Source organism: Urtica dioica, chromosome 5 (genome assembly GCF_054948205.1).
Source record: "Urtica dioica subsp. dioica isolate 48M chromosome 5, U.dioica_male_clone48M_v1_H2, whole genome shotgun sequence".
Lineage (NCBI taxonomy): Eukaryota > Viridiplantae > Streptophyta > Magnoliopsida > Rosales > Urticaceae > Urtica > Urtica dioica.
The window spans coordinates 31426662-31498750 of NC_142760.1; the positions used below are offsets into that span (position 1 = coordinate 31426662).

Sequence of the window (72089 nt, forward strand, 5' to 3'; positions counted from 1 at the left end):
TGAGAATAAGAGTTATCACCCTATACACGAGAGGAAAAATTCTCATTTTTTCATGTTTTATCAACCATTGACATCAATCAGATATAATTTCCGATTCTTCAAAATCAAGAAGTTGCCTCACATGATCGAAGTGCTGAAACTGGATCCTTAATTGTATGATCTCATATTCTTCAAAGTCTTGTGGGTAAAAAATGTTGGTGATTAATGCACCTTAAATAACCAATTAAATGCGGAAAAGAATAATTACGCTAACAAGAGCTAATTATTAATATGGTTATTAAAAAAGATCTAGATTACTTAATTAATTAATCATAAGAAACTTCATCAAGCAACCATATCAGATAAAAGACGAGTTTAAGAAAACTTACAGTTTTTGACTCATGAACCGAAAGCTTTCACAATCCGTCTTCGTTTTGAACGTACAAGCTTTCACACGATCAGATCTTGAACTCCTCATTCAAGTACTTGAGGAAGATAAGACAAAAGAGTGAGTTTCGTTATATCTCACTAGATCTGCAAACAGGGTGTTTCCGATCTTTCTCTCTTATTTCTAAGAATGGAATTGAAGCAATTCCGAGGGGAAGGAGTAGGAGAATTAGGTCAGCCATTGGATCTCAACAAGAGAATCCTATTTTTTTCTCTCATCCGTCATATCAGTATATAGGATTTTATTTTATACAACGATATAAAATATTTTGCTGTTGAGAAAATCTAGGAAAATATATTCCCCTAGATTTTCTCCGAAATATCCTCATAACACTAGTACAATTAATAGCATCACGTGCGACAAAAGTCGCACCTGAAAGCATCAGTGTCGCACCTGAAAGTATCATCAGGTGCGACTTTAGATGCGACAAAGTCGCATCTGAAAGTGCGCACCTGATGATTTTAGGTGCGACTTGTCGCACCTGAAAGTCATCACTATCAGGTGCGACATTTTAGGTGCGACTAGTCGCACCAAACGTCGCACCTAAATATCCTCCAAAATAAGTTATTAAAGCGGGAGTTATAGTATCAGATGCGACTAGTCGCATCTGATACCTTCGCGGGAAAAGTATCAGATGCGACTAGTCGCATCTGATAGTAATTCCCCGCGAAATATTTGGCGGGTTACAGTACAATCAGATGCGACTAGTCGCATCTGATACGTTTCCCGCGAAGGTATCAGATGCGACTAGTCGCATCTGATTGTCTGTAGTTATTTTTTTAAAAATGCTGATTCTAAATAGAATCAGCCTATTAAATATATAAAAATTATAATTTAAAAATTAATTAAATAATTTTTTTGTTAAATTAAATAAATAATTTGAATAATATTAATTAGAATAATTATATAAATAATTTAATAGAAATTCTAATATTAAATTCATAAAATTTGATAATTTACGTTCAATAAATTAAAAAAATTACAATTTATTCTTTTTGTTTCCCTTTTTCATTCGAAGTCTGCCAATTCTGGAATGCACGGCCTCCTCTTCCGCCAGATCTTTCTCGTGCGCCTTGGCGGCCTGATGCGCTGCCGCTCGAACGATGTCGCTGAATTCTACCGAATCTGGCGTCTGATCAGCATTTGGCATTGAAGCGGATGGCGGCGTTTGAACATTCGGCATTGAAGCGGATGCCGGCGTCTGAACATTCGGCATTGAAGCTGATGGCGGCGTCGTCCCAGGGTGCATCATCGCGGGGGATGTCTGCATGGGAGACGGATGCTGCTGTGTGTAGGCAAAGAACTGTCGCTGAAACGCCTCCATCTGAGCTTGTTGTGCGGCCAACGCTGCTTGTAGCTCGCTAATCACTGGATCTGGAACGCGCGTCGATGAAGAACCTGAGGACGAGCTGTCATCCTGAGCCTGAGCCAAGCGATACGAGGATCTCGGGATCAAGGGACCTATCCCGACATACCAATCTCGATGTTGCCCGAGAACAGTATCCATCGCGTACTGCTCCGCCTGGTCTATGTCAAACGTTTGGCCTGACTCCGCTGCTTGTCGCTGCATATCCTCGACTTGAGTCATAATTCGCGCCTTCAAACATATGTTAAAAAAATTATTAAGATTATCGAAACTTGATTATTAAGTAATTAACACAAGTAACTTATAAATGCTTGTTGCGCCCAAGCTGTCGTCCAATTGCCTTGATCATCTTGATGTTTTTTCTCCCACGTGTTTAACGCCGAGGCCAAAGTCCCATCTTCCCTACTCTGCAGTTCTTATGAAAATATGAGTAATGTATTTATTGCAAAAAAAATATTACAAAATTAGAATAAACTTACGTTCAAATGTCGATGAGCCAAAAAAGAAATCGACCCTTGTGTGGACTTCGTTTTCTTGTTCTTTGAATTGTCTCTGTTGCGAGTAGACTTTTTCTGCACATATTAAATTGCGTTATAATTCGATTTCATAGAAGATAACATAATTTTATGAATTATACATTACCTTCCAATCGTCAGTTGCGAACTCCTCTATCACCTTCTCCCAATCGTCTTTTTGATATCCTTTTGGGATTTCTTTCTTGGCGACATTCATTTGCCCACAACATTTTCCTAAGAAAGTCTCTGATAATCTAGACTTTTGGTTGCGCCTCATACGCTTTGCATCGCGAATGATAGTCTGGTCAATCTGATGACGATAGCAATCCGCCGGAAGCAGCTCCTCGGTCTTATCATCCGTGTACACGAAAGTGTACTCGGAATGAAGTGCGCTCAGAATATTGCCCAACATCTGGTGCGTCACTTTGTTCCAATCACGAAGTGTGACCGGGATATGGACTTTCACCAAAGCGTCGACGCGGTTGTTGAATACTCCTACCTTTTTTTATTGTTTTTCTTACGTCCTGGTAGAAAGTTTGGTTGATTGGGTCATACCTAACAACTTTCGCACCGGGTACCCCAAGCGCTGCTTTTGCCGAAGTAGACCCGGTTGTTGGTCCCCTTGTTTTCTTAGGACCTTGGGAACCCGGTGTCTCTAGCGGAGACTCATCTCCACCTGCTCCTGAACGGTGTAGCGGAGACTCATCTCCACCTGCTCCACCTGCATCTGACATCCTGTAAGATGTGAACAATATTAGTAAATAAATATTAGTTTTCTGTTTAAAAAAAACGTGGACGGCACCACAGATTTTATTATTAACAAACCTCACATATGGCGGAGGAAAACCGTGGTTACATTATATAGTAAATAAACATACAAAAAAGATATTAATCATTCATCATCATCTATGCCTATAATGTTAATATCATCTTCTATATCGAGGCTCTGCAGCAAAGCCTGGGTATCTCTCGTCCAGGTTTTTCCACGTCATACCATCCGCAGGATGTCGTAGAACACCAACTTCCCAGACGCGATCTCTTTCGTGCCACTGCATCAAAAGCGACGTGTGTCGAGACGCGTACAACTGCTTCAATCGATCTTTCAGGGGAAAATAACGCAAAATCTTTTGCGGTATCATTTTCCCAGTTGGCTTCCATCTGCTCTCGTTGCATACTGGGCACACGTCGACTTCCGCGAGATCTTTTCGAAATAGGACACAATCGTTAATACACGCATCGATCATCTCGTATCCCATGCCAAAACGCTTCAGCTTCGCCTTTGCCTCGTAATGCTTCTCCGGAATTCGATTACCAGCTGGATGAGACTTCTTCAAGAGCTGCAAGAGTTCTGTAAAAGACTTGTTCGTCCAATGGTTCGTGACTTTGAGGTGCATCAACGAAACCAAGAACGACAAAGAAGAAAACTCTTTGCATCCAGGGTACAATTCTGCTTCCAACTCGGCGAAGAGGTCTTCCACTTGCTCCTCTGCACGCACCTCGCTCTTCGTCGGCTCCGTAGCATCGTCGAAATCCTCGTGATCCCTGATATCCTCCACAGCACCGTGCAATCCTCCTATTCCTCTCTGATCTGTTCCTCCGATGGAATCTTCTTCATGAGGAAGGACGACACGCTCGAGCTCGCCGTGATGATACCATTTTGTGTAGCCTGGGGTAAACCCCTTGTTCAGCAAATGATTCCTAACAACCCCGATGTCGTGCCATCTCACGTTGTTGCAAGGTTTGCAAGGACACCGATATTTGCCAATTTCGTTAGGGAATCTTCTTGCAGCGCGAATAAACTCGTTAACACCGGTTTTGTACTGCAATGTCACCCGATTATTCTCCGTAATCCAATCTCTACTTGGATTGGACATTTCGCTGAATGAGAGCGAGAAATGAAAGTTTGGAAGAGTTATTGATAAAGGACGACGGAGAACACAATGAAAGAGAGATTATGAATTCTATGTTATTTTGAGCTCGGATTGAATAAGTTGGGAGTTTTTAAACTACTTAATTCGAAACTCTACCGAAATTTCGGCAGAGTTTCCCCTATTATACTGACAAACCAAAAACCTGCAAAATTATTTAAAAAGATACACAAACCATCCAGAACTATCCTATAAATTAGCTCAGCCCTAAACCGAACCTCCGTGGTTCGATCACAACATTTATAAATGAAAAATCGAAATAAACAAAATATCACAAACTAGCAAAACATGTCACAAACTATTTTTCTTATTTAAACTTACAATTTCATTTCATGTTAAATAAACTAAAACTAATCACAAATTCATTAACTTAATTTTAACCTAAACTTCATTTTATATTAAACATGTCACAAAACATCAAAACATGTCACAAAACATTGTAATTAATTACAATTTCTTTACAATTACAATTAACATACTAATCAAAATTAAATTAAAGAACCTAAACATATTACTAACTATGTAATTAAAATTTACAATGATTAACTACAATTATATTAACTAACATTTACATTTACATACTAACACTTAACATTCTAAATAATTACTTACTAACATATCTATTTAATTAACTAACATTTACATACTAATTTCTTATTTAAACTTACAATTTCATTTCATGTTAAATAAACTAAAACTAATCACAAATTCATTAACTTAATTTTAACCTAAACTTCATTTTATATTAAACATGTCACAAAACATCAAAACATGTCACAAAACACTGTAATTAATTACAATTTCTCTACAATTACAATTAACATACTAATCAAAATTAAATTAAAGAACCTAAACATATTACTAACTATGTAATTAAAATTTACAATGATTAACTACAATTATATTAACTAACATTTACATTTACATACTAACACTTAACATTCTAAATAATTACTTACTAACATATCTATTTAATTAACTAACATTTACATACTAATTAACTAACTAACTAACATTTTATATCAACTAACCTAATTAACTAAACTAACTAAACTAACAACACAAACAATTTTTTTTTTAAAAAAAGGCTAGACTTACTTGGATAGCTCGGGACAACAGGGGACGGCTCGGTGAAACGGCGGAGGAGGGATCGAGGCAGCGACGGTTCGGTGCAGCGGGGAGAGAGACTCGTCGAGGACAAGGACTCGTCGAAACAGCAGGGACGCGTGAGGCAGCTCGGGACATCAGCTTGACGAGGCTGAGCACGGGACAACGCATCAGTTCAGTCAAAGGGAAAATAAGAGAGAGAGAGAGAGAGAGAGAGAGAGAGAGAGAAAGAGAGAGAGAGAGAGAGAGAGAGAGAGAGAGAGAGAGAGAGAGAGGCAGTGAGAGATAGCTTACCGGGATTGCAGTGACACCGAGGCTGAGCACGCGTCGAGGCAGCGGGGCTATCGGGGCAGAGACGCCGAGGCTGTCGAGGTCGGAGAGAGTGAGCCGGAGAGTGAGAGGTGAGGCAGAGAGAGAGCCGGGGAGTGAGAGGTCGGAGAGAGTGAGACTGAGGCAGAGAGAGAGCCGGAGAGAGTGAGGCAGAGAGAGAGCCGGAGAGAGAGAGTGAGGCAGAGAGAGAGCCGGAGAGTGAGAGGTCGGAGAGAGTGAGCTCGTGGCTGCGGGCGGCGAGTCTGGTGTGGAGAGTCAGAGTGTGGCGTTCGAGACTTGTCCGGCCACCTTTTCACGAAGCGTGGCAGGTGGCGCGCGCGGCTTGGTGGAGGAGCTGCTGGCCGAGCGCAAGCAAGAAGGAGAATAGACGTGGTGGCAGCGCGCGCGGCTTGGCGGAGGAGCTGTTGGCCGCCGATCGAAGCTCGGCTTGACGGAGGAGCTGCTGCCGGCGGAGCGTGGCTGGTGTCGCAGATGAGGCAGAGAGAGAGAGACGCGGCGGAGGTGGTGGAAAGGGCGGAGCGCGGCGGAGGTCAGAGAGAGAGAGAGGGTTTTTTTTTTAAGTGCAGGGCGTTTTTTTTTTTAACAGAGAAGGGTTTGAGCGGCTGGAGAAGAAAGGATCGCGACCTGGGTTTTTAAACAAAACCCTAATAATCAGGTGTGACAGAATTGCACCTGATGAGTTATCAAGTGCGACTAGTCGCACCTGATTATAATAATAAAAAAAAAATTCATTCGCCACGTCAGATTAATGAAATAAAAGAGGGGGAGATGAGGCCCGCTCAAAAATTTAAAACTATCTGATGCGACATAGTCGCACCTGAAAGTTTCAACATATTTTCAGGTGCGACTAGTCGCATCGGATTGTTAAAATCAAAAGACAATTTGAGCGAATTTTTTTGGCTTCTGATTGACTATCAGATGCGACTAGTCGCACCTGAAAGTTATTTAGATGCGACTAGTCGCATCTGATAGTCTTGCGCATCAGAAAATCAATTTTGTAGTAGTGTAATATTTAGCCTAAATATTAGGAGAGAATATACGAAAATATATCTCCTATTTATTCTCCTATACTTTAGGAACAGAAAAAAAGAAAAAATACTGCTTACCACACCAGTGCAAAAAAGTCCAACACCGTAGGGGGTAGGCGATTTAAGCTCATTAAACACTTATTTACTTGACCAACAATAAATAATAAGTTTATTTACGTGATCTAGCAATAGATAAACAGCTTTACTATAAATATTTATTTAATTCCCAAAATACCCTTTTTGGAATTAACGCTGTCAATCACTATTACAGCAAGTGAGATTATAATAAAAATACATACTATTATATTAAGATTCTTATCCGCCTTTATCGAAGCCGAATCGGGGACGATGAACCTAGTAGTAGAAGCTTTTCAATCTCGATAAAAGACAAAATATTCCTTTTTCTTTTCTAATCGAATTGTCTAGTCCCTTTCAATACTCCACCGTGTAATCCAGGACTGAACCCAACTTTGATACTAGAATTATATTTACTCATCGTAACGAGTGTCCACTGATTTAGTCAGTACGTGATCATGACCCTCCAGGTTCTACCCGTATCGAGATAGGTCAATTTGTTACGTTATACCTTTTCTCGTTACATATAAGCCCTAAGCATCGTTGCTTCTCCAGCAAAAGATTCAACCGAATGTAAGCCAACTTTGGAAGTGTGCACAATCAATCGGTTCTGGAATCAACCCTTAGGTGAGAAAACATTAACCTTCTTTCTGGAAGGCTGTATTCAGTATTTGTAAAGCACTTTCTTCTACAATCATGTCCCGAGTTCCCAAAAGATCCATTTATTCAACCTTCATTGGTCTTTAACGTGATGAATCAAAGAACCCGGTAATACGACCTAGAAGCCCATGATCACTTCAGGATTAAGATCAAGCGTCACTATGACCATAATTTGTGACCCTAGCTAGTGTGTCGTAACGGTCCTTAAACGACACATCGACATGCAAGGTCTGTACGTGTCTACTACTACAAATACAGTTTTTCGGTGCGGATGACTTTTGGGTGCGACTTTTCGCACCCAAAAGTCGCACCAAAAATGACTTTCGGGTGCGAAAAATCGCATCCAAAAGACATTGAAGCAATTAAAAAATTTTGCTGATTTTTTTAAATTTGGGTGCGAAAAGTCGCACCCAAAAGTTCGTTAATACCTTTGGGTACGACAAAGTCACACCTAAAAATCAATGTTAACTTTTCGATGCGACTTTGTCGCACCCAAAAGTCCAAATGTTTTAAGCGGTCTTTTTCGCCTCTTTTGTATAAATTTTGACCGGTCAAAAATTGGGTGCGACAAAGTCGCACACAAAAGGTCCATTGGGTGCGACTTTGTCACACCCAAAACGTCTATTGGGTGCGACAAAGTTGCACCCAAATTCTAGGTCTGGTTATAAAAAAAATTTCAGTTTGAGCTTCTCTCTCTCTCTCACTCTTACTCTCGATTTCTCTGGTCCTCTTCGCCACCTGAGCTCGCCTGTCGTTCCGCCCCGGTCCGACAGCCTCTCCGGCCGGTAAGTCTTCTCTCATTCTCTCTTATTATCTCTCTCTCACATTCTCTCTCTCCAACTCACTATATATATACATCTCCTCTGCTCCGGTCCTCACTGTTGTTGAGCTCACCGGTCGGAGCTTCAAAGCCGATCAGCTGGTCACCTGAGCTCCGCCCGGTCTGAGCTTCACATTGCCAGTCCACGGATGAGGTAACTTTCTCACCTCATAAAAAAAGCACACTTAAACAAAATTACACCAAACATGCATAAGAGAAACGCAAAAGAGAAGAGAAAGGAAAGAAAAATCGCGAGGCGATTCGAGTGAGAGAGTGAGAGAGAGAGAGAGAGAGAGAGATAGAGCGAGAGTCGGACTGAGAATCCTAATCAAGAAAGAGAGATGGAGAGAGACTTATCCAAGGTAAGTAATCAAATTAGGGGTCGGCCTTTAAATCGATTCCCAATTGGGGTTTTCTTTATGTCTCGAAATCTAAATTAGGGTTTCAACAATGTTAACACGGTGACGAAGAAGAAGAAGAGTTCACCTCAATTTCGAATGTGTTTCGCCGGATTTCACATCAAGGGAAGTCAAATTTGGGTACTGTTTTTATGTATGTATTTTGATCTTTGTTGAATATGCGATTTAGAGTATTGTCACTTCTTTGTTGAATTTGTGAATTTGGGTATTGGTTAGAGAAAGAGTCACTTGGAATTTGAATCTGTGATTTGTTTGTTGAATATATAATTTTGGGTATTGTCACTTGGAATTGAATCTGTGAATATGGGTTTTGGTTAGAGAATTAAATATGGGTGTGTGGTATGTGTATGTATATTGAGTGAGTATGTGTGTGTGTGTGTGTGTGTATTCATTTCGGCACGAATTCTTGAAGCTTTAAGACTCCGGACAGCTACAGAGCCAGGGCCTAATTGTTGCGATTTAACAGATGAAAGAAAACTAAAAGTTTGTCACCGCATTGATTGTTAATTTAATGATGTTATATACATGTTCATACTTTTGTAAACCATGTTTTAGATTTAAGTTCATAACTTTGAGAATGTCTCGGAGTTATACTATAATTAAAGTTCATTTCTATACAAAAGTGTTTTTTGAGCTCTATGTTTTCAAGTTTTTTTAAATTAACATAACCTGTGTATGGAAAAGTGATTATCTCATTTTATTGATTGCCTTTATGCCTTAAGTTATAAGAGCTTTATTTATACGTTATATCTTCAATAGTATTTTTCAGTTTATATTAAAGCATTAGTACGTGATCTGACTAGAGTGTGGTGTTAACAGGAGACCAAATTAGAGTAAATGAGAGACGTCCGTCCATTTTTCGTTGCATTCAGTCAATACAAATTCGGAGGGCCAGCAGGCGTGTGCTCGCCGCCTCTTCCAAATTGCCTTCACCTTCGTCCTATCTCTTCGCTAGTTTGACCTTCGGCCTTGCGGACCGCTCCGAGGAAATGTTCAAGGTCTCACTTTTTTTTAACGTAGCTGTCTTTATGTTTTTTTTTTCTCTGTTGTTGATTTCTGGGTGCTGGAAATCCAAGTTTAGAGCTGTTGAGCTTCAAAAATATTGGTAGAACTTAATTAGGGAAGTAGAGAACTGACTTGAGTTTGGCATTGGATACAAATTTCTTTGTTTATTTAGATTCTTATTATTCACTTGTAATTATAATTGCATAAATGGATTTTCAGTTACGAACAACGAATTTTTATCAATGTTGACCATGATAGCAACTTTTTTTTATTATCATTTTTTTTTTCTATGTGGGAATTGACATCGTTCAACAAATTGGATGATAGAATTTTGTTTTCTGGTTATCATTGAAATAGGAATAGGTGTAAGCATTTTTAATTGAATTATATGCTAGGTTGTGTGTTAAGCATAGTTGAATTATGGTGTCAATGGTAGGTATTTACTCTTCCATCAAAATCACAATGCCATGGAAGGAGTGACGATTCTCCTTCGAGCTGATCAATGAAGAATGCATTTTTCTCGATGTAATTAATGTAGATGTAATTAATGTCTAAATGAGTAAAACCGATTAAAACACGATTAAATTAACCATTTAACACGATTAATCAATGGTTTAATTTAAATGGATATGGTTTTATAAAAAAAGAAATGGTCGGATTTTGATCTAAGTTTCAAACATGATTAATAAATGGTCGGATTTGGTTCTATCGCATATTTTCAAAAACACGATAAACTCGACACGATTACGACACGAACACGAATTTGCCATCTTTACCCAAATATGGTGGGTAGTGTATTTTGGGTGCGAAAAGTCGCACCCAAAAGCCTACCCGCCATATTTTGGTGCGACTTTGTCGCACCGAAAAGTCGAGAGGAATAACTTTTGGGTGCGAAAAGTCGCACCCAAAACCCTACCCGCCAAATTTGGGTGCGACGTTTTTTCACCCAAAGGTAAATGAAAATGACTTTTGGGTGCGACAAGTCACACCCAAAAGCTTACCCGTCAAATTTGGGTGCGAATATGGGGGAGAAAAGTCGCACCCGAAAGTTATGACTTTTGGGTGCGACTTTTCGCACCTAAGACCTTTAGGTGCGGAAAAGTCGCACCTAAAGGCGTTTTAAGGTGCTAAAAAAGTCTTTTGGGTGCGAAAAAATTTGTACCCAAAAGTCTTTTTTGTACTAGTGGTCATACACTTACCACAAGTGTAGAATGCTCCCACTTAGTGATCAATCTTCACTTGTGTTCCGCATATATGACTTTAGATAAGGCTTTCTAGGCACATATCACTCATCGACCAAGTTTTAGTTCACCGCCCAATCTCGGATGCCCAGCATGCGATTCAGTTTGATACGGAGACTATGAATGATAGTTGTTATTGATTCTGAATGTTATCAGACCTCAACCCACTAATCATATGATGCTAATAAAGTAACTTCTTATCTTATTTAGTAATCATCATCTTCTAGTGGGCAATATTCCTAACAACAAAAACTTTACCAACTGCCAGATGTGGTCAATTCTGAATGATACCCTCACCTCTCTTAGATCTAAAGCTGAACTAAGAATGAGAAATTCCAAATTTGTTATTATTGAATTTGTCATTCAATTCTTGCAACTGAGAGTCAATAACATCATTGAAGATATTAACTTTGTAGTGATGCTCAACTGTCATGTCATCTTGTTGATTGCGAGCTCTTTCTAGTCTTGCAACATAAGAGACATCAAATTTTTTTTAAAAGGTATGTTGACCGATTTGCAAAAACATTTGACACTACTAGTCAATTCATCCCATCCGTCACCCCTCAATTACTGCATGGGAGACTTAGTAGATGAAGTCAAATGTAACACATTAAGAATATCTTGCAATTGAAGTTGCAAAGCTTGACAAAGTGCATTAAAAATCTCGACAAAGTGTATTAAAAATCTCCAAAATACTTCTCATAAGATGCATTATGAAAACAAACTCAAAAGAAGACAGCATCTCATAAGCAGCATCAGCATCACCTCATTGAGAAGTTGTGGTTTCATCCTCAATAATGTCCAAAAAAAACCTCGCACGTAGAGATGTACTTCTTCATCAAGCACGAAATAGATTTCAAGTGAGAAATCCATTGGATATCACCTTCTCTCTGTAAGGAACCAATTTGGTTACGCCCTTTTTCCAATTCCAAGCTCACCATTTTGAAGTAATTGAGAAATATTTAGCGATGTACATCTTCATCAAGCAAGAAATCGATTTCAAGTGAGAACTCCATCGGGTATCACCTTCTCTCTGTAAGGAACCAATTCGGTTACGCCCTTTTTCCAATTCCAAGCTCACCATTTTGAAGTAAATGAGCAATATTTGCAGTAGACGGAGCTTTTAACTGGTCATTGCACTTACATGATGCACCAACAATATTGACAATGGATTTCAACTTGATAAAAAAATATTGATGGACGGGAATAGCTTCTTTAGATGAAGCAACTAATGTTAATCGCAAAAAATGAGCAAAACAATTAACATAATAAACATAAGGGCATTCACTTGAAATTACCACTTGCAAGTCATTTCATTTCCCATGCATGTAAGTTGCACCATCGTAACCTTGCCCTCGGATAGATTGAACATCAAGATTATTAGTGAGAAGGATAGAAAAATAACCTTTTCAATGTCGACGCAGTGGTATTTTCGACATGAATAAGCCCAACAGAATGCTCTTGAACGCAACCATTCTTGTCAACAAATCTAAAAATAACTGACATTTGCTATTTTTTTAGATTCATCTTGCACTTCATCAACCATCATGCAATACTTTGAATCGCCAATTTCTCCCCGGGTGTAGTTTCTCATTTTATTTGCCAACACATATAAGACCTGCTTTTGCATTGTTAGTGATGTATATGAAGCATTTCGATGAGCTTTATCTAAAACTTCTGATATTTTATCATTATAGGAAGCTACTAAACTCAGCGGTTCTAAAACGTGTCCACGATTCTTTGATATTTTGGCCTCATCATGATATCTGAAAGAACATCCTTGAAAAGCAAGCCACCTAATAGCCTCAATAAAAGTTTTCACACGAAGTCTATTTTCTGCAATTTTTTGGGACGTGAAATTTTCATACCTTCTTACAATGTTTGATGGTTGATTCATGAGATCCATATATGTTTTCTCTGCATTTTTGTGTACATAATTTGAATATTTCCCGATATGCACCAACATTGCATCTCTCATCTTTTTTCATGTTGTAGATCCTTGTGCGGTGAATGCATCTAACCCAGGAGGCCCATCTTTCTTATAGAATAATAAACACGCTAAGCAAAAGACTGCATCTGCAGTAGGAGAATATTCTAACCATGACGGAAAAAGCTTAAACCAAGATGATTGAAAAATACGAGAATGTTTTTTCGTAGATTTTGGATAATTAAGAAGTATAAGTTGATACGGACCAGCTTTTAATAAAAGCTCTTCAAACTTCATCGCGCCTCTCTATGGGATATTCCCAAATATGTGATCATATTCTCGAATCAAGCTTTAGCAAGTTGATGTCGAATCCTTCTTTTGATTTTTATTCTTGATGACTTTCGAAGACGATCATTAGAATTTAACTCATCAATCGGATTTGATAGCTCACTAGAGGTTTCAACTTCAACATTCTTTCTTTTAAAGTATGGGTCGATTGCAGAAAACTTCATCTGTGAAAGATCTTAATTTTGTTAGATTTTATTATTATTATATAACGATTTTCTATTTTATTTATAACAATATTAAAGTGACCCATTGAATAACCTAATTGAAAATATTATGACCATGTTGTTAATGGACGTAATCCATGAGAATCTTATTGTAATAATAATAATAATAATAATAATAATAATAATAATAATAAAACAAATTGTAAATCGTAGCAAGATACTATAATTACAAGAAGTTAAATAGCTTAAAAAATGTATATGTTAATGAGAAAGCTTACTATCAATAATTTTCGCAAGTATCTTCAATCTTCTCCCAAGTATTTATTTTCTTCAAACACTACACATACCTCTTAATCGATCTCCCCTAGGCTGCAGAAATGCATGTCCCCTTGCAGGTGGAAGATTTATCATCTTTCAGCTTAATGTCCCTATACTAAATCATGTAATCTTGGTCAATAGTATCACTTGCGCTTGCACTGCTATAATATATCATGTAATCATGAGGTGGAAAATTTATCATCTTTCAGCTTAATGTCCCTATACTAAATCATGTAATCTTGGTCAATAGTATCACTTGCGCTTGCACTGCTATAATATATCATGTAATCAGGTGGAAGATTTATCATCTTTCAGCTTAATGTCCCTATACTAAATCATGTAATCTTGGTCAATAATGCCACTTGCGCTTGCACTGCTATAATATATCATGTAATCTTGGCCAATAGTGCCACTTCTAAAAAAAGAGTGATTCCAAAAAAATAAAATATTAGTAACATAAAAAGTGAAATAACAAAATAATATAAATTTATAAATTGACTTACACATGTGCATGTTTTGTCTTCTCATAATATTTTTTCCAATTATTTTGCTTACAATGTGTCAGAACTAGAAGTAATCTTTCAAACATTTTAAAAATGTGTTTATGTCTATTGTGTTATGAATTAGACTTAGTAGGGTATTTATAGAATTTTTTAAGTCCATGGGTTGAAGAGAAAAAGCAATGATTTTGATTGATAGGGAATTGAACTAAAATGTACCAAACTATCATTACTTAGAAACTAGTTTTTTTTTTTCTTTTGTGAATTGTGTTGCATTATTTTATTTGTGCATAGGGAGTTTAAATAAATTGTTACCATTTTTTCTTTCAGAGGCGTGCAAAATATTGTACCGTGATAATCATTCATCAAGTAGATAAATAGACACATCCCACTGCACTGATCGGGAGGGAGCGTTCGTAGTGAAGTTTTTGGGTATCAAACGGACCTCCCCAGAAGGTAATTTTAATGTGGCCAATTTCCCCTCTTTTGCAATCAGTTTCGCTACAGCACCTGCTGCTCAAGCTAATTGTCCAGCCTTTCCAAGTGTGATTTCTATGTTATGTATGGCCGTGCCTAAGGGCATAGGTAGGGTAGTTCCCATTTGTATAGGAACTTCTGTACCAGAAACAATGGTATCTCCAATTAGAGCCCCTCTGGGATGTAAAATATATCTTTTCTCACCACCCCCATAGTGTATGAGACAGATGTATGCATTTCGATTAGGGTCGTATTCTATAGTTACAATTTTACCATATATGTCTTTTTCATTCCGTCGAAAATCGATTTTATGGTATAGACGCTTATGACGTCCCCCTCTATGCCCTGCGGTAATGATTCATCTGGCATTACGACCTTTAGCACAACGATGCTGTCCATAGATCAAATTATTTCGTGGATTGGATTTCATTTGATTTAAGTTCCTTTCATTCTAAAAGGTGGAATATAATAACCCGGTTGAAGCGTAATCATCATACGCCTGTAAGGCTCAAGGGGGCTAATATTGAACACATATATAAGGTTAGTTTTGTAACATTTGTTATTGGCTTGTTTTATCAGACAACGGTTCTTTGCCAAGATGTATCTCAACGTGGTTCACATCTTGTTGATACATCTTGGCCGTTTTGATAAGAATATTGGATATTTTGTTGGCACTATATTTTAGGAAGTTTTCAAGTTTGCTGAATTTCTTTTATGCCCAAAAATCTGCAACAAATATTTTCTATACATGTTTATTTGGGAAACACTTATTCCATATTCATCTTTGCCTAAGATAAAGTCTGCCTTTAGTGGTTCTTCTTGCGCATTATTATTTATTACGGGTTCTAGAGCGTGTACGTTTTGTAGTATTCGTGTATCTCTATTTTGTTGGTTCCAATTATTCGTGAGTGATAGAGATTGCGTCTTTTGGGTGAGTATTTGAGCGAAAGTGATGGGATCTAAGATTCAGTGGGAATATGAGTAAAAATTGATAAGTTTGCAAAAGAGAAACGGGGTTGAGAGAGAAATGAAAAAAAGAGGCTGAATACTTTAGGTTTACATTGTGAAGTGCTTTTGAATAATACATCAAATAGGACTATAAATAGGCAAGATAATAAAAAGTTAAAGACTAAACTACCCTTACAATATAATAATAATAATAATATATTAATATCCCCCATCAAATTCACGATGCCACAACGGTAAACATCGAGAGTTTGCCAGACAAAAAGAAAAACAAACCGAAGCGCGAATATAGTGAGTGAGTCTTTGTGATATCTCTAAATGAGAGCTCAAAAGAATTTGAAATCTCCAAACAACCAATACGTATCTCCAAACAACCAATGCGAATCTCCAAACAACCAACGTGAAATCTCCAAAATCAATGCGAAATCTCCAAACAACTAATGTGAATCTCCAAAAGCAATGCAAAATCTGCAAACAACCAATGTGAATCTCCAAAACCTACCAAATAACCAATGTGAGATCCCCAAATAACTAATGCGAATTTTCAAAACCAACCAAATAGCTAATGCGAGATCCACAAACAACCGATGTGAATCCAAAAGCAACCAAACAATTAATTTAATACCCTAACAACCAAATGCTATTCTCCAAATAATCAAAGTGAATCATCCAATTAATAACTTAAACAACCAATGTGAGTTTCTCAAACAATTAACGAAATAAAACACTTAAACAACCAATGTGAAGTATCCAATTGACTCATGCAAAATCCCCAAATAAATACCTAAAACAACCCACTGCAAAATACCCAATACAAAAATAACAAATATCCATTACCATCAACCTAAACACCACTGCAAAATGACTTAATACCCATATAGCAAAATTTAAAAATACCAAATAACCATATAGCCCTAAATTGTAAAGCCAAATTGACAGTTCCATCGTTAACCCGACGGATAAACTTATAAGAATCAAAAGTCGAATCCCACCAACCATTGAAAATGTACCACTGATTGTCACGAATATTTTCTCAAAATATGGTGACGATCAAATGGTTGGTGAAAGCGCAATCACATTTTCGACTAGACTGGTTGGAGCTGTTGGAAAAACAAATTTGCAGTTCACCTCTTCACTCGACAGACCAACTTCAACAACACATAACACCATTTCCACCATTTAGAATGAACGACCATATGTCATGAACATTATGTTAAAATTACATGACCATCCAATGGTGAACGAAAGCAGAATTGAAATTTCAGTCTTTGATACCATGATAAGTTTGCAAAAAAGAAATGGGTTAAGAGAGAAACGGAAAAAAGAGGCTGAATATTACTTTAGGTTTACATAAGCATAATACATCAAAGAGGAATATAAATAGGCAAGATAATAAAAAGCTAAAGGCTAAACTACCCTTGCAATATAATAACAATAATAATAATAATAATAATAATAATAATAATAATAATAATAATAATAATAATAATAATAATAATAATAATAATAATAATAATAATAATAATAATAATATATTAATAGAAATCTCAGGTAATTATAGAAAAATTACTCGTAACAGGTGATCATTAAGATAAGACCGGTATGCACATAACTATTTGATTTACTTTCCGATGGGAAATAACCCTCTCGTATTGTATGATCTTTCATATATTGCATGCAAACATCTTGTCACACACTGTGCATCATCATTGTGCGTGACATCTTGTCTATGTGTAATCAAAATGTCAATTGGTATCAAAGCGAGCACCTAGATATTTTGGAGGGGTTTTCTTGTGCGTCTAATCTATTTCTGTTTTAAAATATAAAATCTCATAGAATTTGGATTTATTAGTCATCCATCGGTGCTTGATGGGACAAACTACGCCTATTTGAAGGCACATCGAATGATCGCCTTTCTTAAGTCTATTAACAACAAGACTTGAAAAACTGTTATAAATGGCTGGACTCCTCCCATTGTCAAAGCAACTTATGGATTGAAATATAAGAAACCTGGAAAGGATTAGAATGATGCAGAAGATGAAGCTGCTCTTGGAAACTATCATCGTCTTAATTCCATTTACAATGATATTTTTAAAAATGTATTCATGCTCATCTACTCTTGCATCAACACTAAAGAAGCTTTGGAAATTCTCAAAGTGGCCCAGGAGGGAACATCCAAAGTTTGCATGTCTAACATGATTGATGAAGTGTATGCCTTCACAATATTGCCAATGATCTTGTTTTAGTGCAAAAAACGACAAGGCAAACAATAATTCAATGGTCCGAGCCCACAATTAAAACATTTAAACTCAAAGACATGTCCGTGCCAAGACCTTCTCGGCACCAAATACTCGCCCGGCATGAAGAAATTAAGCACTCGGCCAACCAAAAGTGATAACCACTCGGCCATCATGAGAAAGTGATTATTCACTCGGCCGCCAAAGAAAGTGAACAACCACTTGGCTGCCAAAGAAAGTGACCAACCACTCGTCCGCCAAATAAAGTGATCAACCACTCGACCGCCAAAGAAAGTGACCAACCACTCGGCCGCCAAAGGTTGTGACCAACCACTCGGCCGGGGGAGAGAAATGGACATCTCAACCTCTCATCCAAACAAGACCACCCTTCCACTCGGCCATCTATCACTCATCCGTCACTACCAAACTCATCAACTACTATAAGTATCATATCTACTCACAACACAAGGTAAGTCCTCTCAACTTGTCAAAACTCTACGGAATTGAGACCACGACTCTTTCTCTATCTAAAAAATATAGAGACGAGCACTATCGTTCACTAAGAATGCAACACAAACACGACAAATATTGAGCGTCGGAGCGCGCATTAGGGAAAACCCCTCCGCGTCCCTCTAGGTCACGTTTCTTGTCTTTTCAGGCGAAGTACATGAGAAACACGAAGAACCCGAAGATCGTAAGGAGCCCAAAGAACACGATGAACTGGAAGGACTCGATGAATACGAAAAAAAGTGAAGAACCCAACGATCGCGAAGAACTCCAAGAACACGACGAACCCGAAGAACTCGATGAACGCGACGAACGCGAAGAACACGAAGGCCAGCTATTGATGAAGTCCAACCTACCTACGTGCGGTCATAGGGTCCGAACTTAGATCGAACCACGGACGGTTTTAAGTGTCAACCAAAAAACGCGGTTAACAAGTCTTTTGTTGGGAGAGAAAATGTAGGATGAAAAGCTTATGATGAAGATTCTGAGATCTTTGCCGAAAATATTTGATACGAAGGTGACTGCTATCAAGGAGCTCAAGATATCCCAAGATGATGCTTGATGAACTAATCGACTCTTTATTAACAATTGAAATGTCCATTGATGTCAAGCTTTATAAAAAAGAGCAAAAGGGTTACTTTCAATACTAGCGTATTGAAGTTAGGGAGAATAGCTAACTAATATTGACGATGATAATTTTTGTAAGTCTATTGCTCTCTTTGGCAAGAAGGTCCTGGGATCTAAGAATAATGTCTCTTCAAAGACAATCAACAACAAATACCAATCTGTAATAATGTCTCTGATAAAAATATAAAAAAAAAAATTAATTAAATTTTTCTTCTAGTCCTTATGTAAATGCCATTTTCTATACACGAAAAAAAGTTATTAAAACTAGAATTAATGACATTTTTAGTCCCTGAACTGTGTCGTGTGTAACAAGTTGGTCCTTCGGCGAAAAAAAACTGCAGGATCGATACCTGATGAATGTGAGAAAATCACGTTTGATCCTTCTGTCTAATTAATCGTCTATTTAGACGGAAATTTGCTGACGTGGCTTGATCGATTAGGATAGCTAAGTAATTTCATATTTCAACCGATTAAATGTAACCAACAATGCCGTCCTTTCATTTTCTACCTACTTTGACCAAGTCTTTTTCTTCTACATTTGAAAACACACACCATACTTCTTCTCATTCGCTGGTTTTTCTGAACCAAGGGGCAAAATCGGCAGCTCAAGGCCGATCTCACCCAGTTCTTCTTCCTCGCCCAGCCGCTTCGTGGCCGTGCGTTGGAGTTCGGCGCTCGGGTCCCGCATCCTCGCGCTCGGGGACCCACGACGAAGGACGGCACTCCTTGAGCCCGGTGGTCTCTTCTCCTGACGACGCACAACGGCCCAGCCCGACGTCGTCCACTTCTCCACCGCGCGCTGGAGACGACCCTTAGCGTCCAGATCCGGACCGCGCACGTCACAATCTCCGCACCTTCGAGCTCGAAGGTCGCGCTTGGCCACTCTTCCCCATCTTCCTCGACCCAGGAGCGGCACGGCCAGATCTCGTGCGTCGAGCGCTCGTTGCTTTTGGGCTCGGGGGTCGCGCTCGGTCGGGATCCCTCATCGCCGGGCTTTTAGGTTCTGAGGGCGATATCGGGGAGCTGGAGAGAGGCGACGGCGATGGAGGAGGAGAACAGAGCGGCGGCGGAGACCAGAGTCCAGCCGCTGAGCCTGAGATTCGACGAGAAGATGGGCGTGGAATCGAAGCTGAACGGATTCAGCGGATTCAGAGGAGTTCTGTACGCCATGAGGAACGTGAGCTCTCTGCTGATCATGATCCTCCTCCACGGCGTGGTGTGCTCGTGGTGGCCAGAGGCGGCGGGGATCCGATCGCCGTCGACGATGACGGACGGGAGGTCGGGGTTAATGGCGGCGACGGCGAGGCTTCAGCAGAGAGTGGCGGCGGAGGAGGCGTCGGAGGAGGGAGGACGGGGATGGTGATGTACGAGTTCCGGTGAGCGAAGGCGGCGATGGAGGAGTTGGAGAGGGTTTGCTCCGCGGCGGCGGAGGAAGATGAGGTTAGGGTTGCGGCGGAGAGTGTTAGGGTTTGGTTCGTCGAGCTCAGGTCCGGCGCGGAGAGAATCGTTGGGCAGCTCGATGACTTGTTCGATGAGATTGTCGAGGGAAGGAAAGGCTCTTGGATTTTTGCAGCCATAGATAGGGAAAGAGCCATTGAAGGAGACACACAGGTTCAGAGAATGATCATCATAGAAACAGAGAGATTCAGAAAAGAAAACAGAGATTGTTTGTCTAGTAGAACGTGATTAATTATTATTAATTTGTAATAGCGACAGACTTTCCATATAGGGGCGAAACAATTAAAACAGGGGAAAAACCGTAACTATCCTAATCGATCAAGCCATGTCAGCAAATTTCCGTCTAAATAGACGATTAATTAGACAGAAGGATCAAACGTGATTTTCTCACATTCATCAGGTATCGATCCTGCAGTTTTTTTTCGCCGAAGGACCAACTTGTTACACACGACATAGTTCAGGGACTAAAAATGTCATTAATTCTTAAAATTACTAGTTTCTTCAAACAAACTAGAAAATAAATTAAATGAGATAAATATATCTAAATAAATAAAAATTTATTTTTATTTATTATTTTTTAGTGTGATGTACTGTACCTTATATTTTTTTTGCTAAGTATATACATTTATATATATACATTTTTTTTGCTAACTTTTGTAAATTTTAAATAAATAGTTATTATGGTGATATTGTATTGTTTGAATGTTTTTAGCATTCTATTTATGCCGTTGGAGACTAATGATTTATTTACTATTATGAACAACTATTAATGTCTTTTTGGATTTGTCAATAAAATCTTGTAATTATTACTTAATTTACCAAAGGTTAGTTATATCGAAAAATTTGAGTTTTCATAGTGTATTATATATCTATTGAACCCTTACAATAATTGTTAAAATTATACATACCTGGAGAAGGAGGTTGGGTATCAAAGGTGGGCACGATCTTGGTGTCGTGAAAAAAAGGTACGATATCATGATGAACAATAATGTGGAGTCATTGAATGCAATCAACGTTAAGCCTAGAGAGTTTCTTATTTCAAAGTTGTTCGACTGATTGCAGGAAAGAAGTCTAGGATGGTATCACGAATGTAGAGAGGTGGTAGCAAAAACAACAACGTTACTGACTAAAGTGGCCCAGAAGAAACTTGAGACTAACTCTGCTGCAGCTTGTGGAATGTCGGTATGTTGATCTTTTTTTCGTACTGTGTTCTAATTGTAGCCATATAAGTTATCTACAATTTGTAGTGATTGTAGACATTGACGTCCACAATTGGTAGTGATTGTAGACATTGATATCTACAATTGTGGTGATTGTAGACATTAAAGTCTATAGCTGTAGACATTGAAGTCTACATTTACATGTATTTGTAGACATCTACATCTACAGTTTTAGTCATATGTCTACACTTACATAACTTAATCTTATTATTATTCTTCTGTTGTAGGTGAGGCCATCATCATACCTTGAGTTTGAGGCAGGTAACAGAGAGGGGAAAACGTGGGCTGTGTAGTTACACGAAAAAACATGCTCGTGCTGAGAATTTCAACTTGATAGTTTCATATGTGCTCATGGTATTGCTGCGTGTGGACATCGTAATCTTTCGCTTGAATGCTATATTTCGCCTTACTATAGTACAAAGTACTAGAGGGCAAGTTATGCAGGTTTCCACCATCCCCATGGTAATATTCAGACGTGGATTATTTCCCCCGAGGTCGCAAATTTCGTAATTCAGCCTCCGACACACAGAGCACGTGCCGTCGGTAGACCGAGGAAGAGACAGATACCTTCTCAAAGAGAAGAGCCTATTCGTAGGAAGTGTTCGCGATGTGGAGAAGTTGGTCACAACCGGACTACATGCAGCAGTCTAGTTCCTTTGTCCGAAAGGAATTGATAAATTATTTGGTTTGGAACTTGGAGTGTATTTAATCTTTTTTTGGAGCTAGGAGTGTAATTTCTCTGTTTGGAGCTTGAATGACTAATTATATGTGAGAATTTATTACATTATGTCTTTTTTACGTCTTGAATGCAGTACATGAACTCTACAATTTATAGTGATTGTAGAAATTGACGTCTACAATTGGTAGTGATTGTAGACATTGATGTCTACAATTGTGGTGATTGTACACATAAAATGTCTACAATCAGTTCAAATTGTAGACATGGATGTACACAATTGTAGACATAGCCATAACAAAATATAAGATAGTTTTAGGCATTCAAACTCCAAATTGTGATACAAAACCATACCAAAATATATAGTAGTTTTAGGCATTCAAGCTCCAAATTGTCATACAAAACCATACAAAAATATAAAACATAGTTTTAGAAGTAACTTCATAGTTTAAGATTTGAGTTCATATAAATATAAATATCCTAACCCAAAATTGTCGGAAACTCATCATCATATTCGGAGTCGGTCGCAAGTTTCACCGCCCCATGATGGTATAAATCGATCGTGAGCTTAAGCCTAAACATGCTGATGAGGGATGCATCTAAAGCAGACATGTGTATGCCGTGGTTTAAGTACTCAACTGCTTTGGTCACGAACATGCCATAATCCCCTCTGCAAATATATATGTTAGTATAGTGTAAAAAAAATACGCAAGAATTCTAGCGGAAGGCATTACCCATTCTCTTATTGTGTCATTTCATCATGGTCCTCAACAATGAACGCCGCCGAGCTTGTGTCTTCGATGCCCAATCCGTCGAAAGCATTAATCGAACACAGAACAATTGGGATGATTTCAGCGAGTCTGAGCACGTGTGTCTTGATGGATTTGTGGCTCATTTTGCTCTTGGATATGTAGTCGTAGACCGTTAGCTTTCGTGACTTAAGATGAACTACCACAAGGACCTAATGGGACAACTTCTTGATACAACAAGGCACGTAGATATTGTGAGATTAATAAGCTCAACTTGGTGAGCAAGTCTTTACAAACTTGGGGAGCAAGCAAACTTGATGAGCAAGTAAACTTGATGAGCAAGGATACTTGATGAGCAAGGATTTTAATGTAGTATTTCATTTCCTATAAATAGCCATAGTTGTATGCATTTTATTTTAACTCAAAACTTGTATTTGACATATTATCTTCCAAACAAAGAGAAAGAACTTTTCTCCCAATATAGTGTTCTTATTATTCTCCTTTCAACTCTTTATCATTGCTTTGGTAACGATCTTATATTTGGAACCAACATTTGGTATCAGAGCCTATGCCGAAGTACATGGAGTCACCTAGCAAATCCACCATAGGAGACACGACGGCGACGAAGATCGGGAAGGAAGGAAACGTGACGCTCAACTATCTGATGCTCAAGAAGAGAAACTACTCAGTATGAATCTACAGGTGCAAGGCGTTTGGGAGGCATTGAAGATGCTGGTGAATCTGCAGGCGCAAGGCATTTGGGAGGCATTAGAAGATGGAGTTGTCGAAGTGCGCAAGGATAGAATGGCTCTCGCCGCCATCTATCAGGGAGTTCCGGAAGATGTCCTTCACATGATCGCGAGAAGGATTCCGCAAAAAAGGCGTGGGAGACGTTGCGGACGATGCACATGGGCGCAGACCGCGTCAAAGAAGTAAAGGTTCAAACCTTATAGAGCGAGTTCGAGGTTCTCCGTATGAGAGACGGTGAATCTGTGGACGAGTTGCCATGAAGCTTACATCCATTGTAACAGGTATCCGCTCGCTAGGTGAACAGGTGGACGAGACCAGCGTGGTCAAGAAGTTCTTGAGAGCGGCACCTCACAGGTACATGTAGATCGTAACGTTGATCGAGCAGTTCGGTGACCTCAAGACTATGTCAGTCGAGGAGGTTGTCGGTTGTCTAAAAGTCCACGAGGAGAGGCTTCGGGGCTATGGCGACAAGGAAGAGGAAAAGCACCTCCTGCTCACGCATGAAGAATGGATGGCCAAGCCTAAGAAGAACCATGGAGTCGAGTCTTCTTCCACCTCGTCGAGGCGTGGCGGGTACGGCGGAGATGGCCGACCACGTGGTAGAGGCCGAGGACGAGGGCAAGGTCGAGACATGCGAGGTCACGGAAGCAGCGCACACCGTCAGGAAGGCACCACGACCCGAAGAGACAAGAGCACGGTGAAGTGCTATAATTGTCAGAAGCTCGGACACTACGCATCGGAGTGCCGCAACAGGAACCACGGCGAGGAAGCGAATCTGATGAGATTCCTTGAAGACGAGCAACCCGCACTCATGTTCACCAAGCAGATAGTGAACTTGAAAGTGCGCAGGGATGAACACGAGACGAGCGTCGTAGGCGAGGGAGACGCCAAACCCGGGCGAGAACCGGTCAGAGAAAAGACCGACCTGGAGGAGCCAGTCGATGCAGAGTCGAGCCCGGAACCCGAGCTGATGATGGCCGAGAAGAGGCCCAGCCCAGAGAAGACGGCCACCGAGACACTGATGCTTGTCGAGGACAAGGTTATTTTTAACCTCCCCAGAGACGGAGAAGAGAAAGTCTATACCGACGTTTGGTATTTAGACAATGGTGCGAGCAACCACATGACGGGAGACCGAGCTAAGTTTGAAGAGCTCGATGAGAAGATCACAGGGAACGTGAAGTTTGGCGATGAATCAATCGTCGAAATCAAAGGCAGAGGATCCATCCTGTTCCAGGGTAAAAACGGGGACCAATGCCTACTGACCCAGGTGTACTACATCCCGAAGCTGAAGAGTGACATCATCAGCCTTGGTCAGGTGACAGAGGTCGGAAACACAGTGGTGCTAGCCGGCTCGTACTTAAAGATGTGGAACAGTAGTGCTGGCCTGTTAATGAAGGTGAAGAGAACGCCAAACAGGTTGTACAAGTTACTCTTGGAGATAGGCCAACCTGTCTGCTAAATGGCGTCCCTAGCAGACCCGGCTTGGTTGTGGCACGCCACCTTACTGCACCGTACACGCTTCAGCAGAACGGTGTGGTGGAGAGAAGAAACCGCACTGTGATGGACACAGCAAGGAGTTTGCTGAAAAGCATGGAAGTCCCGGCAAGGTTATGGGGAGAAGCAATTAGACACGCAGTCTATCTACTCAACCGCTTGCCGACAAAGGCGCTAGGCGAGCGCACCCCTTACCAAGCATGGAAAGGGAAAAAACCTCATCTGGAGCATTTGAAGGTCTTTGGGTGCACCGCACATGTGAAGACTGTAGGACCACACCTCAAGAATCTCGATGATCGGAGTATTCCGATGGTGTACCTTGGCGCTGAAGAATGGAGCAAGGCGCACAGGTTTTACGACCCCCGACGCGGCAAAGCGCATGTGAGCAGAGACGCCGTGTTCGAAGAGGAGAAGAAATGGGACTGGCGCGATGAGAAGGGAGAGCCCGAACAAAACTCAGTGGAGTTCATCCTCGAAGAGGCAGAAACGGTCGAGCAGGAAAAGGGGGAAAGTCCCAGCCAAGGACCAACAATGTCCAGCTCAACGAAAACTAGCTCCCTTGGAACCAGCTCACCACTAGGCTTGCACAACCCAGGATCAAGGATGAGCACCCCGATACCAGAGAGTTCTAGCTCAGGAAGAACCATCTCAGGAGACTCGTTAATCAAGGACGGACCAAGAGGGTTCCGTCCCCTATCTGATGTCTATGGAGAAGCAAGAGAGCTTGAGTTGAGCTCAGATGAGCTTTTGTTGCTTAGTGAAGAGGAACCAGCTAGCTATCGCGAAGCAGCCACTGAGAAGGAATGGCATGAAGCAATGGAGATAGAGCTAGAGTCCATTGAGAAGAATCAAACATGGGAGCTAGTCGACCTTCCAAAAGGTCACAAGTCCATTGGTCTGAATTGGGTCTATAAGCTCAAGAAGGATTCAGAAGGCAAGGTCCTCAAGCACAAAGCCAGATTGGTCGCAAAAGGATACGTGAAGAAGAAGGAAGTTGACTTCGAGGAAGTTTTTGCTCCAATAGCCAGACTTGACACAATCAGGTTGATCTTAGCCCTCGCAGCTCATCGAGGCTGGAAAATCCATCACCTGGACGTCAAATCGGCATTCCTAAATGGTGAATTGGAAGAAGAAGTCTACGTTGGTCAGCCAGAAGGCTTTATAGATCAGACTGCAGAGCACAAGGTGTACAAGTTGTCGAAATCCCTGTATGGATTGAAACAAGCACCACGTGCATGAAACACTCGACTCGACAGGAGTATGAAGAGTCTTGGGTTCAAGAAGTGCTCTCAGGAGCAAGCAGTCTACACGAGGAATAACGGAGAGGATGCCCTCATCGTCGGTGTATACGTCGACGACCTGATCGTGACTGGATCCATTGCAGAAGGCATAAACGGATTCAAGGAGAAAATGATGAAAGAGTTTGAGATGAGCGACCTCGGACTACTTTCATACTACCTTGGCATCGAAGTCGATCAAAAGAAGGAATGCATCACGTTGAGATAGACGGCCTATGCGAAGAAGATCTTGAAGCAGTTGGAGATGGCAGATTGCAACCCGAGCAAGTACCCGATGGAAGCAAAGTTGCAACTCGGGAAGGATGAAAAAGGAATCCCAGTGGATCCCACAGAGTATAGGCGTGTCATCGGGTGCCTCAGGTACCTAACCCACACCCGACCTGACATCTCATATGCAATGGGCATGATGAGTCATCACATGGAGAAGCCTACTAGTCTACACCAGCAAGCAGTGAAGCACATCTTTCGTTATGTGAAGGGAACGATGAGCTACGGGATCCAATATGGAAGAGGAAGTGAAGCTGAAGAACTGGTCGGTTTTACCGATAGTGATCTAGCCGGTGATGTCGATGGCAGAAAACGTACCGGAGGGATGGTGTCACGACCCGCGAGCGTCGTCACCTCGCCCGCAAGCCGCGACTCGACGGAACCAACATCACGTAGCGGGAGCATAACATATATGAATAATATAATGTAAACAAAACATTTAAAGTAAATACATAATTTACAAAACATATAATATACGAAATACGATATTATTAAAAGTGCGGAAACGTTTACAACAAAAGTGGTTATCGGAAATCTCGGGAAATTTTTCGTTTTTCTTTTAGAACTAGAAGTCGTATATCGACCCTTATACATACATATATATGTACATAAAAGCTCCCGACTTTACATATATACACGAGATATTATTTAAGGAAGAGTCGATATTATTCAAAACATTATATATATAGAGGTCTACTTCCCGAGCCAGAACCCATAGCCCGTAGGTCAAGAGATACGCGTTCCGTCTCAGTTTCCTTCTTGGTCGTCTACATTGCCGCCTTGCCCTTATCTACATTACCAAGGGACATAAAACTATGAGTCGAATGACTCAGCAAGCGGGAGTCTAGCCTATGAAAGAAAAGCAGCTAATGCAAAGCATATGACGTGCGAACAAGCAAACAAGAATGCAGGATGCAGCTATCACCTAAAAGTGACTAATGAGCGCGCATCCTAGAATACTAGCCGTCCCGCAAGGTTATACACTCCACACTGCTATAACCTCTGGTCCGACTAGAGACCAGTTTTCAACTTCGAGCAGCAGTCGTCAACTGATCTAAGTTTTAACACATGTCTGGGATCCACTAGTGGTACTTCCTTCATCATGACGTCAGCGCCACTGGTCTCTGGCATAGTGAGCTCGCGAATCGCGACCATCACCCACTACGCCCCGGTGTGCTCAAGGCAGCTTCCGGTGAGTCTTCCAGCAAGCAATGAACTCGCGATGCGCGACCTTCACCCATTGCTTCGAGTACTCGGCGCACGGACCGACATGGCCCGCCAAGCACAAGTCAGGGACTTGTGAGTACCACCGACACGAGTTTAAAGTTTGGGTACACTGCAGCTAGCAGCGTACACGTTAAACTTATATACGGAAGAGCGTGACGGGATAAACCCCGAAAGAAATTATTGTTTCCCTTTGAAGCTCGTTTAGTGTTTTAAGTTGAAAGCTCGAAATGTGACTTTCGAACTCTCTACTCTCGATTGAATTTGAGAGTCTATCGCTCTTCCGTCCTCTCGATTCTAACCTACTTCCTAGAGTTAGAAGAGAAGTCTATCCACACACAAAGCAAACAAGGCTGGTTCAAGTTAGCGTTTGAACCTAACGGGCGAACCCGAGCTAAGGTTTCAAGCAAGAGTGGCCGAAGCCTTAATCTTCGAGTTTATTCATTTTTAGGCCTTTACCTACTCTTGTTTACTAGCAAGCATATGCACAATCAAGCAGGATTATACCCTTGGTAAGTAGTTGACTTATGTCTCCACACTTACCCGGAATTGTTCGATAGAACGCTTGACAAGTCCTGAAGACGTCTTGCTTCACACGTTCTTTGAGGCACCTGGCGCTTGTCGAAACGTCGGAAGAACTATCATCCGGAGTTGAACATTCATTAGTTATTGGATTCGAGTTTACTTAAAGAGAGTAGGGTTCGTTGTCGGGATTAGAGTCGGTTCGGAATTCGAGAATTTAATTTATTATTCCCCGGTTTTTCGGAGGTTTATTCAAGACTCGCGTATCCTCATATCGAGAGTGATACGAGATAATGTTCAACGAGTAATCACGAGTCTTAAATAAATCGAATAATCCGAATTAAAAATAACCGAGAATTCCAAACGAATAATTAAATTAAATTCATAAACATTATTAAATAAATAATTCTAAATTATTTATTTAAATACTGAAAGTACATATATAAGAGTATTTAAACGCTGTAAGCGATTTAAAACTCACGAGTTAATCGAGCTTTATTTCGATAACTCTATCAACTTGAGATCTTCAGAGGCTAATCTCGACGCTCTCGACTCGTCTGGTTCCCGTCCGTTCGTCAATGTCTGTAAATCAAACCTGGAACCCAACGACGAGTTAACATCTTAAAACCAAATTCCGATATCACATAACTCAAAACCCGAACCCATAACCCAATCAAGCGAACTCAACAAAAATCCAACTGACCGGAAACGACCACAAAACTCAACCACCCGAGGCTCAGAAATAATCACCCATAACAAACAGACCGAATCAGCCAATGATAAAGTCCACGGTCAAACATATCTTCATCAAAGCCAAACAAACAAATGACCAAACCAAACACATCAAACAACTCACGGCCAAAACAACTACCAAGCTAAACAATTTCCAAAATCCTTCAATCATCACAGCCTCTCCTAATTCCAGGAATGAAATCACTTCAACAACAAATTCATATATCCAGAAACACCAATTAACTCGCAGAATCAAAAAGCCCCAATATCAAACCCTAGTTCATCATTTTCGGCCAAATTAGGAAAAAACCGAATCAAAACTTCAAATTCAGGTTACAAACAACATCAATCGAGTTCAATGAACGATAAAAACCAATCAATTTAACCGAAATCAACTCGGATTCAGAAATCCCCAATTCAGAATTTCAAACCCTAATTTCTCAGAAAAATCAATTGGGTTTAGCTTGTTCTTACCGAAATTCTCACGAATTCGGTGTCCTCGTCGCTCGATTGTGTGTTCCCGGCGTCTACTTCCTTGGCGGCGGTCACGGCGAGCTCGCGGCGGCGATGTGTCGCTCGGTCTACGCGCGCGCGGTGGCTCAGCGATCGGTGACGCGCGAAGGCGAGAGAGAGAGAGACGAGTGAGAGGTGGCGATGGCGACGTCGGGGGCTCGGCGGCGCTGTGCTTCCTCGGGCCGGAGCGCGCGGTGGTGCTCGGTGCTGGGTGATGGCGCGCGAAGGAGAAGAAGAAGAAGAGAAGGAGAAGAACGAGGGTGATGGCGGTGATGATGGTTGTCGGCGACGAGCAGAGGAGCGGCCGAGAGTTTTTTTTTTTCCTTTCTTTCTTCTTTTTTTTTTCTCTGGTTCGCTCGTTGGTGTGGGTGTCGGCCGAGTGAAGCGTGAGGAAGAAGAAGAAAATAGAGAAGAGAGAGAGAAGGGTGAGGTGGCAAGGATTTGAGGAGGAAGTGGCCATGTGGCACCCTCATACATTGCCACGCGTGCATATGTGGACCAATCCCATTCTGCCACAACTCTCTCAAATCAACCCCAGCTTCTCTTTTTCTTTCACTTTCGTCCTTCAAAATATTGCATATAAGTCCTTTCAAAATAAACTCTCACAATCCTGTCCTTAATTAATTAAAAATAATCTTGAAAAATAACCGAGAAAATTATTATTATTTCTCGTTATTTTGAATTTATTTAAGGGATTTCGGAATTCATTCTTTACTCTTGAGATTTTTAAATCTCCGAGTATGTTTCGAATAATAATATTGGATTACTCGAATATTCTCATTCCGAAATTTCATCGACCTTAAATATTATCATATTCCAAGATATTTAAAATTTAAGGACGTCTCATATGCAACAAGAATTTGAATTAAAACTCGTCCATTTTATTCAAATTCACAAGTCGAGCGGTTACAAAAGTTTATACATTACAGATGGCATACTATCTCAACGTGAATTTGATCACCTGGCAATCTCAGAAGCAACAAACTGTGGCTCTATCTTCCTGTGAGGCTGAGTTCATGGCAGCGACCGCAGCAGCGTGTTAAGCATTGTGGCTGAGAAGTTTATTGAGTGAAGTGACTGGAGCCGAGCAGAAACCAGTGACTCTCTACGTGGATAACAAGTCTGCAATCGCACTGATGAAAAACCCGGTGTTCCATGGACGCAGTAAGCATATCGACACCCGCTTTCACTTTATTCGCGAGTGTGTGGAGAAGCGAGAGATCATCGTGGAATTTGTCAGCACCAGAGAGCAACGTGCGGACATACTCACCAAGGCTTTGGCAAGAGTAAAATTCGCAGAGATGAGAGAGCTGTTCGGCGTGAAGAACCTCGAACCAAGTCAAGCTTAAGGGGGAGAATGTGAGATTAATAAGCTCAACTTGGTGAGCAAGTCTTTACAAACTTGGGGAGCAAGCAAACTTGATGAGCAAGTAAACTTGATGAGCAAGGATACTTGATGAGCAAGGATTTTAATGTAGTATTTCATTTCCTATAAATAGCCATAGTTGTATGCATTTCATTTTAACTCAAAACTTGTATTTGACATATTATCTTCCAAACAAAGAGAAAGAACTTTTCTCCCAATATAGTGTTCTCATTATTCTCCTTTCAACTCTTTATCATTGCTTTGGTTGGTCTTATATTTGGAACCAACAGATATAATCAACCTCCACCAACGGCCATGAATAGAGTTGACACTCAATATCAGCAGTGATGTAGTCCAAGATGCGGGTTTCCTTCTTCCAGTTAAATTCATCCTTGTCGATGCACACTTTCCATTTGTCATACGCCTTATCGGCATAACTATAGAAAACCCGTCCATTATGGTGAACTTCTGTGACATGTGATCATACTTCCGCTTCTTGCCCAAGTAGTACATAGCAATGTCGATATGCTGCAACAAACAAAAGAAATAGAAGTCTACAATTACACTACAATCCAGCAAATTGTAGAATTGTAGACATATAAGTCTACAATTATATAACTGTACACATATGTCACACTATAATTACACTTACCTCGTCATTCAGCCATGCCGCCGATGTCCAGAGAGTATCAAAGAAGGTTTTGCTAGTGATGACATGTACGTTAAAGTTCCAATTTCTCGGAAAGCGCTCACTGTCCTTCTTGTAAACTGCGGCACCGGCCGGCAATGATTTGTAATTTTTCTGAAACCCGACCTCAATCCAACTTTCCATGATAATAGTCTCTTTATCGGTTGGCACAATGAAAATACTAGATATCGAGATCTTTGCGGGTCGTTTTTGATCTTTCGTGAACTTAACGTATGGTCGTGGCATCGAAGTCGGTGTTAACCTGTACGAATCAAAAAAATAAATATGTCAACAATCTATCTACACTGTTCTATACTGTAAACAGACATGTCTACAATTTCATGGATGTCTACAATGTCATGGATGTCTACAATTTATGTATTAATGTATCTTTTTGGAGGTAGTCTATTTCTCGGTTTTTGAGGTGAGTCGACAATGAGAATTTTTTTCTCTCTCAGCTTCTTTGCGGCACACAACTCATCCTCAAATATTTAAGGTGAGCCCTCAATGAGAATATGTTGTTCTCACAACTTCTTTGCCGATCCTAACTCATCCTCAACTTGAGGTGAGTCCTCAATGAGAATATGTTTTTCTGTCAACTTCTTTGGGCATACAACTCTAGTTTTTCCTTCTGAAACCGTGCCATAAAACCATGGTTGGCTGTCATCTCATGCCTCTTCCTCAAGTAGTTTTTCTTGAGGTCCAACCTTTCTCTTTTTTCTGATTCTGTTTCTGAAAAACACGGAAGGACATACTCTTCTTGACCAACTTGGTCTTCTTTTTTCTCTTCTTCTTTCTTCTCTTCATTTGTCTCTTCATTCGTATCCTCTTCTTTCTTCTTTGGATCATTCTCTTCTTCTTTCTTCTCTTCGTTGTCTCCGGTGTTCTCTCCGTGAGTGTCTCCATCATTGTCTTCGGGCTTGTCCCCGTTGTTGTCTTCGGGCTTGTCCCCATCATCTTTCTTTTCCTCTTCTTCTGACTTCTCTTCTCCATCCTCTTTATTTTCCTCTTTGCTCTATACAAACATTTAACAAGTAAACAGTCTACAATATTAGTAATTGTATACTTATAAGTCTACAATTGCAGTAAGTGTACACATATTAATCTATAATTCCAGTAAGTGTAAACATATAACTCTACAATTTCAGTAATTTACCTTGTTTTTTTCTTCTTGATTCTCTTCACTCTCAGATTCATCATCAGAGTCAGTTTCATATTCACTCTCAGTTTCATTTTTTTTTCAACGACTGTTTCCTTTACTGGTGTGGCATCTGGCTTATTGTCTGGCTACCATCACCATCAGATTCCGTCTCTGTTTCACTTTCTGTCTCCGTCTCTATTTCACTTTGTGCTTCCTCGTTGTTCTTCTTCTCCAGTTGCGGATCAATCTTCGCAGAAAGGACTTTGACAATTTCCATCATCTCGTTCTTGAAATCATCATTAGTCGCCTTAAACCCTATCCATTTGGCCTTCAGTTGAAGGATTGAATCCTCCAGCTCCATGAGCTTAAGTTGAGTCTGTAAGGTTAGAAAATGTAAATATTTTACAAAACATTGTATACAATTTTATCTAATTGTAGTCATATATGTCTACAATTGACAAGGATTGCAGACATATACATCTACAATTAAACGTATTGTAGACATTGACGTCTACAATTAGTACTGATTGTATACATGAATGTCTACAATAGTTGTGATTGTAGATATATAGCAAGGATTGGTGCTGACCTGTGAATCATCATTGCTGGACCTGGAGGTTGAGTAGGATACGGAGGCAAGGACCTGCTTCTGCTTCTTCTTCTGAGGGAGTATATCCTCAACCTTAACGCCAAGTGGTCTAAAAACTATATCCTCGAAAGTAATCTCCTTCAGTCTTGACTCCAAGACATGAGAATTAGTTTTCCACCACCGCATAAGTGGTAGGGCAGATTCTGAGACTTTTTGGCAAAGCTTCAGACTAGTCAGCGCAGGCAGGCACTCATAGGCCCAAACTTGAAGCGCATAGAGAAAACCCGGAAAGTTGATTTTCTGCTTCGACTCGGCCTTGGAGGCCATCTTCAGAACATACTTCTGCGCCTGTCCGTGGAATTAATTCCAAGCCACGTTCCCCCATGGATGGTTGTTGAATTGATCCAAGTCATCCACAAGCATTGTCCAAGACATGTTTTGGATCGGGGTGTGAGCTGGAGCGGCGAGGAGAATGTTCTTGAGAAAGTGAAGCAGTAATAACTTCAGTCGCTTTTGATTGTTCTCCCAAGACTTGCTTTTAGTGAGCATCGACGAAAGCACTCCGCGATTCTTGACAACGCCTCCAAGGAAGATTTCCATGTATAAACTATCGTCCACATCGGCCGAATAATCACAGTGGTTGTAATCATCAACGTAGCGAATACCAGTAATCTCCACACACTGCTTTCCTGTAAATGCTCTTTGTTCCCCACCAATCTCTATGTACAGAGCGTCTTCTGACTCGGTCCCATCAAAATCACCCACCCCCATCAACAGGTGATTAATAATCTTCGATGATTTTGTGATTTTTGGATGATCAAGGAATTGGCTGAAACCTGGTACGCTAAAAAGTTCCTTCTCCTCAGGTGACATGGCCACACTCTCGTCAAACTTGTCCAATGCACCAAAGAAGCTAAAGTTATGGTCCACTATCTCGTCTTCGGGGACAAATCTCACAAATCTCTGTATATGTCAAGAAAAAACATGAAACTCTACACAAATAGTCCTCATATCACAAGAATTAGTCTAAGATTTTATGTAATGTATAAAAAAGAAAGTATACAATTTCTGAAATTGTAGACTTTTATGTCTACAATTCTTCTGACTGTAGCCATTTATATATACAGTTTCTATAATTGTTGAGTTACAAGTTTACAATTATAGGAATTGTAGATATAAATGACTACATTCACAAGAATTGTACACATAAAAGTCTACAATTTCAGAAATTGTAAATGTCGAAAATAAAAGTCTACTACTACACAAATGGTATGAATTGTAGACATATATATCTACAATTCTAGTGACTATAGCTTTATATGTCTACAATTAGTCATTCAAACACAGAAAATGTAGATCAAAGCATTCTACAATCACGTACATAATCACCCACTCGTGTTTACATAAATAATAACCCAAACTCACTCGGCATGCAATATAAAGTTACCGAAACGCTCAAAGTGAAGAAATGTACCTCATTTATACTTGCTTTTTTCTTTCGAACATTCAACTCTAATGGCGATGTCTCTTCTTCATCTGACGCCGGCGATTCAATCACTGGCTTCTTCAACACCTAGCCAGTGTTGGCTTCTTCGCGGGAGAGTACTTCTTCACGAGAGAAACACTTTTCTTCGCGAACGTCGGTGCTTTCTTCGTCCTCGGACTCTTCCGAACCGGTGCACGTTTTTTGGCCTTCGTCATTTCTGCGATTTAGGTTTATAGGTTTCCGAAAACCAATGGAGAAGAAAGAGGGCTTCGTAGAGATATGAAAAAAGAATGGAGAATGTAGAGATATACCTGAGAGAATGTGTTGTTGTTGTTGATTTTCCGGCGATTTCGACGACGTGGGTGTGATGGTTTAAGAGAGAGAAACCGTCGGAGGATTGAGAGCGCGAATGTAGAAGAAAGTGAAACTGGGTTTTGCTTTTTGAAATATGAATCGGCCAAAATTGTGGGTATTTTCAACATAAAAAATCAAACTAAAGGGCAAGATTATACTTGCTACTAAAAGCGTCCAAAATAAGGAACTCAATATTTTGATCCAAAACAATAAAATCACTACTAGATCAGGTCATTTCCCTCGATGTTGTATTTGAGTAAAAATTAAGCCCACTTTTTAAAGGCTAATGTTGTAGTTGCAATAGCCTCAAAGTTTTGAGCTAAACACAAAGCACTTTTGGATGAGGATTTTTTATTTGTTTGAAGTCTTATATATTAATAGTTATTTTTTATCGTATCCCTTCTTCTTCCTCATATAAAAAGACAACATATCTAACCAATTATATGTTGATGCAAAAAAAAAAAAAAAATCAAGGGTGGCAGTATAACGTAATTGCACATATTATTGAATTTTTTATACGTTAACATGCTATTTTTTATTTTTAATTGGTAACATGCTATTTTCTTACTGTAGGTTTTTATTGTAAAGACCCATGAGTCCCGTCGGAGGTGGGATCAACGGCGTAAAGGACAAGAGTGTAGATGGGACCATTCTAATGGGTTTGCAGTTAGGTGCATGTGATTAGTCTCCATTGGTACGTTACAAGTTACACAACGGGACGGGACAGAGAGAGAGAGAGAGAGAGAGAGAGAGATTTTCAATGTTTGACAAGGATTTCTAATCTTGTCTCTTTCCCCCTCTGCCTTTGTCCCTCTCATGGGTCATTTAACAGCTTGTTCACACTATGACCATTTTTTTATATATATATTTAGTGATTTTTTTCCCCGTAATATATAGAGAGAGATTAAAAATGTGAAGTGGTCCGTTTGGGTACGTAGTAGAAATGAAACAGACAGAGAAAATAAAAGCAGATTAGAGATGGGCCAGATTTCAATAAAAAAAATGTTGGGCCCACGTAAACAGATCCAGCCCTCAATCATTATTCCCCCACATGCAATGTGATTTTGGCTGTGTATTTTAAAATAATTTCACAAATATGAAAAATGAATGAAGAAAATAAAATTATGGTGGCTCAATTAATTTTCTTGAATTCGAGCTAAAAATAAATGCGTGGTAAATAGTTTGAAATTCCGTACATGCCTGTAATATTTTGTGTGAATTTTGGCATTGTTTAGTTAGAATAAGTAATTCAAAAATAATTTATTGAACCAAAACGGGCAATGATTTTTTTTCGAGACTGTTCTAGACTCTGATCTATTTTATTTCACCACTTTTTAAAACATTTATATTCACTATTGTAAAGCAAGATGGTGGAAATAGCCAAAAGTAGGCCAACATAGAATGTGGACAAATTGAGTGTCTGAGGAAGGCCTCAGAGTTGGGCCCAATAGCAAAGTTCTGCTATCTTACTTCGAGTTTTTTTGTACCTTCTTTTGCATTAATTCACTTTTATTTTTTTCAAAGGAAATACATCTCTAAAGTCTAAAAAATGAGCGTTGTAGGGTTGTCAAGGGGGATCGTCCGTGAGCTAATCGGCCCGGTAATTTTCAAAAAAGAGCCGGGTCAAATCGAGGCGCATTAAAGAGTATGTGTTATAGGCCTTAAAATCTGGCTCAGACCCTCAAAAAACAACTCAGTGCGGGTCTGGCCTTGCCCATAATTAGGCCCGGTTCGAGGTTCAACTCTTCTTTAATGAAAAAATAATTTATTTTTGTTTTAAATTTATGTTTTTTTTGTTTATAAAGTGTTTTTGACACATAAATTAAAATTTGCAATCACTGATATAATTTTTTTTTACTAATTTTATTATTATTATTATTAAAACTGTGTTTTTTGAATAAAATAATATTTCTTTATTACTTTTTTTAATAATTCTAATTTGAGATTTTCGAAGGTTTGATTTGGGCATGAAGTAGTATTCCTTAGGATCAACCCTCCAATTTTAGATTCAAATCATCACTGAACTCGGACTCGAGTCTCTTTTGAGCTTAAAAAAAAGAATAGATCGGCTCGGCACGATCTTTTTGACACTTTTAGATAGTGGTGCACTCAAATTATCTACGTGTGATAAACAACCTCAACATTAGAGTTCAACCCATTCTTGAACGTTGAAATTCTTCCTATTATGCGAGTTTCACATTTATTTCGAGATATAGTAATAGGTCAGTTCATTTGTATACCAAACAAGATTTGAACTCGAATTTGTACTCCCTTTAGTGTGATCCTGGCCGTTAGTATTTTTGTAGGCAACTCGTCTTGGTAGAGGGGGCATGTGCCTTCTCTCAAAACTTATAAATTCTTTTTTATTTTTATTTTTATGTTTTGTTCAAAATTTGAAAATATATTTTATTCTACAATACAATACGAACTTATTACATTCTATATATACTAAAACATAGTACAATATTACTGTAGAAACTTTAAAGACCGATAAGTGAATAAAGTTTTTTTGAAAGTTTTCTTCATATCTGCCACATCTAACTTTTATTATATTGAAGTTTTATTTTACTGAAGTGTTTATGTCGGTTGCTATAATATCAACACTTTAGATGCCACATTGGCATTAACTTTTATTATATTGAAGTGCTTGTCGGTTAACAATGCTATAATATCAACGTTTTTTTTTTCTTCACAAAAACCATATAATCAAATAATCAATTCACTTGTTAGCAATGCTATAGAGAATACTGTCAATTAACACCAACACTACGTTTTTAAATATAACACTTCAAACCACTTGATATAAATAATATAATACCAATTACCAAAGTACATACAAACCAAATACATCAAGCTAATCATTATAAATTTAAAAAATGATATATTAACTAATTACCATAATACATACACACCGAACACAACGCAAACACAGATAAAATGAATCCATATAGTATTAATTCTTGCTCTACAATTATAATCATAATATCTCTAACAATAAATAATAATATTAATAATAATGATAATAATAAAGCAATGAAATTGTGTAATAAATGTGCTAATGAGTAAGAAAAGCTGTAATAAATAAGTCAAATCAAAATTTATAAATATTATTGAAAGAATTTGTTAATTTTTAAATAAATATTCATAATTACTATAACAAAAGTTATTTATTCTATGACCACAAAACTCACGACCCGTGTGTGGTGTGTGATCGCCCTCCAACGTCAACGCACGCATCGTAGGTGTGAAATAACTCACATGCACCAATGTAAAAATACTAATAATAATAACACAATCCCACAATATTGAAATGACCGTTTTATTGAAATAATCCACTAATATATAAGTTTAATATATGAAATATATATATATATATATATATATATATATATATATATATATATATATATATAAGTGTGTGTGTGTCGTTTTCGTAATTGATTTAAGGGTTTAATTTTATGTTTGCTTAACATATTATTTAATTATATAGAAATTACTAGAATTTATCGTTCATTTTTGAGAAATTAGGGCATAATATTTTAAATGAAAAAAAATAAGAAGAGTTAATTCTTAATTTCACTACTTATAAACATAAACCACTAAGTGTTATTAATAAAAATAAAATGAATTAGAATAATATATCTATAAATTTTACATTCACAAAGGAGCAAAATAAATAAACCAAAAAGACAAAAAAAAATGAGGAGAGGTCTTAATGATATATAATCTCGTCAATTTTGTTTTCTCTGTATGTACATTATGTTATGGCTTCGTTGGGCTTAAGATCAATAAAATTAATAAAAGTAATAAAAATAATTAATTAAAATTTGAATACAAACTAAAAAAATTGTACAAATATATCTATTGTTCGATATTATACATACATCTAAACATTACATTCATATAAAAAGAGTGTTATCAATTATATACTATGTTATATATATTAAAGAGTAGATAATTCACTTTTACTTTTTATAAATATGAAATTATTCTTTTCACTCTATAACATCGTCTAATATTATTCATTGTAAAATGAGACAAATTACCCGCGGGTAAACAAACTCGTACAATTCTAAAACAGAGTGCACATGAATAGTGTTAACATGGGCCCTTTCTAATTTTTTCATTGGCTTCCTTTATTAGTTTTTCTTTGATTTATTTTTGCTTCCTTATCCATACATATCTATATGTGTAAAGTGCCTATATACCATGGTTTTAAATTCCGACGAAATTCGTCGAATTCTGGCGGCGGCGCCGCTGCCGGAACATAAACGGCCGGTGAAGTACAAATTTTTCGTTTTATCGTCGTTTGACGTCATTTTTCATTTTGTCTCGTTTTTAATTTAAAAATTGAAGCTGAAACTTGAAAATGGGATTCGAACCCCAATCACATGGTGGGAGGTTCCGCATATACCACTGTGTTGAGCATTCACTTGGTTATATTATATATAAGTTTAATATAAGATTTGTAAATAAAAAAATTATACTATCATAAACTTAATATAAAAAATAATTAAAAAAATAAAAAATTAATAATAAATTTATAAAACATTGTAAATTAAATTATAAAAAAATATATCACATAAAAACTTAAAAATCTCATCTAAATTTAAGAAATAATATATATATATATATATATATATATATATATGTGTATAAATTTATGTATTGGGTATAAATACGTTATGTGAGATTGAAATTAACAATTGTGGGTATTGAAATATTAGATATTAGATTAATGTATAACCAATTACTTATTGAAGATTATATAATATATAGTTGCTACAAATCTTAAGTTCAAAAATCAAAAGATATATTATCATGTGTATATATATTAACATATTCAACAACAATATTTTCGTTCGGTTTTCTATCAGCATGTCGGTTTTCCATCGAAAACGGCATTTGAAAACGGTATTTCATTTTCTATTTTCCACATTTTTTTCGTACGGTTTTCAGTCGACGTGTCGAATTTCCGTAAATCAGAAAGCTCGAAACGGCATCGAATACGGCATTTCGAACCTTGCTATGTACTATGTGCACATCATTTTCTCTAGAGTTGTGGGTCCCACTAGTCTGTTTTATAAACTGAAGTGCTAAAAAATGCTCAAAAGAAGCAATGATATTGTAAAAGCATCATTGCTGTCATTCATGAGTCACTCCGAGAATAAAGGCAGGGCCCAGTCCAAGTTTCTTCTCTTTTTGTTTAACTCACTTCCTTTTTTCTTTGTGAGTTTCGGAGCAGTTCAATTTTTAATTTTGAAAAATAATCAACACAATCTTATTAAAGGAGAAAATTTTGATATGTAAACGTATTTTAAAATATATAATTGATATTAATAAAATTGTTTAGGGACACTTATGAGATTTTTAAAAAACGGTAGAAAATAAACGCAATATTTCGACTAAACACATGACAGACATATGATATTTTCCTATAATTCTATAGCCATTGTTGGTTTTTAAATTTCGGGCGCTCTAAATTTCTGGCAAAAATCAAACTATAAAATTTGGATATAAAATAGCCAAACAGTGTAAACTGACACATCCAATTACCTAAAATACCTTTAATGAAGCCCACTTAAATGAACAAAATAAAAACGATTTTTAAAAAAAAAAAATTTGCAATTAAGACAAGTGTAAATGTATTATGATTTTTAAGAAATAACAACTAACACGATAACAAATTTCTATAAGTTGAAATTATTGGCAATAATGTATATATATTGTTTGCATTACCATTAGAAGATAATCTGAGTTCGTTTGAACTGGTTAATAAGTAGAAATAATTGATATTTTGTTTTTTTTTTAAACCACAGACAAATACCTGATATAAAATTATATGTAATTTTGTTTAATATTTTTTAGGAAAATATTAACTAATTTGACTTTATTAACATTAATAACCTAAATAATTTCTTCACAAATAGTCATCATTGAAAATAAAATAATTATTCAAATAAACCATAATTGTTTTACTAAAAAAAAAATGAAATACATGTTCACAATTAAAACGGCCGAAAAAAAACTAACGCTGAAAAATAGGAAAATAACGTGGTCTATTTCAAAAATCTGCTAATTAAAAAACACACGCTTAAAAAATGATAAACACATGAGTGTCCTGATAACAAATTATCCGTAATTATTTAATCACGCAAAAAAAAAATGCTAATTCTATTTATGGTCACGATGAGAATTTTTACTCATTATCTCAACTGCCATTTCATCTGTTTGACTATTTTTTTCAATAAATTTTCAAACGTTAACTATATTCCAAACATTATGTTTAAAATAGCTGGGTAAGTTATAAAATTCTTAAATTTCTTTGACCTGACGGTGAGAATAAGCATTACATACCTCGTGCCTTGGGTTCGACTCCAGCCCTTACTTTTGGTCTTTGCCTTTCTTTCATTAATCATATTCAGCTCAAATTTTAGTCTAGAAGAATTTGTTATAACTAGCAAATTCTCTAACTTTTTTTAACAGTTAATTAATTAACTAACTAAGGAGTAAATTAAATTTACTCTTTTAGTTAAGTTAATGTACTCTTTAACTAATTAATTTACTGCGGGACTGTTGGGCTAATTTATTTATAAAATAAAAATTTGACTATTTTTTAAAAGAAGTGTCAGCTATTTGGCTACTTACCTAATTGTCCCTATATATTTAAATGTTTACTTCACCCTTTATATGCTTAATTATGATAATCATATTAGAGAAATTGCCTCAACTAAACTATTTGATTAGTTTTTTCCAATTTCCCACCAAAAGCTTAATTTGACAAAAAATACTAGTAAACCACTTGTACAAATACAATTTTACCATCAACATGATGTCAACAATTGACATCTCTATGTCAATTGACATCTGTTGTTGACATCTGTGAGTTTTGAGTTATCTATTTGTTGACATAGATGTCAACAATCGACATCTATTGTTGACATTTATGTCGACAATTGATATCAATTGTTGAGGGTAAAATTGTATTTGTACAAGTGATTTAATAGTATTTTTGGTCAAATTAAGCTTTTAGTGAAAAATTGGAAAAAAAAAACTTATTAAATGGTACCAGTCGAAGAAATTTCTCTATTTGTAATGTGGTACCTACCGCTCAGCAAAATAAAACATCCATGTCCAAGTTCCTATATGTTACTTGTCACGGTCGTCCGGGAGCCGACTGGTCGAGAGGCCGCTGGGGGCCCGAGACGAGCGGGAAACGTGGGCCAAGCCTGGGCAAACGTCCCGCACGGATGGAAATCTCCTTAGGAAGTCTAAGGGGATCTCGGACGGGAGTCGAAGGCAAAGTCCCATCACTCACGGGAGTCATGACGAGTTGGACGGCAGGATGTTGACGGTCTCTATTCGGGGTACCTTGGTGTAAAGCTCTCCACCACCCGACAGTCTCAGTGACTGAAGTGAGCTTCCCGTGTGCCGAAGAGATAGGCACGCGGGACGGGCATACATAGTCGAAGTGGACTAGTGTGTCATTCGAGTTGGGATAGGCTCGGACCAGTATTGCCATGGAGGCAGTACTGCGCGCCCTCTATCCCATACGGTGGTTATTCCATAGAGATTCCCAGGTTTTCAGTGTCGACCCCAGGGGAGTCGGATTAATTATCGAATGGACATTTCCGTGCCACAGACGGTAGAAATGTCCCTAACGCGAGGAGTCCGAGGTCTGACTCTATTCGCGGGACTTGCAGCCTGAAACGCATGGCAAAAGTGAGACATGCGGATATCAAAAGGATAAGGGCTGGGCTGTGAGTCAAGTTGCTCCTTCGGGCATCCACTCGCATGAGTTGTGAGACGGGAAGTCGGAGTAAAGGACTTTGGGCGCGGGTGCCGCCCTAAGTCCCATGTACGCCTACTCGGGAGAGGCATACGATAGCCCATCATGAAGGGAACGGATGATGACTTGATCTTGGCTAAGGCATCGCACACGCAACCGAGTGGAGAGTCACGCGGGAGAGCGGTGATGCGAGATTGGCCGAGGTGACACGAGGGAACCTAGTAACGAGGCGAGTGTTAGCGAGGCTTTGCTCGGGCAAGCCTCGGCACTGGGATGCAGTTCTAGTCGCTGTGAGCGAGACTCTTCGGACGTAGTTCCCGTCAGGATATCCGTGTCCGTGAGCACAAAGTGCGCGAGGGTTTTCATGAGGAAGACCGAGGAGAGATAGGCTGGCCTCGATTGGGAGAGTCTTGGCGCCGCACGGGTGTAGTATTCCGCGGAAAAAAGTCGGCCCGTGACAGTTGGTATCAGAGCCTGAACATCTTCAAGAGAGTGTTCAAGGCGAAGGCGGAATTGATCGAACATAGAGTATGCATCAATATGTCCGCGTGACCTCGATATCATTGGTAGAATGACCGATGCCATTGGTTGCAAGAAAGGTCGAGGTAACCTTGTTCTCGACAGTGAAGACCGGCATGTAGGTCTACCAAAAGCAAGTATCACACAAAAGATAGATCAGGATGCTTGAATGTAGCAAAGGCCTCGCGCAAAGGCGTGCTGGTAAAGAGGGTCGGTGTGTTAATTGACCATGTGCTTTGGAGTCCCAAGATCAGTCACAGAAGAATTCTCAGCAACCTTCGTGTAGAAACACCGCAGACAAGCTAGGAAGTCTAGATGGTTTGAAGCTTAACCATGTCGCGGAAGCGCGGCCTTGTGGAGGATAGAGTTGAGACAAAGCCCAAGAGGGGATGTTCGTCGAAGAGACCCTGATCAAGTTGGGATACCGAGAGGAGCTTACCAGTGGGATGGAATGAATGAAGGAATTCCTAAGAGATATGCATGCCAAGCTCGTCGAAGCAGTGAAGGCAACATCAAGTCATTTCCCCGAGGCAAAGAGAAAGGCGTGCAATGGCAAGTCAATAGGACTCCGCAGATGGGAGCTATTAAAATGAGTCGATAGTCAAGTCGTCGAGGACGTCGACAGGATGAAGTGGGGGAGGGGCTCCCTTCATCGCATCGTACGCAAGATTCGGACAACAAGTGTGTGGTGTCTGGGATAATGGGAACGAAGATCCTGCATACAAGTTGGACGAAGTCCGAGTCAAATGTAAAACTCGTGCAACTAGCCAGTGCCGTGTTGGTAGGTCTATGGGGACGAAGACCGTGCACCGGTTGTATGATGCTCATGACTTGCGAAGCTAGTGGGCGGAGTCGAGACTTATGGGAGCAAAGACTCCCGCGCCTAGTAGAACAAAGATTGAGACAAGTTGACAAAGACCTCGAACTTAAGTGAAGCACTCAGTCGAAGCCAAAGTCAGGTAAGCGGTTGAGTAGAAGAAGGACATAAGTAAGGTAGTGTGTACCGAAGGATCGTCAAGAGTGTGCCAGAACTCGAGTGGGGGAGAGACCTCGCATGAGAGTTTGTTTGAAACACGCAGCGCTGTGTCGAAGCTTGAGTGGGGGAGAAACCCTACACGAGAAACGTTTCAAAAGAATGGTCCAACCAACACTGAAAGTTAGGCGTTGGGAAAGGACGCGAAGAAGAAACAATCACAAGCGAGACAACCAAGTAAGATCACCAAGAGAAGGAGAGCACAACTACCTGATGTCAAGTTAGCGAAAGATAGTTCGAGTCTAAAACCCCAGAAAAAGGCCATGGATAGAGAAAGACCATGGGCCCAAAGTTGCTAAAGCTGAGAGAAGACAAGACGACAGCTAGCGCAAGCAAAAGAGATAGTGTGTATTGGAACGGTGGACGAACTATTGGAGACTTAAAAGTCGAGTTTTCCAAGAGTACGTGCATTCCATTTATCATGCTATATGAGAAGCTAGCGAAAGATTGGAGCATCGACAGTCTGGGGTTCTTATAAAGAGAAAGCATGCATTTGGGGTGAAGACATTCGGTCAAGTCCGAAAGTGGGCGCAAGTAGACCACCAAGAATGAAGATCATCCTGAGCGTATGTCAAGCCGAGTCAGAATGTGGCGAGGCAGTCAAGAAGGGCGAAGCCAGAAGTCGAATGTGTTTGGAAGAGGCCGTAGACGTGGACGAGAAAGCAGTCACTTAAGTGTCCAAGATCGGAAAAACGAGAAGAGGAACAAGCACAAAGAAGCAAGTGTTGCTTGTCGCCTCCCAAAGGTAAAGAGTCGAGGGTAAACTTGGGAATGGCCGTGCGTTGGCCATTTCCCCGAGAAGAGAAGTCACTCGACTGGAGCAAGCAAAGAAGCGATTGAGCATCGAAGCTAATATTGGAGCGATTGGACACTCACGTAATCAGCAGAGTTGATGAGGGAACAACATAAAAGCGATGGAAGGGTTCGAGAGTCAAAGAAACTGATGAGTTACCCACCACAAAGATTTCAAGCTTGTTCAACGCCGAAAAGAGTTGCAAAAGGGAAATTTCTCGACATCAAGTCGAGACCGCGCGAAAGAAGTGCTGGCGCAAAGGCGCAATAACCACGGAAGCAAGTTAGAAGACTGAAGACAAAGTGAACATCAGACCAAAGTCCAAGAGTAGGGCGCGAAGAGGTCATCACGAAGCGTGATTCCTATAGAAGCTGGAGGATGTCTACGAGTTAGAAGTGAGAAGATGAGCCAAGGTGAAGATAAAAGACGATAACCGTCGATGAGGGCATCGACTTAGTGAGTGCGGGAGAATGTCACGGTCGTCCGGGAGCCGACCGGTCGAGAGGCCGCTGGGGGCCTGAGACGAGCGGGAAACGTGTGCCAAGCATGGGCAAACGTCCCACACGGATGGAAATCTCCTTAGGAAGTCTAAGGGGATCTCGGACGAGAGTCGAAGGCAAAGTCCCATCACTCACGGGAGTCATGACGAGTTGGACGGCAGGATGTTGACAGTCTCTATTCGGGGTACCTTGGTGTAAAGCTCTCCACGACCCGACAGTCTCAGTGACTGAAGTGAGCTTCCCGTGTGCCGAAGAGATAGGCACGCGGGGCGGGCATACATAGTCGAAGTGGACTAGTGTGTCGTTCGAGTTGGGATAGGCTCGGACCAGTATTGCCATGGAGGCAGTACTGCGCGCCCTCTATCCCACACGGTGGTTATTCCATAGAGATTCCCAGGTTTTCAGTGTCGACCCCAGGGGAGTCGGATTAATTATCGAATGGACATTCCCGTGCCACAGACGGTAGGAATGTCCCTAACGCGAGGAGTCCGAGGTCTGACTCTATTCGCGGGACTTGCAGCCTGAAACGCATGGCAAGAGTGAGACATGCGGATATCAAAAGGATAAGGGCTAGGCTGTGAGTCAAGTTGCTCCTTCGGGCATCCACTCGCATGAGTTGTGAGACGGGAAGTCGGAGTAAAGGACTTTGGGCGCGGGTGCCGCCCTAAGTCCCATGTACGCCTACTCGGGAGAGCCATACGATAGCCCATCGTGAAGGGAACGGATGATGACTGTTGGAATCGATCTAGGGTTTGAGAAAATAATTAACGCTTCGTTAAGCGGCGGAATTTTAAAAATTTTCTTTTACAAGTAAAACAATTTTTACTAACCTAGACAAGTGCAAGTACATGTAATTAAAAACCAATATGAGTTATGAAGTTCACTAACCTTTCTTGAAGCTTGAACCTTGTAGAAGCTTTTGGAAAGTTGCAACGCTCGTCTCCCCTCGCAGCACGTCTCTCTTTCTTTCCTCGGCACCTCGAGCAACCACGAAAGTTTCTATCACTAAATCACTCGAAAAGAAGGAATCAGTGAGTGGGCACTTTTAAACACTACGACTTAAGAACGAGTCTCGAAGTCGCAGAGCTAAACACTAGGTCGAGTGAGGACCTAGGTGCCAAGACAAGAAATAATCGAAAATAAACTAGAGAGAGAGAGAGAGAGAGGATTTTCGGCCAAGTTCTAGAGAGAGAGTCTCTCAAATCTCTTAAACTTGGATGAATGAAATGTGAGGAAATGAGGCTCCTATTTATAGGAGAGGTCTCACCTTCAATAAGGTAGTTTCCTCTTCTATAGAATATCACATATTCATGAGCAATTTCCTCTTTTTTCCCTTTGAGACACTCGGCCAACTCAAGGCTTCTAGAAGCCTTGATTTGTTTCCAATTTTGTTCAAGGCCTTGCCTTGTCTCTCACTTGGCCGATTCCCACTTTCCTTTTGGACGAAATTTGTTTCCTCTTTTTCTTTTGGCAAGTATCTAAATACATTTATGCACAAAATAAACTCTCCTATTTCTCTATTAGGGTAGGCGCCCAAGTCTCTCTAGAAGGAGCTTCTAGAAGCTTCTTCATTTGTTCATGACAACATGAGAAAGGCCCATTAAGAATTTTCAATAAAATTCTTATGAAATGAAATTAATTCACAAGGCCCAGTTAATCATATTATGGCCGAGTGACATTAAGTCATCAAATGAACTTGTCAAAATTTATTGACATCCATTTCATCCTTATGTCTCAAAAGACAAAAATACCCTTTCGACAATTTTCGTTCTTGTTTTGACTTAGCTTCCAGTTTAACTATTCCTATCGATGTGATTCGTGACAGTGACCTCATGGACCCAAATGAACAAAGCTTGAGCTAAACACTTGGACTCAAAAGTTCACAAACCTTTTCCAAGTTTAGCTTAATGCCAACTGACTCCACTAAAGAGCTGACACTGAAAATCTCTCGGTTCAAATGAATTTATTTTCTACTCAAGAATTCGACCTAATTATGATGAGCGGATCCACTGAATATTATCTATGTTTACCCTTCATGAATGTCATCAGCTAGTCGGGATTTACTAAATTACCATTTTACCCTTCTAGCTGTTATTTCCTCAACTCCTTTGTCGCTTGTGAATAAGTTAGAAACAATGTATTGACGAGGAGCTAACAAGTCACATTGTTTCATCCAAAAGAGTCAGGACTCAATTTGGACACTGGCCAGTTCATTTATTCACACTCCAAGGAACAAAGCATGAGGTGACATACATTGCATTTCAGCAATCTTGTACATGAATTCCATATCTATGAGAACTTCACAAAGTTACTCATGACAGACTCACAACTTAGTACTTCACCAATAGGCCTTGTTCGGAATCACATAGTGAGTCCGAACTTTGACTTTCTCAAATGAGAATACTAAGGTTTGAAATGGCATGTCTCATTTCAGGATTAAGGTAAGCATGATGCAATTCATACATAGTGACTTCGAGACATAAGAGGTTAAATGGTTTGTTCTTATATTGTCTCTAGAAGTGCACTGGTCAATTCAGTACCTTCGGAAGATACCTAGAAGAACTATAGAGTCTCCAACTCTCAATGCCTCATAACCAGACATCATAGATTCTTCTAACAATCATACTGAGGTCAATAGTCCTTTGACCCTAAGATTGCGAATATATCGTTTTAAGCAAACTACGAAGAGTTTGTTCATGCAAATCTACATTTGTCTCTTCGTAAGTTGTTAAGTTTGTTTATGGACTAAAAGACTAAGGTTTTATCATAAAGCTTCAGACAAGGAAGATTGAATGAACGTTTCAACTTTATTAATGAATAGATAGGCAATTACAAGCTAGAGTCTTCATGAGACTTTATTACATCAAATGTACAAAATAAAGACTACAACTCTTCTTGTGGGCACCATTGACAACAAACTCCCACTTGACTCAAAGAAGGTGTGTGTAGTCCTTCATGCCCAATCCCTCACGATGTTGGTCGAAGACCTTGTTCGCTAGGGCCTTGGTGAATGGATCTGCGAGGTTGTCCACCGTTGAGATCTTCTTCACTTCCACGTCTCCGCGCTGCACGATCTCTCGAATCAAATGGTATTTCCTCTCAATATGCTTAGAGCGCTTATGGCTTCTAGGTTCCTTTGAGTTAGCGACAGCCCCACTATTATCACAATAAAGGGTCATGGGCTCGTCGACGTTTGGAACAACTTCCAAATACTTAAGGAACTTTCTAAGCCATACAGCCTCTTTGGATGCTTCACAAGCAGCCACATATTCTGCTTCCATTGTGGAGTCAGCAATGCAAGATTGCTTAATACTTCTCCACACAACAGCTCCACCATTAAGGATGAACACAGATCCCGAAGTGGATTTCCTGGAATCCTTATCCGCTTGAAAATCGGAGTCGGTATATCCCGTCATAGTCAGGTCAGTACCTGAGTATGTAAGCATCAAGTTCCTACTTTTTCGAAGATACTTAAGAACATGCTTAACAGCAATCCAGTGCTCGGGTCCAGGGTTGGATTGGAAACGGCTAACTACGCCAACGGCGAAACAGATGTCAGGTCTAGTGCAAAGCATGGCATACATGAGACTTCCCACGGCAGAGGCGTAAGGAATCTTTCTCATGTCTTCAATTTCTTGTGCAGTCTTGGGAGACTAGTCCTTAGAGAGTGAAACTCCATGCCTAAAGGGTGTTTGACCCCTCTTGCAGTCTTGCATCGAGAAGCGATCCATCACCTTATCAATATAAGATGCTTGAGAGAGCGACAGGGTCCGGTTTTTCCTATCTCGAAAGATTTGGATTCCCAGAATGTACGCGGCTTCTCCTAGATCCTTCATATCGAATTGCTTTGCTAGCCAGACCTTAACCTCAGATAACTTACCCACGTCATTACCAATGAGTAGTATATCATCGACATATAGTACCAGAAACACAACTTTGCCTTCGTGTATTAACTTGTAAACACAAGGCTCATCTATTGACTGTTCAAAGCCGAAGCTCTTTACAGTTTCATCGAATCTAATATTCCATGACCTAGATGCTTGCTTTAGTCCATAAATGGATTTAAGCAACTCACAAACCTTGGTCTCTTGACCTTTATCCACGAAACCGTCTGGTTGAGCCATGTAAATGCGCTCGTCAAGATTGCCATTCAGGAAGGCTGTCTTGACATCCATTTGCCAGATCTCGTAGTCGAGAGCTGCAGCTATGGATAGGAGTATGCGGATGGATTTAAGCATCGCGACTGGCGAGAATGTTTCTTCATAGTCAATCCCTTCTTGTTGGGTATAACCCTTCGCCACAAGTCGTGCTTTGAACGTCTCGACGTTCCTATCAGGACCCCTTTTCTTCTTGTATATCCACTTACACCCTACGGGTTTAATCCCTTCAGGAAGGTCTACAAGTTTCCAGACTTTGTTGACATACATCGAGTGCATTTCAACTTTCATGGCGTCAAGCCAAAGGTTTGATTCAGAACAAGCCATCGCTTGGCTATAGGAAACAGGGTCATCCATGTCGGAGACGGCTACAAGAGAGTCTCCATAAGACATGTACCTGTCAGGCTTTTGAGTAGCCCTCCCACTACGTCTAAGTACTACTTGACGAGATTCTGATGAGTTAGGTTGTGTTTCAGTTGGGGTAAGAACAGTTCTTACAGATGAGGTAGAAGCTTCCTCACCCAACTTTTCTTCAAGCACAATTTTGCTTCTAGGTTTCGCATCCTTCATAAAGTCCTCCTCAAGGAAACGAGCATTCGTGCTAACGAAAGTCTTATCGTCCTCGGGACTATAGAAAGTAAAACCTTTGGTTTCCTTCGGATATCCTACAAAAAGGCACAATTCTGACCTACTAGCCAACTTGCTAGTCTTTTGCCTCAGCACGTGTGCAGGGCAACCCCAAATTCGGATGCGGCCAAGATTCACTTTACGGCCAGTCCATCGTTCATAAGGAGTACCAGGAACCGTTTTGGACGGAACTTGGTTCAGAATGTAGGCGGCTGTTTCGAGGGCATATCCCCAAAAGGAAAGCGGGAGTGATGAGTAACTCATCATTGATCTAACCATCTCCATAAGAGTTCGGTTTCTTCTCTCTGACACTCCGTTTTGTTGAGGTGTGCCAGGTGCGGTAAGCTGAGAAGCGATACCTTCTTCTTTAAGAAAGTCATCGAACTCTCCAGACATATACTCACCACCTCGATCAGATCGAAGGGTTTTGATCACTTTGCCAGTTTGCTTTTCCACTAAAGCCCTAAAGACCTTAAATACGTTAAAGGTCTCGGATTTGTGTTTAAGTAAATAGACAAACCCATATCTTGAGTAATCATCAGTGAAGGTAATGAAGTATTCGTATCCTCCACGTGCCTGTTGGTTGAGCGGACCACATACATCAGAATGTATTAGTTCCAGCAACTCAGTGGCTCTTCGACCCTTATCGGAGAAAGGTCGCTTAGTCATTTTTCCTTCTATGCAGGATTCACAAGTAGGTAGTGAACCTATTGCAGAGTCTTGGAGTGGACCATCCCTCACAAGTCTCTTAATCCTATCTAGACTGATATGACCAAGTCTCAAGTGCCAGAGGTATGTTGATTTTGTTAGATCGGAGGATTCAGAAAGTTTGATCCTCTTTGGCTCCCTAATTAGATCATTATCTATTTCGGTGTCTAAAAGAGAAGGTTGAATGAGATAGATGTAGAAAAGAGCATTTTTCATACATGCATCAGTGACAAAAGAATTATCAGGAAACGAAATACGAATTCCATTCTTTATGAACTTTAAACAATAATCTTGCTCAAGAAGACGAGCAACGGATATTAAGTTCTTACCAAAGGTATGAACAAAATAAACATTATTCAAGTTTATAGTACGGTCTTCAAAAGACAACGTCACGGATCCCCCAGCCTTTGCAGACACCAGGCTCCCATCACCCCATTTGAAACAGAACTTGCCTTCCTCTAAGCTTTTGGTTTTCTTGAAACCATTCAAGGAACAACAAATATGGTTAGTAGCAGCGGAGTCAAGAATCCACGTTGATACATTATCAGCTACTAAGCATGCTTCGGTAACTAGTACAGTACTATGTTCCTTTGCTTTGAGATAGGCAGGACAGTTCTTTTCATCGGCCTTATGAAGTCTCTTCTTAGTTCCAGAGGCGGAGGCTTTTTGCTCAATAGCATGTGCCTCTCCTTGATTCCTCTTTCTCTTAGTGAGACCTACAGCAGTGTGAAGTTCCATCATAAGCTTGGTAGCAGTGTACTCTAGCTTGTTTATGGAGTAGTTCATCTTGGAGGTATCAAGAGACGCGGGGAGAGTTTCTAAGATCATATCTATGACATTCTTCCCATCAATCTCAGATCCTAGGATTTCCATTCTATTAAGAAAACTAATGATCAGTATCATAAAGTCTCTAACATGAGTCATAGCCTTCATATGACAGTTCATAAACTGTTGGACTGCTTGTTGCCTTGTTTGACGCCCTTGCCCTCCAAACATCTCAAGGAGATTGTAGAGCATTTCGGCAGCGGTCTCGATGTCACGATGTTGCTCTTTCAGCATATTGTTCATAGATGCCAAGATATAGCACCTCACAATCTCATCGGATCGAAGCCAGGCCGCTAAGGCGTCATTGTCCTCTTGAGTTGAATCATCATTCGTCAGAGGAGGACATGGGGTGGTGAGTACCCATTTGTGCTTGTTAACGGTAGGTATTATGTCGAGGTTACGTTTCGAGTCTATGTAGTTTTCGTTTTCGAGTGTGATCGAGGAAAGAAAGATGGAGAGATGGTTGAGAGACATATTGCCTATGTAAGTTGAAACAAGTTTATGATTAGTCTTTGGTTTAGGATTTAAGTTTCATTAAGACTTTGGTAAAATCCAAAGGTGTTATAAACCAAACGATAATTTACTCCCTCAAGAGAAGGCCGCAAAAAATCTCCATTTATAAGTAAATGACACATCATTAATGCTAAGCCAAGATGTCAATACATCTATTTTGACTAGCCACCTTGTAAATTGGTTTGATCACTCACATCCTTTCGCAGAGCCTCAAGGGAGGATACTAGGGATTGAGCCTAAGCGTGCAACCAACCACTTAGTCCAAAAGATCAGCTTTGAAAAACAATCCCCCAAGGGGAGGCCTTGCCATCATTGCATCACTCTCGGACGTAGCTCATTGAGCAATGATCGAAGCAATAACGCCTTGGAGTACTCACATTTAAGTGAGGGTCGCAAGAGCGGCTCTTAGTCCCACGTTATTGCATCTTTCACTAGTGTTGGGGATCGCGGGTTACAAACAACGAATATAACCCTTCCACTTAGTTTTTGGAGTTGGTTCATCGACTCTTATAAGTTCGGAAACAAATTTCCTAGTTAGAGAGCGACAGAGCGGACAACTAGAAGAGAATCCTAGATCGACATGTTCAGAGCAGTATTAGTGCATAAAGGCACAAGGTACATACTCGATCTTTTCCTATTTTCTATTTCGGGAAAGTGCGTGAGGGAAGTGTGAACTTCAACTCACTCGAACACTTGAAAGTTTGAGATTACACATCTTTTTATTTTTTCGGCTTGTCTACAAGGAGACCTCCCACTCAAATTTTCAAGAGCATATAGATTTTGAACATATGTGATATAGATATAGTTTTGAAAACATTTTGAAAATTTATTTGATTTGGATGACAAAATATTTTCAAGTTTGAAAGTGAAAACGGTTTTTCAAAATTCAAACTAGTTTTGTAAAAATTCAATTTCAATTAAACTTTCAAAAATCAAAACATTTTAATCTCACACATCATGTTTATAATCATATGAAAAACATTTTTGCTCAAGAAAGTTTTCTCATTAGAGTTCTATAACTCATGGTAGTGGGGTTTGAAAATCCGGATTTCTAAAAAACTGGAGTTTCAGACAGCCGCGCACCTCGGAGTAAAATCGCCATAACTGGCGGCTCCGATGTCCTTTTGAGCCGAAACCGGTGGCATTGGACAGAGGACAGACAGAGCTTTAATTTGATTCAAGAATCATTAAATTTAGATTTCTGAGCAGAGAGTTATGCCACTTTTAATGCGGGTTTACTCCAGCTCAAAGAAAAAGAAATAAATTAAAACTTTGGTCCTTTTTAGGTGCGAAAAAGAATCAAGTGTAACGGAACGTTTTAAGATGTTGTTTAAAGCTTTTATATGTGTTTTATTAGCAAGGTAATAACATAGAATAAAAGAAATAACAACATGCATAAAACGATTCAAGTAAAAATAAGAAACTAGCAAGATATCAAAACTAGTCACAAAATTTTACTCGAAATTTCTCAAACCTTTAAAACACGTTTTTCAATATAAAAAATTAAAAACTTTTAGAACTGATTCTAATGTGTTTTAAAAACATCCCAAAATCATAGAAAAACAACATGGTTTTTAATTTAAAGGCAAGAGCATTAAATTAAAAAAAATCTAAGATTACAATTCTAACTTGTCACAAAATTAGTAAACTTCCGAAAACGATTTTCAAGCTCATAATTTTAAAAACATGTACATGCTAATCTTTGACCATAGCTCTGATACCATTTGTTGGAATCGATCTAGGGTTTGAGAAAATAATTAACGCTTCGTTAAGCGGCGGAATTTTAAAAATTTTCTTTTACAAGTAAAACAGTTTTTACTAACCTAGACAAGTGCAAGTACATGTAATTAAAAACCAATATGAGTTATGAAGTTCACTAACCTTTCTTGAAGCTTGAACCTTGTAGAAGCTTTTGGAAAGTTGCAACGCTCGTCTCCCCTCGCAGCACGTCTCTCTTTCTTTCCTCGGCACCTCGAGCAACCACGAAGGTTTCTATCACTAAATCACTCGAAAAGAAGGAATCAGTGAGTGGGCACTTTTAAACACTACGACTTAAGAACGAGTCTCGAAGTCGCAGAGCTAAACACTAGGTCGAGTGAGGACCTAGGTGCCAAGACAAGAAATAATCGAAAATAAACTAGAGAGAGAGAGAGAGGATTTTCGGCCAAGTTCTAGAGAGAGAGTCTCTCAAATCTCTTAAACTTGGATGAATGAAATGTGAGGAAATGAGGCTCCTATTTATAGGAGAGGTCTCACCTTCAATAAGGTAGTTTCCTCTTCTATAGAATATCACATATTCATGAGCAATTTCCTCTTTTTTCCCTTTGAGACACTCGGCCAACTCAAGGCTTCTAGAAGCCTTGATTTGTTTCCAATTTTGTTCAAGGCCTTGCCTTGTCTCTCACTTGGCCGATTCCCACTTTCCTCTTGGAGGAAATTTGTTTCCTCTTTTTCTTTTGGCAAGTATCTAAATACATTTATGCACAAAATAAACTCTCATATTTCTCTATTAGGGTAGGCGCCCAAGTCTCTCTAGAAGGAGCTTCTAGAAGCTTCTTCATTTGTTCATGACAACATGAGAAAGGCCCATTAAGAATTTTCAATAAAATTCTTATGAAATGAAATTAATTCACAAGGCCCAGTTAATCATATTATGGCCGAGTGACATTAAGTCATCAAATGAACTTGTCAAAATTTATTGACATCCATTTCATCCTTATGTCTCAAAAGACAAAAATACCTTTTCGACAATTTTCGTTCTTGTTTTGACTTAGCTTCCAGTTTAACTATTCCTATCGATGTGATTCGTGACAGTGACCTCATGGACCCAAATGAACAAAGCTTGAGCTAAACACTTGGACTCAAAAGTTCACAAACCTTTTCCAAGTTTAGCTTAATGCCAACTGACTCCACTAAAGAGCTGACACTGAAAATCTCTCGGTTCAAATGAATTTATTTTCTACTCAAGAATTCGACCTAATTATGATGAGCGGATCCACTGAATATTATCTATGTTTACCCTTCATGAATGTCATCAGCTAGTCGGGATTTACTAAATTACCATTTTACCCTTCTAGCTGTTATTTCCTCAACTCCTTTGTCGCTTGTGAATAAGTTAGAAACAATGTATTGACGAGGAGCTAACAAGTCACATTGTTTCATCCAAAAGAGTCAGGACTCAATTTGGACACTGGCCAGTTCATTTATTCACACTCCAAGGAACAAAGCATGAGGTGACATACATTGCATTTCAGCAATCTTGTACATGAATTCCATATCTATGAGAACTTCACAAAGTTACTCATGACAGACTCACAACTTAGTACTTCACCAATAGGCCTTGTTCGGAATCACATAGTGAGTCCGAACTTTGACTTTCTCAAATGAGAATACTAAGGTTTGAAATGGCATGTCTCATTTCAGGATTAAGGTAAGCATGATGCAATTCATACATAGTGACTTCGAGACATAAGAGGTTAAATGGTTTGTTCTTATATTGTCTCTAGAAGTGCACTGGTCAATTCAGTACCTTCGGAAGATACCTAGAAGAACTATAGAGTCTCCAACTCTCAATGCCTCATAACCAGACATCATAGATTCTTCTAACAATCATACTGAGGTCAATAGTCCTTTGACCCTAAGATTGCGAATATATCGTTTTAAGCAAACTACGAAGAGTTTGTTCATGCAAATCTACATTTGTCTCTTCGTAAGTTGTTAAGTTTGTTTATGGACTAAAAGACTAAGGTTTTATCATAAAGCTTCAGACAAGGAAGATTGAATGAACGTTTCAACTTTATTAATGAATAGATAGGCAATTACAAGCTAGAGTCTTCATGAGACTTTATTACATCAAATGTACAAAATAAAGACTACAACTCTTCTTGTGGGCACCATTGACAACAATGACTTGATCTTGGCTAAGGCATCGCACACGCAACCGAGTGGAGAATCACGCGGGAGAGCGGTGATGTGAGATTGGCCGAGGTGATACGAGGGAACCTAGTAACGAGGCGAGTGTTAGCGAGGCTTTGCTCGGGCAAGCCTCGGCACTGGGATGCAGTTCTAGTCGCTGTGAGCGAGACTCTTCGGACGTAGTTCCCGTCAGGATATCCGTGTCCGTGAGCACAAAGTGCGCGAGGGTTTTCATGAGGAAGACCGAGGAAAGGTAGGCTGGCCTCGACTGGGAGAGTCTTGGCGCCGCACGGGTGTAGTATTCCGCGGAAAAAAGTCGGCCTGTGACATTACTAGCTTTTATTTTGTAAGTTTCAATATTAAGTTTCTTAATTCGTATATGCCATGTTTCTGTCATTTAACCATTTTTATAATGTAAAAAGCTTTACATTTTCTAACTATCACTAATCTAGAGAAAATTTATGATATAATCTCTTATTTTACCCTAACTTAATATAAAAAAAAAAAAAGATAAAAAAAGTGCGACTTATTTTATCATTAAAATGTAAATCTCAAACACTAAAGCTTATTTATTTATCAATCAATCAATTTCTAAATTTTGAATTTTTGCAATAAGACGATATTGAACATGTTTATATAGTTTTTTTTTTTTTTTTTAATTTTTTTATAACAATTGTCCTATAATTTATAGTCATGTAAATATTAATCATGCACGTTACCAGCGCTAAGCATATGCTAATTAATTTTTAGTCTCTATATTTTATTGTGACTAATGAGCACAAATCCACTACGAAAAGGACTACAAAACTTTATTACTATACTAAATCGCCCAAATGAATTTCATAAGGTAAAAAAAAGAGAGTTATATCTGTGGTTCTTTCAATAGAAGCACTACGACACTTCCACGCAAACATAACACGCCCAACCAAAGGCCTCTCCCCTTCGCTTCGATAGGGCCCCTCACCAAGAAGGGCTGTCATCGCTTCTCACCAAGGCCCTCACAAGGATGGAAGAGATCCACCTAAAAGATCCATGTTTTCTATGCTAGAGTCCTGCCTTCCTATATAAATAAGGCAAAGGTAAATTCGATTAACTACGTGAGAAAAAATGCGCGTCTTGCTCACGTCACTCTCCCTCGTCAAACTTTCTCTCACTAAAACTCTCATCATCTCTCTATCATTAGAGGCGAGATGAGACCTCTCACCGTACACATAGAAAAAAAAATATTAATTGAACGTCGGGGTGCACATCGGAAAAAGAGTCAGAAACCACTTTTAGGAGAAGTAATTAAGGACCATCAATTGAAGGATTTCACCCCAGTTTAGTCCACATGCGATCATAAGGTCTAATTATAGATCGAATCACGTGGGTTCAAAGTGTGTTGATCTACAAAACACCATTAACAATACAAAATTATCATTTAAGAGACTAGTTCTCTGAATACGTCAATTTTTTTTTTTATAAATACCACTTTATTTTTAATTTTTAGACAATTTTCTATTATTTTAAAGGGTCAAGCGGCTATATAGCCAAATATTACTTAAGATTTTGCAAAATAGCCATAGTTTGTCAACTATAAGCAAACTAGCCAGAGTAAGATTAATCTAGGTTGGATTAAATTTAATCCCAACGAATTATAAAGACAGAATGTAAGCTTTATGAAGGCTGGATTAAAATTAATCAAGGCCGGATTAAAAGTCGTAGTACTCTCAATTGACTATTTTGCTATACCTAATGAAACTATGGCTATTTTGCAAAAGTCATAGTTTGAATTGGCTATTTCATACCATTTTTCCTATATTTTAAATAAAATTATAAACATTTCTCAAAAGTAAAAGAAATTATAGACATTTAGAAAAATAAGTCAAATAAAACTATAAACAACAAGGATAGTACTAATACTCTAAGAACAAAAAATAAATAAATGAGCTAATAAAGTGATTAAGTTTGAAAATAAGGTATTAAAGATCAATACGGTATAATATATCTAATTTGTTATCTATTTTTCGGGAGCTATATGGTTACATATCGTGTTGTCAATGGTGCCCACAAGAAGAGTAGTAGTCTTTACTTAAGTACATTTGATGTAATAAAGTCTCACGAAAACTCTTGCTTGTAACTGCTGAATCGTTAATAAAAATTGAAACGTTCATTCATTATTCCTTGTCTGTTTGAAGATTTATGATAAACTATAGTCTTTAGTCCTTAAACAAACCTAATAACATATGAAGAGACAAATGTAGATTTGCATGAACAAACTCTTCATGGTTTGCTTAAAACAATATATTCGCAATCTAAGGATCAAAGGACTATTGATCTCGGTACGATTGTTAGGAGAATCTATGATGTCTCGTTATGGGGCATAGAGAGTTGGAGAGTCTATAGTTCTTCTAGGTGTCTTCTGAAGCTACTGAATTGACCAGTGCACTTCTAGAGATAGAATAAGAACAAATCATTTAACATCTTATGTCTCGAAGTCACTACGTATGAATTGCATCATGCTCACCTCAATCCTGAAATGAGACATGTAATTTCATAACTTACGTATTCTCATTTGAGAAAGTCAGAGTTCGGTCTCAGTATGTGATTTTGAACAGGACCTATTGGTGAAGTACTAAGTTATGAAGATGTCATGAGTAATTTTGTGAAGATCTCATAGATATGGAATTCATGTACAAGATGCGGAAATGCAATGTATATCACCTCATGCTTTGTTCCTTGGAATGTGAATAAATGAACTGGCCAGTGTCCTAATTGAGTCGTGAATCTTTTGGATGAATCAATGTGACTTGTTAGCTCCTCGTTTATACATTGTTTCTAACTTATTCACAAGCGACAAAGGAGTTGAGGAAATAACATCTAGAAGGGTAAAATAGTAATTTTGTAAATCCCATCCAGCTGATGATATTCATGAAGGATAAACATAGATAATATTCAGTGGATCCACTCATCACAATTAAGTTGAATTCTTGAGTAGAAAATAAATTCATTTGAACCGAGAGATTCTCAGTGTGAACTCTTTAGTGGAGTCAGTTGACATTAAGCTAAACTTGGAAAAGATTTGTGAACTTTTGTGTCCAAGTATGTTAGCTCAAGCTTTGTTCATTTGGATCCATGATGTCACTGTCACAAGTCATTTCGAGTAGGATTAGTTAAACTAGAAGCTAAGTTAAAAACAAGAACTAGACAAGTTTTACGAAAATTGTCTAAAGTGTATTTTTGTCCTTTTTGGACATTTGACATAATGAATGTCAATAAATAAGTTTTTTGACATTGTCATATATCACTCGGCCAGATTAAGGAGTTGGGCCTTGAGGATTGAATTTCATTTCATGGAATTTTATGTGAAAATTCTTATTCCTTCTTACCTCAAGTGATTTATGTGATAGAAAATTTCATGGTTACTCGAGTTTCCGAAGAACGAAGAAAGATGAGCTGGGTCGGGAGACGAGTGATTCAACCTCCATAAGCTTCTCAACGATCAAGCTTCATAAAGGTTAGTAAACGTGAATCGCTCTTAGATAGTTTTAATAATAACATGTGCTTGCTATTTGTCTAGGTTAGTAAAATCATTTTACTTGTTTAAAAGAAAATTTTTATTTTCCGCTGCTTGCTAGAAGCATTAAATCTTTTCTTAACCCTAGATGAATTCTAACATATCGAAGGCTGTTAATGCGGTTTTATCGCATAAGATTTGCGACGTGCATCCGACAAAGAGGTCTGGTTCAATACATCTTGAGTTGGAGATCGCATTCTTTGGCTCCGCTAAACTAGTAGTGTCAAGGATTAAGAACCGTAAGACATCTATTTTCGGGTTGGCGATCTTGAGGCTAGATACGAATTTCTTCGGTCACAAAGGGATCAACAATACTAGAGGGTTGATGAATAGATATTTGTGATGCCATACTGTATGAAATGGATGTGATGTGATGGAAGATAAGAAAGAATAGGCTTAGAGAGAATTTGTCTCGAGTTTTGGTAGGTTAAATTGGGTCTCCCACACTAGGACAAAAAACGTTATCCGGTGCGACGAATGTCGCACCCAATACTTAAAATGTCGCACCCAAAAGTTTATTAGGTGCGACATCGTCGCACCGGATAACCCGTCGCAGAAGGTATTCGGTGCGACATGTCGCACCGAATAAGTACACCTTTAGGTGCGACATTTTCAGGTGCGACATACCGCACCTAATGCTCAAGTTATTTTCCTACCAAATTTTATAAAATTGGCGGGTAAAATGAATTCCTAATTTTTTTTCCTATAAAACTTATCGATAGTAGAATTCCCTCTACCGAATAAGTTGCCAGAACTTCGAGAACCACTTCCGCGTCGTCGTCCACCGCTGCCTGACGCGCTGCCGCTCGTTCCGCCGCTTCCGTAAGGACGGTCTCGCAAGTAATCCATAGAACCAGGCGTAGAACCCGGTGTGGAACCTGGCGTCTGCTGATCCGTCCCACCTGGTTGCGATGCAGGCAGAGGAGTCGTGGGAGGTTGGTTGTGCTACTGGCTGAGGAAGGCGATCTGTTGCCGCATCACTTGCAGCTCGGCTTGTTGGGCATCCATCTTGACGAGCCTCTATCTAACGTTTGGGCAACACCCAGCGATGACCTTGGGATCGAAGGCCCTAAACCGACTTTCCAGTCTCTGCGTACTCCTAAAACATCGCGCATCGCGTACATCTCCGCATCTTCTTGGGAGATTACGGTGTTTTGCTCCGCCGCTTGCCGCAAAATATCTATCGTTTGGGCGGTGATTTGATGCTTAAAAAAAACCAAAAAATACTTATCAGATAAGAATAATTTAAGTAATTAAATATAGTAAATAAAACAATTAACTTACGAATTGCGACTTCGCGAATTCCGTCGTCCACGATCCCTTAGCGTCATGATGTTTTTCTGACCATATCGCTAAAGCCGAGCCTATACTCCCATCTTCTCTTCGCTGTAATTTTTCAACATTAAAATATGAATCACATATATATTGCATATTAATATTAAGAGACTTACGTTCCTCGAGCGATGACCAAAAAAACTAAGCGACCCTTGTCTCGCCTTCGTCTTCTTCATTTTCGAATTTTCCCGGTTGCGGAGAGATTTCGCCTGCAAGACATAAATTCGTTAAGTTTAATTTTAAGAAATTAGAATAACCATCGGAAGTTCAACTCATACCTTATGCTCCGGCGAGTCGAACGGCTCTATTGCTTTCAACCAGGCTTCCTTGTTGTAGCCTTCGGGAGTTTCATTTTTAGCGAGATCTTTACTCCCGCAAAATGTCTTGAAGATGAGCTGCGACAACCTCGACTTCTGGCCACGGCGCATCCTCTTCGCATCGCGAATGATAGCCATATCAATCTCGTTGCGAATAGAATCTGCAGGCACAAGCTCGCCACTCTCGGGATGTTCATAAACGAAGTTATACTCGTTATGAATCGAGTTCATAAGAGCCGCCACACTCTGCGCAGGCACATGATTCCAGTCTGGGAGATCGACTAGAATGGTACTCTTGATCAGGTTTCCTAATCGGTTTTGGAACGTCCCGATCAATGGATTTTGCTCCCTGACGTCTTGGTAGAACGCCTGCGCAGTCTGATCGTAGCGAACTGTGTTCGCTCCAGGGGTCCCAACACGAGCTCTCGCAGAAACGACGCCAGTCGTTGGTCCCCGCTTCTTCCTCGGCATCTGCGGGGGGTCACGCTCTCCTCCTGATGGGTCCTGACCTGAAGTAGACATCCTGCAAAATGAATTGTAGTTAGTATTTTTAATTACTATGTAATTAGTATTCGACGACTATGGTTATTACATGGTGTTAGTCATTCATCGTTGTCACTCGATGTAATGTTAGTATCGACATAAACATCGTCTTCCTCAAAAACGGCGTACGTCTCATCTTCTTCATCCACTTCTTCATCATCTTCAACAACAGTAACAAGCTCGGCCGTAGCGGTTTCGTGTCGATGATTAAGACGGTCGATATTTGACAATTCTATTATCAATGGAATCGATGCTGAAGTGGTCGGATCAACTTCAGGAATGTCCCATATCCCCCATTGATTGCATTCCCGAACGATTTCCCATTCGCGACCCTTAACGAGATCTTGGATGTAAAACACTTTCTTCGCTTGAGTCGCCAGTATAAACGGCTCTTCTGTAAACCACTCTTTGGCGGTATATGAACTCGTTGCTCCAGTGGTCTTATCAACGTGCACTATACGTCCTGCATTGTACTTGTCACCATACCATATGCATTTGAACAGTACGACACGAAATTTGTGTGTATAGTTCAGCACGATTACATCTTCCATTCGACCGTAAAAGCTGAAGTCGTTCACGGGCACAAAAACACCGTTATTCTGGGTGATCTGTTGGTTATCACGACGACGAGTGATGAACTTCACGCCATTCACAAAGCAACTCGGATACTGATGAGCAATTTGCATAGATCCCGTAGACAATGCGTAAAGCTCTTCAGACACGTTGGAACCACTAACTTTCATGTCAAAAATCTGAAATATATGCAAATTAAGATGATGTCATTTTAGCAATTTTAGTATGCTTTCAGCAAATGAATCCTTTCAGTTTACTTTTTTCGCAAACCAAATTTTGAATTCTTTTCTGTGCATTGCTTCGATATCAGAATCTGCGGTTCCCGCTTCAGAGTTATTTTGTATAAGTTCCAAATGCTCACTGTTAACATTACATAATTAGATGTAAATCAATGAGCTAGATAATGTACATATTTAAATAAAAGATTCCCTTACATCAAATACGGATCGATTTCTGGACAATTGGTAAAAATGTATCACTCCGCCTTCTCTTTTTGGTCGTCATCTAAAACTATCGGCTTCATCATCCCGTAAGGCACACAGTTTTCAGACCGAAAAACACTAAGTTCTCGCACTTGAACTTCATCGACAGTTTTCTTATCTTCGAGATACCTTGCAACAAATGTCAATGCCTCTTCTACAACGTACGCTTCTGAAATAGAGCCTTCGGGTCTAGCTCTATTTCTAACAAATTGTTTTAACGTTCCAAGGTATCTCTCAATTGGGTACATCCATCGCATATGCACCGGACCGCCACACAATGCTTCATCTGGTAGATGAATTGCCACGTGAACCATGATCGTGAAAAAAGCTGGCGGAAATATCATCTCAAGCTTACACAAAATCTCAATGACTGAATCTTGCGCTTTTTCGAGATCGTTCACTCGCAGGGTTCTAGAACTGATCAACTTGAAAAAGTTGCAGAGCTCGGAGATCGTCTCTTGTATCGGTTTTGGCACAAAAAGGCGAATACCATCAGCCAACAACCTCTGTATGATCACGTGACAATCGTGCGATTTCAAACCTGTGAGCTTTCCGTCAGCAGTTACATTTTTCTTCAAATTTCCAGCGAGCCCGTCTGGGAATTTAACAGATTGGATGAACACGGTAAAACGGTGTCTCTGCTCAAGCGTTAACGTGTACGCTGCTGGCGGTTTGTACCACCCATTCCTTTGTTGTCTCAAGTGCAGAGAAGACTTGATTTTCAAGTCCATCAAGTCCAATCTCGACTTCTCCGTATCGTAGTTCTTCTTTTCCAAGCTGAGTATCGTCTCGAGAAGATTCTCGTACACGTTCTTCTCTATATGCATGACGTCCATGTTGTGCTTCAACTCCAATTCTGACCAGTAAGACAACTTATAGAAGATGCTCTTTTTGGTCCAATTCAATTCGCACTCAACACGTTTTCGTTTACCAATATTTTTGCCGGTTGTCGTGAAAGAAACACTAGTCAACTGATCGAGTATGTCTTGCGCAGTCAACTTGACAGGTTTCTGGCGCTTCTCGTGACGATTTACGTAGTGATCAGTGCTTTTCCTCAATCGGTGAGGCGTATGCAAGAATCGACGATGGTCATAGTAGACAATCCTGTTTCTAATTTTCATAGATGGCGTCTCAATGTTGTACATGGGGCACGCAAGATACCATTGGCCACTCCATCCCGACAAATACGATCGAGCCGGAAAGTCGTTTATCGTCCATAGAAGCGCGGCACGCAACCGAAACACTTCATCATTCGCCCCGTCTCGCACTTGGAACCCAGTATCCCACAATTCTTTCAACTCTTCAACTAGTAGTTCTATAAACACGTCCATGTTTTTTCCAGGTGAGCTCGGTCCAGGTATCAAAAGCGTCAGCATCAAGTACTCTTTTTTCATGCACAACCAAGGTGGCAAGTTGTACGCAGATAGTACAACGGGCCACATACTATACGCTAGACTCATTTCCCCAAACGGGTTGAACCCATCAGAAGCTAGTCCTAGACGTACGTTACGAGGCTCTGCAGGGAAATTTGGGTATCTCTCATCTAGATTCTTCCACGTCGAACCATCCACAGGATGTCGCAAAACGCCTTCTTCTTTGACGCGATCTCGTTCGTGCCACTGCATCTCAAGTGACGTGTGTCGAGAAGCGTACAATCGCTTCAATCGATCTTTCAAGGGAAAGTATCGTAATATCTTTTGTGATACATTCTTCCCGGTTGGCTTCCATCTGCTCTCATTGCAAATTGGACAAACTTCTGCTTTCTCGAGATCTTTTCGAAATAACACACAATCGTTGATGCACGCATCGATCATATCGTATCCTATGCCGAAACACTTCAGCTTCGCCTTTGCCTCGTAGTGTTTTTCCGGAATTCGATTACCAATTGGATGAGACTTCCTCAAGAGCTGCAACAGTTCTGTAAACGACTTGTTCGTCCAATGGTTCGTGACTTTGATGTGCATCAACGAAACCAAGAACGACAAATACGAAAACTCATTGCATCTAGGGTACAATTCTGCTTCCAACTCGACGAACAAGTCTTCCACTTGCTCATCTGCTCGCACTTCACTCGGAGTCGGATCCGTAAAATCGTCGAAGTCCTCGTGATCCATAATATCATGGAGAGCATCGTGCAATCCACCGACTCCTCTTTGGTTAGTCTTGTTGGCGTCTTCTACCATTCGCCGTTCGCTGTGATGATACCATTCGGTGTATCCCGGGGTAAACCCCTTGTTCAAAAGGTGATTCTTTACGACCACGATGTCCAGATATCTCACGTTATTGCAAGACTTACAAGGACAACGATAATGACCGTTTTCGTTCGGGAGTTTTCTTGCAACGCGGATAAACTCGTTAACCCCTGTTTTATATTGCAAACTCAACCGATTGTTCTCGGTAATCCAGTCCCTACTTGGATTTGACATTCTTTTGAATGAGACAAGAAATTGGGAGATAAAAATGAATCGTTAGAATTCATTTTGTAAGAGTGAATTATTGACATTGAGAGGTAAAATTGAGAGTGAATATTTGAAATTTAAAGTGAATTGTTATGAAATTGAGAGTGAAGAATTGTTATGAAATTGAGAGTGACTCGTTAACATTTGAAAGCTTCGAGATCGAATTAGTGAGAGTGAAAGAGAAATTGTGAAAAATATATATCAATTTGAAAAATGGTTAGAATTCGTTATATTACATATAGTTATTATTCTACCGAAAATTCGGCAGAGTTTCCAATAAAAATATTGACTAACCAAAATCTGCAATTTAAAAAAAAAAAACATATATAACCAACCAGGTCTATCCGATTAACATACTAAATACTAAACCGAGCCTCTGTGGCTCGGTCGCAATAAATTTTCAATAATTACATTCAATGTAACATGTTTAACAATAATTACATACTAAATACTAACAGACGATTATCAATTTCAATATTCCAATTCAACTTTCTACTTTCAACATCTAACAATTTAACTCAACATTCCAATTTCAACATTTATTTATTTTAATTTCAACCATTTAACTCAATATTCTAATTTAAACATATACTCATTTCAAATTGTTATATTCTAATTTAAACATATATTCATTTCAAATTCAATTTCAATTTTCAATTTCAATCTAAAATATAACAATTATATAAATATTGTCACTCACCTTCAATGGCGAGGTAACACGGTGTCGGGCTAGGCAGCGGCGATGAGGCAGCTTCGCTGATTGGCACGGGTTGCGACGGTGGGGGCAGCGGCGGTGTCGACGAGCGGGACTTGTTGTTGGGAGCGGGACGAACCTGAAAAGAGACCGAGTGAGATGACGATAAAGGTGAGAGAGAGAGAGAGAGAGATGTGTTGGTTCATCGAGCGCGCATCGGACACGAACGATCGCTCCGACGCGCCTCTTTTGAGATGATTCCACCATATAACCATATTAATGCGGAAAAATAATTAATTACGCTGATCATAAGCTAATTAAATTATGGTTATAATTAACAAGATCTAGTTATGTTTAATTAATTTAATTCACGAGAGCATATAAGTCAAGCAACCGATATAGAGCGAAAAACGAATACTTACAGTTTTTGGCTCACGAACTGAAAGCTTTCACAATCCGTCTTCGTCTTGAGTCGTCTTGATGAAGGACTCGAGGATGACACCTTAGTCTTCCGAAACGTAATCTCCGAGGCGAATAAGAAAGATGAGTGAGCACAGTCTTTATCTCACTAGATCACGAAACTAGGTGTTTCGAGATCTCGCTCTTATTTTACTAAGAATGGAAACGAATTTCCGAGGGGAAGAGAAGCAGAAGTGCACGGCCAATGAGGGCTAGGTTGCACGAAATTATTAGGTCAAAATACTTAATTTTTGCCTTCTCATGAACCCCTATTTATAGTAGTAAAAAGGAGATATTCATGGAATCTTCCAGAATATTTTATTTCCTTTTATTGTGTTCACACTAATGGATTTAATCTAGGCCCTTGGATCTCAACAAGTGAATCCTACTTTTTCTCTCATCCATCAGATCAATATCTATGGGATATTTAAATAGAGAATAATTTATTTAGTGAGATAATAAAGGAGAATATATTATTCTCCTAAATATTCTCCTAAATATTCTCCTAAATACTCTCCTTTAAATAAGGAGAAAATATAGGAAAATATCTTATATTATTCTCTCTCCTTTATTTAAACAACTAAAGAGAAAATATTGGTAAATACAAATATTATAAAAATCGGTTTTTAGGCACACGGCCAAGGGGATTTGCGCAAACCCTAGTGCCAAAACCCTAAATCCGACTTTCATATTTTTGTGCAAGGCCCAATTGCTTAAAACCCAATTAATTATTTATTTACTTGGTCCAACAATAAACAAATAATTAATAATTGTTTATTTACTTGATCAAACAATAAATAAACAATTCTACCATAAATATTTATTTAATTCTGCGAATACCCGTTTTCCAGAATTAATGCTGTCAATCACAATTACAGCAAGTGAGATTAATAATGATAAACATTATTATAAGAAAGTTCTTATCCGCCTTTATCAGAGCCGAATCGGGGACTATGGACCTAGTAATAGGAGCTTAACAAATCCGATGAAAAAGACGAAATAGTCCTTTCTCTTTTGTCCATCGATTCGTCTAATCTTGGTCAAATACTCCACCTTGTAAGCCAAGACTGAACTCTCCTTTTTATATCAGTTCATGATCAAGATCCTCCAGGTTCAACCCGTGTCAAGAGAAGTCAATTTTTCCGTTATACTTCTCTTGATACATATCAGCCCTAAGCATGGTTGCTTCTCCAGCGAAAGATTCTTTCGAACGTTACTTACTTCGAAAGTGCTAGCAATCTATCGGTTCTGGAATCAACCCTTAGGTGAGTGAACATTAACCTTCTTTCAAGAACGCTGGATTCCGTATCTGTAAATCACTTCCTACTCGAATCATGCTCTGAGAAAACTCCCAAGACATAAGCTGTGATTAGCATGAATAGCCTTTTAGCGAATGAGTCAAAGAGCCCAGTAACATAACCCAGTGTCCATGATCACTTCAGGATTTAGATCAAGTCTCACTGTGACCATCGTAGTGACCTCGGTTAGTGTGTCGTAACGGTCCTTAAACGACACATCTACACCAAGACCTGTCCAAGTCGTACACTTACCACAAGTGTAGAATGCTCCCACATAGTGATCAGCCTTCACCTATGTGTTCCACATATATGACTTTAGATATAGCTTTCCAGGCGTATATCAGTCATCGACCATGTTTTAGCTCACCGCCCGAACTCAGGTGCCCAGCACGTGACTTAGTTAGATACGGAGGCTATGGAAGATAGTTGTTATTGATTCTAATTGTTTAGAACTCAACCCACTAATCTTATAATGCTAATAAAGTAATCTTATTATCGAATTTAGTAATCATTTATTCATTATCTTCAAGTGGGCAATATTCCTAACAAGATGTACCGGGGAGCAGCGGGCGGCGGTGGCTGGACGTGGAGCAGGGGCGGCGGGGCTGGACGTGGGGCAGTGGCGGCGGGCTGGACGTGGGGCAGGGGCTGGTCACGGCGGCGGGCTGGTCACGGCGGGTTGGTCGGAAATGGAGAGAGATGAGTGATTGAAAGAGAGAAGGGGAGAGAGAGAGATAGAGACATACCTTGGAGACGACGGTGGCTGGACGTGGGGCAGCGGGCGGCGGTGGCTGGACGTGGGTCACGGCGGCGGTGGCTGGACGTGGGGCAGCGGCGGCGGTGGCTGGACATGGGGCAGCGGGCGGCAGTGGCTGGACATGGGTCACGGCGGCGGTGGTTGGACGTGGGGCAGCGGGCGGCGGTGGCTGGACGTGGGTCACGGCGGCGGGGGAGATCACGGCGGAGGAAGATGAACGAGTTGAAGAGAGAGACAGTTAGATAGAGAGAGAGAGGTTGTGGCTCGAGGAAGAAGACGCTCGGGTATTTAAAATACCCTAAACTATTAGGTGCGACAATGTCGCACCTAATATCGCACCTAAAAACATATTCGGTGCGACATGTCGCACCCAATGTCGCACCGAATATGGTTTTAGGAAACCAAAAAAAATTCGGGGGGAATTTCTGACCGTTTCAATTTTTAAACTCATTAGGTGCGACACGTGTCGCACCCAATAGTATTAGGTGCGACAGATTTGTATTAGGTGCGACAAAGTCGCACCGGATAGCACTAATCAGCAACGAAATTTTTAGTCGCTTGGAGGACTATCTGGTGCGACATGTCGCACCGAATACCCTTCCGCACCCAATATGTTAATTTGTAGTAGTGCCATTCAAGAAGTGAAACGGGAAGTTTTATAGAGTTTTGAGGTGTTGGGGTGTGTTGTGGTGTCCTATATGGGTGGTGGACCCATCAAAGGTATTAGGACTGAAAAATAAGGTTGAGAAACCCTTAGGACAAGCCTTGGCCGTGTGGAACCAAGGGACATGGGAATCGGGGCCGAAAGGGATTGTCTGGCTCAGATTTGTGCAAAAAATGATGTTTCCCGAGCCGAGAGGTCTTGGTCGGCCCGGATTTGGCCTAAATTCAATGGTTCCCGGGCAAGACTTAAAACAAATGTTTACAGGGCGGCAAGGGTGTGGCGAACCCGGAACTTCATGGGGGGGGGGGGGGGGCAACTGTTTCCGGGCCGGCAAATGTGTGGACGGCCCAGATTTTGGTGGTTGAGTGTGTTCCCGGGCCAACATATATATGGGCAGCGCGAAAACATGTGTTTAATTGTGTCATCGGGCCCAAAAATGTGTGGTCGGCCTTCAAACGTGGGTTTAAGGGCATTTCCTGGCCGGTCCGGGAACGTGGCAAAGGTGTGGGTATGAGCGTCATCAGGCCGGCATGGGCTTGGCCGGCCAGAGAATGGGTCTAGGTGGGTGTCACCGGGCCGGCATGGGCTTCCCTAGCCCGAGATCGTGCTCTATTGAGGCCACCGGGCCGGCAGGGTGCTTGCCCGCCCCAAAATTGTTATTTGTCGGGGCCACTAGGCCCGATCGAGATCTCAAGACTATGGTTAAGTCGTAGAAATGGTCACCAGACCATTGTCAGGGCGCACGCCGAAGCATACGGCAAGGGGCATATCGAAGCAGACGACGATGCATCCGGAGAAGTACAAGGCAATGTAAAAGTTAGAACCTCTACGCCATATGTCCTTTTGCTTTTTGTGGAGTCATTTTTCGCTGTCGGAAAATAACACCTTGACAAAAACGAGTATAGTCACTTATCATTTTTTACTATAAATTTTTTCATAGACAATAAATTCTTTTGATAGGAGGAAATTCCTTCAATAGAGTCTATAATATAAAATAGAACATTATTTCACTCATTTATTTGTTTTGAAAAGAAGGTAGACCTATTTTTAAGCTACACCTTTTTTTTTATTATATTTGATTTGTTAAAATAAATTAGCACTACAGAAATGTGAAGACGAAATAGAGATTGGGCTATTTATTTTCCTTATATTTTTGGGCTTATTGCTAAGACTAAGGCTTTAATGGGCTTATTTCAATCTCGGCAAATTATTTTATTCAAGTACAAATTTCAAAATATATGATTCGAGTGATCTTGAATTTTTTTATTTCGTTTCTTTACTTTTACTTAACATTGATTTGTCCTCATCTTGAGTTTGATAATTATACTTTCAAATAATTAATACATTAAGACGTTTCTATATCAACATACTCAAATGTGTCTCAATTTTTTGCGCACCATCAGATACTCATTATGACACCCACATGATATGATTTACGTTAGAGAGTGCACTCGAATTGAGTTAATCAATTTTATTTTCCCGTGTGGTACTCAGCCGAATTGTTACCACTAATTTTTTTTTTAATTTTAAAAATCTAAACAATCCGGTTGAAAGATTAAACAACACCAAATAAAAGAAAATAAAAAATAATCGAATTAATTTTGATCCGTTTGTTCGGATTTTTTTTTACGCATAACTTTATCACTCGCATCAAATCATACATACATATTTTTAACCAAATCTACAGGTATTCCCAATCAAAAAAATCTAATGAGTATTGTTTAGTTTAATTTATATATATTTTTTTAAAGATAGACTTTGTTGCATCCCGCATTAAATAAAAAATACTCATATCAAGTATTTGCAATCCTAATAATATTAAAAACAAACAAAAAAAAAAAAAATTAACTCCATCGAGTTGATTTGGTTCAGCCCGATCACACAACGATAAAAAATCAAACCAAACTGAAAGGCTTATAGTTTGGGTTGATAATCACGCGAACTTCTTCGGGTTTTATTGGGGCAATTAATAAAGAACGTGATTTGATTTAAATGATCGGATTGTTTGATTTGTCAATTTTCATTAGCACTTTTAATTTACACATGCGGTGTTG

At 39.6% G+C, this 72089-nt stretch overlaps 1 protein-coding gene, 1 long non-coding RNA gene and 1 pseudogene across 2 annotated transcripts; 2 read left to right on the forward strand and 1 right to left on the reverse strand.

Annotated features, from left to right (window-relative positions):
- Positions 1-18525: 18525 nt before the first annotated feature.
- LOC149397891 (uncharacterized) lies at positions 18526-20615 on the forward strand (annotated as a pseudogene).
- Positions 20616-24248: 3633 nt separating this feature from the next.
- LOC149397892 (uncharacterized) lies at positions 24249-25304 on the forward strand. The gene has a single exon (XM_089614378.1). It carries the CDS (start codon positions 24249-24251, stop codon positions 25302-25304), a length of 1056 nt encoding a protein of 351 aa, XP_089470504.1.
- A 3208-nt stretch (positions 25305-28512) lies between these two features.
- Positions 28513-30013, reverse strand: LOC149397893 (uncharacterized). The gene is made up of 3 exons (XR_016297261.1): positions 29857-30013; positions 29132-29245; positions 28513-28766 (listed from the first exon to the last, which is right to left on the reverse strand). It is a non-coding gene; the product is annotated as an uncharacterized LOC149397893 (long non-coding RNA).
- Positions 30014-72089: the final 42076 nt, after the last annotated feature.

What these genes read in the sequence shown, in the direction of transcription:
- LOC149397892 (XM_089614378.1), top strand. Translation starts at nt 24,249, where the DNA reads ATGTCAGTCGAGGAGGTTGTCGGTTGTCTAAAAGTCCACGAGGAGAGG.